This window comes from Camellia sinensis, chromosome 1 (genome assembly GCF_055761805.1).
Source record: "Camellia sinensis isolate YWXY chromosome 1, ASM5576180v1, whole genome shotgun sequence".
NCBI classification, from domain to species: Eukaryota; Viridiplantae; Streptophyta; class Magnoliopsida; order Ericales; family Theaceae; genus Camellia; species Camellia sinensis.
Window position 1 is genome coordinate 234,447,814 of NC_138961.1, and position 52,406 is coordinate 234,500,219.

Below are 52,406 nucleotides of genomic sequence, written 5' to 3' on the forward strand. Positions count from 1 at the left end.
TATTGCTTGATCTGCTTGAAAGCAACTTGGCATCGGTCATCCCATTGGAACTTCTTTCCTTTCTTCAAAAGACCAAACAGTGGTTCACAAATCAAGGTTAATTTTGCAATAAACCGTCTTATGAATTGCACTTTACCTAGAAAGCCTCGTACCTCCTTTTCAGCCCTCGGTGGTGGCATTTTTAAGATGGCCTTGATTTTAGAAGGATCGACCTCGATACCCCTTTGTGTGATCAAGAACCCTAGCATTTTCTCTGCTGTAACACCGAAAGTACATTTCTGAGGGTTCAGCCGCAACCGATACTCTCTGATCCGTTGGAAAATTTTCTACAAGGCGGTGTAGTGGCCCTCTCTTTCTTTGGACTTGACAATCATGTCGTTCACGTACACCTCAACCTCTTTGTGGATCATATCATGGTCGCAGCCTGTTGATATGGAGCCCCAGCATTCTTCGACCCAAACAGCATCACCCTATAACAATAAGTTCACCACGGGGTGGTGAAAGCAGCCTTCTCCCTATCTTCAGGTGCCATCAAAATCTGATTGTAGCCTGAAAACCCATCCATGAACGAGAGCAGCGCATGCCCAGCAGTGAAGTCCACTAATTCGTCGATATGCGGCAGAGGAAAGTCGTCCTTCAGACTGGCTTTGTTCAAATCCTTGAAGTCCACACATACCCGAATTCTGCCGTCTTTCTTTGGCACCAGAACTATATTGGCCAACCAAGTTGGGTACTCAGATACTAACAGAAACTCTGCGTCGATCTGCTTGGTGACTTTTTCTTCGATTTTCAGGGCCCAGTCCGGGAAAATCCTTTAGAGCTTATGCTTAACAAGTCGGGCCTCTGGGTCAAGAGGGATCCGGTGCTGTACAATCTCAGGATCGATTCCAGGTATGTCTTCGTAGGACCACGCGAAAACATCTTTGAAATCTTTTAATAAAGCGATTAAGCGTTCGCGTTCCTCCGAAGACAACGTGGACCCGATCTGGACCAGCCGCGGGTCCTTCTCAGTACCAACATTAATTGAGGTGATTTCATCAACCAAAAGTTTCACAAACCTCTCCTACTCTTGATCAAGCAAATATTTCAAAACCGAAGGAATTTCTTCTTTGTTGTATTCATCAAAATTTTGAAAGTCTTGATTAATGCAACAAATTAAAGGCACAGAAAAATACTCGGAAGCCACAGCCGTACCATTCTCATTAATAACATCTAGATCGCCTGATTCCTCGGTTACAACAGACTCAAAGGAAAAAGAAAAAATGACCTGGACAAGACAGTGGCATCTGGGTTATCACCCCCAGGAATACCTGACTCAGACTCAGATGAGCTGGAATCTGATTCCGACTCCACAGACTCTGTGGAATCAAATTTCGGCTCACTACCTGATCCAAAACTGCTCGATAAAAAGCCCTCTTCGTATTGCCAGACGGGGGAGGGTGCGATAGATGCATCGAGAATGCCTGAAGATGGGCCCACAGTCGCTTCATCCCCAATCATGGAAACTAAGAAGTTATCCCCCAAGCACTCCGATACGATCTAAGGATCTGAGAAGAGACTAGCCGGCGCTACCCCCATCTCAATTTTTGTGCTCTCGGAATCTTCTTCCTTACACTGCTCAGCCTCAACTGGTGGGTCTGTCTGCTCTTCGGCAACTTCATCACCCGACAGCTGAAGATCAAAAAAGATTTCAAAGCCGAGCAAGCGCCACTTCTATGAATTCATCCAGGGCTCCAGAAAGTCGCAGAACAGGAAATCTTTCCCCTCCCGGACAAAGCGTCCGTTCAGGGTCCCCTAGATAGGTCGGTGCACCAACTCATAGTGCTTTCTGGCTTGCTTTGCCCTGGCTCTTCCGGCCATTTCTCTTCCTTTCCTCGCCCAATCCTCTTTGGCAGGCAGATAACCTAATCAAAAGGTATATGGGTTATGCGGCACTTCGGCCAATGTTGCGATGCCCTTCTAGCCACTTCGCCCTAATCCCATCCCGGGCATGTGTTGAAGCTTGTTCATAAGGTAGACAGACTGTGCACTGATGTATAGCCCCTCATTAACAGCTAGCATATCTTGTACAACCCGGGCCTCAGCTAGGGTGAATCCTGACAGAAATACATCTTCCACGCCATGCTCAATCTCCAGAACTGGTGTAGCAACCTCTGGCAGCAGATATATTGAAGAATTTCCAAAAACAATTGTCATCCCCTTCCCGTGGGGGTACTTCAGCATTTGGTGTAAGATGGAAGAGACAACCTTCACTTAATGCAACCACAGCCACCCAAGGAGTAGATTGAAGGTGGCTGGAACATCCAAGACATGGAACTCAATGTCCTGTTGGCCCGGGCCAACCTGAGTCCTAATCTGTACAGTCCCCATCACCTCTCGGCTGGTATTATCATAGGACCAAATCACCTGGGCCGTAATCACAAAATCCGTGGGCTTCAACCCGATAGCATATGCCATTCTCGACCGACATACATTGATTGCAGACCCCGTGTCAACCAAGACCACCGGTATCCACTTCTCTCTACACTCCACAGAGATGTAGAGTGGTTTGTTATGATCTGAGCCCTCGGGCGGTAGTTCCTTGTCGGTGAAGGTCAAGGTCGGGGAAGCTCCTCCCGGGAAAACCAGCCCTACCAACTGCTCCGGAGTTGTGTCTATTGAAAGCTTGGCCCTATCCATGGCTATAAGGATGGCCTATCTATGAATCCTGGACGCCATAAGCAGTCACCAGATGGAGATGTCTTCTTGGATCTTCTTTAGTTGTTGCAGTAGAGCCTCCTCCTCTAGCAGCTTTTCTTTCTGCCTCTCTACTTCTTTGTCCTTCCCGGACGCCTCTGGCTGGTCCAAGTGTGGGGGCTTGAAGTACCGCCCACTCCTGGTCATATGATCAATCTCCTCGACATACCAAGTGTCGTCTGTTTGGTTCTGCCCCCAGTCCTCGTCGGTGTGGGCAAGACGTAAGTCGTCGTCTTTCCACCACATTCCATCAGCAATCGACAGATAGCTATCCGGCTCCGTTATAACTGTTTCTGTGCTCACAGCACATTCCGTCCCTGCAAGGGCTTTTTCTTTCCTAGCCCTCTCAAGATCCTCGATCTTTTCTTGCTTAAATCATTTCAATGCAGCCTCATGTTCAGTGTCTACTGTACTCAAACTGCCCGAATCCCGAGCAAAACTGTTCGCACCGGTGCTCTCCGGCGATGCTTCCTGATTCTCGGTCATTTTGGCCACTGCTGATGTTCCCGTTTCTGACGGCCCGTGTTCTGACTAAGGTTCCTCAACAACATCTGGCTGGTCACTGAGGCACCCCGTATTCTCTGCCAACCCATCCAAGTCAAACCAGTTGATGTGCACATCCCCTGAGTCCTGCTCTTCAAAGAACTGCAGATTTGCAATGCCCTCTTCCAACTCCTCTAGCTCATCTAGCCCCTGACTAGGTCTATCCTTCCGAACCACACTGATCTCTACCCCAATTGGCAATTCTACCATCGGCTTGGCCTGATCTGTTGATGTGATATAACCACTCGGGTTGTATGCAAAGCTCCCAGACCCCTCAGACTCTGAATCAACGTTCCCATCGGCCTCCAAAGTCATCCCAGTTCTGTCTTCGACAGTCACTACCACCGGTTCGGGTTGGGTTAGGGAGGTGCTCAACATGCACAAGTCTGTGCTGTCTAGGATGAACACCTCAGGCTTGGGTAGGTGGGAGGGAGTGATGTATATGCTTGGGTCATATGGAATGGCCCCGATTTGGATCAGGTTGATATGTTTCGGTGGAGGAGCTTGGTTATGTGGTGGGAGTGGGTTGGTGGTGACATTTGGCTTGTCTGGGGGTGCAATCACCTTATTGTCAATGAGATCTTGAATCTCATGACAAAGTTTGTAGCACGAGTCAGTGTTATGACCGTGTTGTTGGTGAAAGGCACAGTATTTAGCCGGGTTATGGGAAGAAGGAAGTTTGTCTGGTAATGGTCGCAGCTCTAGGGGCTTCAAATGCCCTTTCCTGATTAAAACCCCCAGAGCTTTGGACAGAGGCATGTACAGTGGAGTGAAGGTCCTTTGACCTCGGGGTGGATATCTGGTTGTTTGTGAACTAGTTCCGGACACACCGGTGAATGGGGTGGCTATTTTTGGTGTGGTGGTGGTGACCATGCCCACATCGAAAGTTCTGGTAGCTGTAGCACTACTCATGCCTGCATTCGAACTGCGGGTAAATGCCCTATTGGGCTGTTCCTTATCTTGGTCGATCAGACACTACTTCATGGCGTTCTCAATCTGTACCCTAATCTCATGTAAATCAGCAAAGGTGAGGAGGGGTAAGACAATCATTTTTTGCATCGGCTTGGGTTGGAGGTTACGCACAACCATCATTATCTGATCTTTCTCGACCGGCTTGGTGGTCATCATAGAAGCTTTGGCCCTCCAATGGGTTACAAAGTCAGAGAAGCCCTCTTTCGGCTCTTGCCTGGTTGTCTCGAGATCACAAGTTGTGACCTCGATTTACGTGTTATATGAATACTAGGCAACAAAGGCCTCAGCCATCTCCTCCCAACTCCTCTTGACAGAGTCCTCCAACTTCGCGTACCAGATGGCCGCAACACCCAACAGGGTCTGGCCAAAGAGGGAAAGCTTTTGCAGTCTAAAGAGGCCCATTGGCCTTAGGATATTCGAGAACAACCACAAATGTACCATGGGGTCCCCGGAACCGTCAAAACAGTCTATATGCAGCATCTTAAACCGGTCTGGCAAAGTCACTGCCGAATCAGTGTATCCATCCTCTATGTCTAGAATGGAGTTGACTCCCAGAGCCCGTTTAAACAGCTTTTCAAGCTTACTCATCTTCAGAGCGGTTGGGTCCATCCCAGATTCAAACGGTGTATCGGTTAAGAAGGCCGGTGTTTTTGAAGTCTGTGGTAGAACTGGTGGCGGGACTGGCCCTGTTGGAGCGTCCGTATCTTCCTGGACATTTGTAGTATCCTTGAGTGTTGGAACTCTAGGTGGGGGCATGGGTAGATGGGAAGCAGATACTCCGGCTTGTTGCGGTTGCTGCTGTTGTTAGAGCCTGGCAATCAGTTCTGCCTGTTGAGCCACAACCTCTACCTGACGGGCAGCATCCCATTGCATGGCTTGCATGGCCTCTTGGAGCTGACGCATCATGTCCTCCATACCGGCCATAAGGTGCTGATCTGACTGAACAGGTGTCTCTCTCTCTGCAGTAGAAATGGAAATCTAATCCCTATTGTGCACAGGTGGGGCAGACAAAGACCTCTGAACTGACTACGGTACTGATACTTTCTGCCTAACTGCCCTCCGTCTTGTAACCGGGGGTAATGAAAGGAACATTGCTTGTCTGTCAACTAGATCCTCAGATCGGTGAAGCCTTCTACCTCTAACCCAGAGTGCTGTGGGGGAAACTGCCTCCTCGAAAGCAATGATGCAATACTACCTTGCAAAAAGATAAATAAAGCATAATAAGAAGAAAAAAAAAAGTAGAAAAATGGACAACATTTTGGCTTAAATAAACACAGCACACAGTTGACATTGTAAGCTGAACACACTGTTCTCAAATACTGATCTCTGCTCCTAAATCACTGCCTCAAATCAGATACCGCCAAATACTGATGTCCTCAGACTGATACTCAGACTTGCAAACTAATACATGCATTCCTGAAGAGACACACTCTAAAAGCACATAACAAGCAAGTGAGAGCCAAAACACCCCTATGGAGGGGTAGGGTTTCCCCGTCCTATCTTGTCAGGTGCTAGGGTTTCACTACACACGCAGCGGTTTCAAATAACCTACATTCGGGTAAGCAACCTGTCCTAGTTTGGAATGGTCTCTACGGCTTCTGATATGCACTAGGTCAAATGGTCAAAAAGGGTGCCACGGCAAAACCGAGGTTTGTGTTCCCATCGTGGCAGAGCCCGTAACCGATCAGTCTTATGGCATGCTTTTCCAAGCAAGCCTCCGGCAAACCGTTCAGGAATAACAGATGGCAAACACTGTGACTTAAGCGTACCAATGCAAATACAATGCAAAGAAACACGTAAGTGTAGATAAAACAACATGTCATGATGTTCGAGTCAAGTTCTCTAAATCCCCAACAGAGTCGCCAGAAACTGTAGCTTGACTTTTCTGTGCCCGCTTTTGGAGAGCTCGAATTAGTCCTACAGTTCGGACTCCTGTCACGGTTCTGAATCTAATCTCACAAAGTGCAATGAAAGACTGATAAATCACCAAAGAGTCCAAATCCGGCAATTGGCTTTGAAAAGTCAGTTTTGAATCAAAAAGCGCCAAACATGAACCGTTTTGGCAGATTTCAGAGTCGCCACCTAAATATTTTGTTTTCGAGAAATTTAGGAAACTCTAACTCGTGCCAATGGCCACGTGTCCGTCATCACCAAAGTTGCTTCGGCTCGGGAACTTGGGTACGAGGGGGGAAGGTCATGAAATGAGCACCCCCGCTCGCCCGATCAAAGGATCGGCCTCTACTAATCATGATATGTTGTTTTTGAAAACACATGCGTTCTTATCCCGGTTTATTGGCTAACTTATTATGTGATGCGCAAAGCATACAAGTATAGACTCAATCACTCAAGTTGGAACAAAACATCTCATGTTTGTTTTTTTTGAAAAGTGGTTTGAAGTTGCTACCCCCAAGTAGGCTAAAGTGTGGATTTGCCACCAAACAAGGTGGGCTTAAAACATGATGATTTGCCACTTCAAGTGGGCTTAAAACTCACATTTCGATGAATTGTTCCAATACAAGTAATGAAGCCTTCATCTACAGACATTCATGCAGTTTAGCATTTAAGCAAATAGCCTCATGACAAGCATGCTATCATGGAAACACTTACACTCATGCAAGGATGCTAAAGCGTAAACACTTACAGTGTACTCCGAGCCAAAACAGAAAACTAGTTAGAAATCAATGCATGATCCTAGTTATATTAAGATGCCTAATGCAACACATGCAGTGATGCAACTAAGTAGGCTCGGCTACCTAAGATAGCATATGAAATGCAACGAGTTGATACATGTATTCAAATAGGTATTGAAATACAATGCAGTTTGTATGATGCGCCGAGCCCAGTGCATGCAAGACTAATGAACGATGCACGCATGCAAAGCATAAGGTATGCTAATTGAAACATGTCCTAAACTAACCATCAAAAGCTGATAAGTAAAAGGGAGAAAGACGTGGGGTGGGAAGACATTCACAAACACACGCACACTTATTACAACATTTGCCCTCTCGAAGGAGGGTCCGAATGAAAGAGAGCTAACTAGCTACGCTAATTAAGCTAACTATTACAAAATGAAACTAATTAACTAACAAGTTGACTAATTACAAACACAAATGAATAGCTAAACGAATTAACTATTTAAGTATAGAATCAATGAGTTAACCATCTAAGCAAAGCAGTTAAAAGGAGCCTCGGGGTGAGGAATGCATGCATGCTCGGTTGCTTCTTCCTGAAATCCCGTCGCCTTGCTACCGGTTGCCTCTGTTTGCATTTGCTTTGATTCTGAACATTGAACCAATTCCCAGATTACTTCTGCTCCAGGACCAGAATCACTTTGAACCATCTTCAAGCTGGTGGACTGTCGGCCACCAGGGGAGGCTATGGGCCACCAGTCGGCCACTTAAAAGGGCTGTAGGCCACTTCCTCTGGTCGGTCGGCCAGTTGTTGCTGCACATTCCAGCTTTGCTGCAAACAGAGTTCAACAAGGGCAAAGCAAGACATTTGCAGGGTATGTGTGTACAACCACCCTCCTTATCATTTCTCAAGCTCAAAGGAGTGCAGTATTCGACTCTCGCCCCACAAACTGAGCATCGCAATGCACGATGGCCGAAAAGCCAAGTTTGTACAAGTTAATGAATACACAAGTAACACACGAGACTCAAGAGGCCTCCACCCTATCATGCACAATCAAAGGGGACGACGACCAAGAAATGAGGCACGTTTCATCACGTCAAGTATGAAACGCCCTCATTTCTCGTGTTTTGATTAACGTCCGATCCAAACACAATGCAATGCGACACACATGCAAACAACATGCTTATCTACCAATGCTAGAGTGGCATGCACATGGTTCTATCATGTAAGCAATGCATGCATGGCACGTTTAAAAGCTAAGGCATCAAGGCTAGTGAAGCATATTACACATGAGGCATGCACTACAATGCTCAAATGGTCAAACCTACCTCATGCCATAACAATCGTACAATCATGCTAGAAATGAAGCACTAAAAGCTACAACAACACGCTCATGCATTGGCTCGCAAGCCAGACATTAAACACAACTCTCAAACGTAATGAAGAAGTGATGAATAAGAGAGTATGGCAGAGATGAAGGCATTGAAATCATATGCCAAATGATGACATACCATGAAAACAACACAAGTATGGCATGCCAGAGGGCTCAAGCATTAAAGCTAGTGAGGTACACAACACTAGGACTATGCAATACTATGCACAAACAACCAAACCAGCCCAAAACAGAGCTATATCAAGGCAAATCAATGGCAAAAACATGCTCAAACTAAGGCTCCAAGGAGTAGAAAATCATGCTCCTTTGATAGCTCACAAATAAGGCACAAAGGCTCAACTCTCAAAAACTCTCAAGGAGTGAAGGAAGTGAGAACATGACACATGTATATACTCTGAAATTACATGCTAAATGACGCCAAAACATGCAACCATCACAAATATAGCATGCGAAGGTGCTCAAAACTCATGACTAGCTAAGGCACTTGCACCATAGCCATATCAAGCAAGCCCCAAAGGACCAAGATCACTCAAAACAGTCCTAGGGCAGGTCAAAACAATGCTAGAAACATGATGGAGTGTAGCCAAAACAAGTTAGAATGGTAAGCCAAAACACTAAGCATGCAAGGCTAATGAGTGGGATTACACTACAAGTACCAAAGCCAAGCAAGTGGTGACTCCATCAACCAAAATCAGAGTTGTAACATCGCAAAATAAGACCAAAAACATGCTGAGATGGTATCCCAAAAGCTTAGGCAAGCATGCATACGAATTATCCCATGATCAAGACATAAGGCACAACCCTCCAAAAGCATTGAAAGAGTGAAACATATGAGAGTATGACTACACTACATACACTGAAATCATGTGAGAAATGAGGCCAAAGCATGCACACAACATAAGTAAAGCATGCTAGAGACTTTGAAACTCAAAGTTAGTGAGCAAGATTGCACTATGGCTATACAAAGCAAGTTCCAAATGATCAAGACCACTCAAAATAGAGTTCAAGCAAGTCAAAACAAGACTAAGAACCTGCTGGAGCAGAGCTAAAACAAGCTAGAATTAGAGGCACAAAGCATGATGCATGTTAAGGCTATAAGGAGGATTGCACTACAAGGGTGTGAAGCATGCAAGAGGCAATCAAACCAATCCAAAACAGAGTTATATCATGTTAAAATAAGGCCTAAAACATACTAAGATAGAGCCTCAAGAAGGTAGAAAAACATGCCAAAGTGTTAAGCGAACAACACAAGCAATCAAGACACAAGGACAGGGGATGACCCCCTCCTATTTGGGGCCTCAAAACACACTTTCCACCACTAAAATTCCAGTTAAAAGGCCAAGAGAAGGTGACCTCAAAGGCCTTAAGAGATGGCACAAAGTAAAGCAAAACAAACCACCAAAGGGGGTAGACCACCCCTAACTCAAACAAAGCCTCAAACAATCATTTAAACACATAAAAACAAAGCTTTTTACAGTTGAGAGTAAGGCCTAAAAGAGCATGCAAGGATGGCCAAATACTTAAGCAAAACAAAGCTTAAAGAGGGTAACTACTCACCGTTGAAGAACCACAGCAGAATAGCAACTTCTGAGGTAAAAAAACCAGGTTTTTAGAACCCAAGTATGACCTCCAAGAACCTCAGCTCAATGATGGTGGTGTTTTACTAGGTGTTTGTGTGCAAAAGTATGAAGAAACAACACTTCTAAGTCAATATAGCACAAATATAGAGAGAGAGGGAGAATTCTAGTGAGAGAGGGATATCTTTTTCTCTCTAAAATTTTTGAACCTCTGGAAAGGGAGATGGGCCTTCCCTCTTATAGAATTCCAAGCCTCAAGCTTGTTTGACAAGCTAGAAGCTTGGTGCAATCCCTCCATACACGTGTATGGAGGATGCCTTCTGTGTCCAACAGTTGGCATAGCTGGCAATAAAAATATCTGAAAAAGCAAGAATATGGCCGTCGGCAACCTCAAGTGGCCTACAGGAGGGACAAGTGGCCTACAAGAGCCAAAAGTGGCCGACAGCCTCTCTCCTCCCTCTAGGCAAGGTGGAACAAGGTATGGCACAAAAACAAACCAAAAGGAAGAGAGTTAAGAGGCTACAAGACAAGGCACTCAGCCGGAGGCCCCAAAAACTAGCCTACGGGCCACTACAAGTGGCCTACAAGAGAGATAAGTAGCCTACAGCTACAAAAAGTGGCCTACAGGCCTCTCTCTCCCTCCAGGCAATGGCACCAATGCAATGGTCCAAAAACAAACCAAGAATGAGAGAGTTAAGAGGTCCCGGGACAAGGCGCTCAATCGAAGGCCCGAGAAACTCGAAACGAGCACAAACATGCGCGATCATCGCGTGCACAAACGATGACGTCTGAGTCTTCAGGTCAGTCAAAAATGGGGTGTCTACACAATGGCATCAAGACTCTCCATATTATAGTAAAATTCTCTAACCCAACTGAGATTTTGAGGATTCGGGAAAGAAAGTACCAACTTCCCACCCAAAGGATCAAATAGTGGACGGATATGGATGGACTCAAAGGTGGTTGGTAGAACATTACGTTCGAGATAAACAGTGCAAGAAGGATAGGACTCTCTAAACAATTTGGCTTTATCAGCCGAGGGAAACCAGTCTGTGTTAAAGGAGGGTCGAGTGGCAGTGGACTTCTTACGCTTTGAAGAAGACATGACTTAAACCAAGTATACACCAAAAGAAAAAACACCAATCCCCCAACCCAAGACAAAAATTAAAACCAACAGAGAGAAAAAAAATAGAGAAACTAAACATTAGTAGCACATTTAAATCTAGCAACATTAGACAGTCAAATAGTGGTATGAATCAATACGACCATCGCAAAACAATCACAGTAAGGCAGAATGCATCAGAGAAGAGTCAAGGTAAACACAGTAGCCATACCAAAAAGAACAAACAGATCCAATAAAAAGCAGTAGAACATTAGATAATGATATTTCCTTAACACAACTCAGTATTCCAAAGACTCAATATTCCATAACAAGATTCACAACACCAACAAGACCCAAACATTACGAACAAGAGTGAGGGATGAAACATGAGAGGAATAAACTACAACCAAAAATAAATAAACAGAAGAATAGTGGCGAAATCGAAGAGAAACCTACCTTAGATGTGCAAGAAGAACCAATGAACAACCTAAGGAAGGACAATGCACTGAATCACCAAGAAGCCCTACGAGAGAGAATGAAATTTTGGGGAAAAATTGAACTGAAGAGACGAAGGAAGGAGTTTTATCTCAAACCAGTCTACTCGAGCATGGGTTTTAACGCTCGAGCATGAGCCAAAACACGTATGGCTACGCTCGAGCACAAAAATGGACGCTCGAGCACCAAAAACAACCTCACAGAACTGCAAACCTCTACACAAAATGTTGGATTAATGAAATCCGCGCTCGAGTGTGAGAGTTTTCGCTCGAGTAGGGACAAAACAACTCCAAACCTCTGCGCTCAAGCATGAAAATGGATGCTGGAGCGCTAAAAACAACCTCATAGAACTGCAAACCTCTACACAAAATGCTGGATTAATGAAATCCACTCTCAAGTGTGTGAGTTTCTGCTCGAGCGGGGACAAAACAACTCCTAACCTCAAAACAACCCCCTTCTTTTTTTTTAAATAAATGAATAAAAAAAAACAAAAAATAACTCAACCAAAGAAGTGTGACCTGTAAAATAGAGGGGAGTATGATTGCGAGACTATGACATTGAGATGAGATTATCCACAAACCATGAAGCCTGGAAACTTGTACATTTTGAAATTATGAACCACAAGACCATGAACAAATCAGATAATATTCAATCAATGATCATAAGTGACTAAGAATGCATAACTCAAAAACAAACATGAGGGCTCACAAAAAGAATGTGTGTGTGTACAATCCTTGAGAGGCCACAGAGCTAGAGTTAATCCTCGTAGTGATCGGATGACTGGACCTCGGGCAAGAGTAGCGAAACAATCACAGAGAAAAGTCAAACAAATAGAAATCAAGGGGTATTTGTTGAGTAAGCACGGAGGCTCCCCCTCAGTCAATGAGTCCCCTTTTATTTTTTATCATGAGACTTTTCTTTTCTGTGGGACTCACTGGTGGCTTGCACGCTCAAGAGTATGGAGACCAAACCGGAGAAGCATGAAATCAAAAAAGGATGGCCTCGTTGATGCCTCTGAGGTAGCCTTTTCCTAATGCTCGGACTTCAATGAGCTGAGGGAGGAACCGTGAAAGTGAAAAACGATGGTAGATGACTAAGAGACTCAACATCACCTATGATATACCAGTATAGGTCAATTCCTCCAATAATGTAAAAGATACATTGTTAGTGGTCCATAGAGAACTTTGATCACTTGTGCGGAAACCCTGCAATAGTTTATCTCAAGAATGTGTATAGAATGAGGTTATGAAGTCAATGAGCATGAGCATTCAGAATGAGCTATGATCAATGAAAAATGAAATCTAGCAAGCAGCATAAGAGGAGTTCATATTTTTCTAAATGTAGGGATGACAGGAATCAGTGAGAATGAGATTATAGCATCCAAGTACACAAAAAAGCAATCATTCACATCCCCTTCAGTAACAGATAACACCCTATCAACTAAGCACTACACCCAAGGTCTTTCTAAGAAACTCAAACCTAACAAGATCAAGGGATTTTGTAAAAATATCAGCTTTTGGTGCTCAGTGGGTACATTTTCAAGTACAACAAGGCCTTCTTCCACTAACTCTTGGATAAAATGATGACAAATGTCAATGTGTTTGGTGTGAGAGTGTTGGATAGGATTTTTAGAAATGTTAACGGCACTTGTGTTATCACAAAAAAGAGTGAGAGTGTTCTGGTCTATTCCATAATCGTGAAGCATTTGCTTCATCCATAGCATTTGTGCACAATAACTCCCTGCAGCAATGTACTCAGCCTCAGTGGTCGAAAGAGAAATGGCATTTTGCTTTTTGCTATGCTAGGCAACCAATTTATTCCCAAGATAAAAACACCCCCCAGATGTGCTCTTATAAGCATCAACACACCCTGCCCAATCGGCATCAGAAAAATCGGTGATTTCGGCTGTAGTGTCGGTCGAGAACCAAATCTCATAACCCAATGTCCCATTCACATACTTAATGATAAGTTTGACAGCAATCAGATGAGACTCTGTAGGATAGGCTTGGTAACGGGCACAAACACCAACACTAAATAAAATGTCAGGATGACTGGCAGTGAGGTACAAGAGACTCCCTATCATACTCCTATATAGGATGGGATCAACATCAGTACCAGAGGAGTCTTTGGAAACGTGAAGACTGGTGCTCATGGGAGTGCTAGCATGTTTGGCCGACTTAAGACCGAACTTTGAGACAAGGTTTTTGGCATACTTAGTCTAAGAAACAAACATACCTAAAGGAGACTGTTTAATTTGAAGACCTAAGACAACTCTCCCATCATGCTCATCTCAAACTCATGTGTCATGAAATCTGAAAAATATTTGACAAGATGATCAGCAGTGGATCCAAACACAATATCATCAACATAAATCTGTGTAACAAGAATATGAGACTTTAGTATGTTTCACAAATAAAGTCTTGTCCACACTATCCCTTTGAAAATCATTATCAAGTAGGAATGTAGTAAGTCTATCATACCAAGCTCGAGGGCCTTGTTTCAACCCATACAAAGCCTTGTCTGACTTGTAAACATGGTTTGGACATTTAGGGTCCTCAAACCCTTTCGGTTGCCCAATATAAGCCTCTTCTTTCAAGCACCCATTCAGAAAGGCACTTTTCACATCCATTTAAAACACTTTGAAATCAAGAAAGCATGCAACACCAAGTAAAATATGAATAGATTTGAGACGTGCAACTGGGGCAAACGTCTCATCATAATCAACACCCTCTACTTATGTGTAGCCTTGAGCAACCAACCTAGCTTTATTTCTAACCACAATACCATTCTCATCAGATTTATTTTTAAAGATCCACTTGGTACCTATCATATTCATGTCTCTAGGTCTGGGAACAAGAGTCCAAATATTGTTACGTTCAAATTGACCTAATTCTTCATGCATAGCATTAACCCAACTATCATCTAGTAAGGTCTCTTTTATATTCTTAGGTTCAATTAATGAAACATAACACATATAAGATACCTCATCCCGAATTTGTCTTCGGGTTTTCATTCGATCCAAGACACTTCCAATCACCTGTTGAGCAGGATGATTCAGTTTCACCCTTGCTGATGGTTTGAACTCTTGGCTTGTAGTGACAGAAGCATCAGAAGTAGTGTCTCTCTGTACACTCTTTGGACTATGACTTTCCTGAGAAGTTGGTGCTGTCTCAACTTCTTGTGCTTGGACCTCAGCATCTTTCTAATTGTGGTTCAGTATCCAAAATTGGAGACTCACCATTATCTTCCTCATTTGTTGCTGAAGTAGGAGAACTTGTGTCATCTATAACCACATTGATCGATTCCATTAAAGATGAAGTTCACAGGTTATAGACTCGAAAAGCCCTACTAGTGGTTAAATACCCTAGAAAAATACCTTCATCACTTCGGGAGTCAAATTTTCCCAAAGGCTCTCTGTCTTTGAAAATGTAACACTTACTCCCAAAAGTTTCGAAGTATTTTACATTAGGTTTCAATCCCTTCCACAATTCATATGGAGTTTGTAAAGTGTCAGGCCTTAAATACACACGATTTATTACATAAATAGCAGTATTTAGGGCTTCAGCCCAAAACTTTGGAGGAACTTTCTTACTAAGGAGCATGACCCTAGCCATCTCTTGAACAACCCTGTTCTTCCTCTCAAAAACTCCATTTTGTTGTGGAGTAATAGGTGCAAAAAAATCATGCTTAATTCTATGCATATCATAAAAATTCGAAAACGAATTGTTTTCAAACTCACGACGATGATCAGTTCGGATTCTTATGATACACCCAATAGAGACACCCTGTTCATTTTGGATTTTAAGGACTAAGGCCTGGAAAGCATCAAATGTATCGGATTTTTCTCTTAAAAAATTTACCCATGAAAAACGAGTAAAATCATCAATAGTTAAAAAAATGTATCTTTTACCTCTAATGTTTTCAGTGTGAGTAGGTCCCATTAGATCCATATGAACCAATTCAAGAGGTTATTTGGTTATAAAGTTGTTCACCTTTTTATGTGGCGCACAGGTTTGCTTTCCAAGTTGACATGGTCCACACACATGGTTCAGATTCTTACCCAGTTTAGGTACACCTCTCACAAGCTCTTTGCTGGCTATCTTAGTTAGGTCTTTAAAATTCATGTGACCTAATCTTTGATGCCACAGATCAATGTTACTTATGATGGCTGAGTGGCAAGTCAAATCATTAGTTGTAACAATTTTGTAGCAGTTATCAGATGTGCGAACCCCATGCATGACAGTATTTCCCTTTTTATCCAAAATTTTACATTTATTTTTTGAAAACAATACTTCATGGTGGGAATCACACATTTGACTTATGCTCAAAAGATTTGCTTTAAGGCCATCAACAAGTAATGCATTTTCAAGCTTGGGAAGACCAGCCACACTTATAATGCCCTTACCAGTGACTCTTGAAGTGCCACCATCTCCAAAGGTAACAATTCCACCTTTATATTTTTCAAGGGAGGTGAAGTAGGATTTGTCACCTGACATGTGACGAGAGCACCCACTATCAAGGTACCACATGTGTGAGTCACGTGCTTTTAGAGCAGTGTGAACAACTAAACAAGTCAAATTATCTTTTCTCACCCATATCTTTTTTATCTTAACAAAATCAGGCCTGGTGGTCTTGGTAAATGTCTTAGCATTGTGAACACCCTCATGTATCTTGGTGTTCCGCCTAGACATGTAAGGTTGTCTCCTAACCCAAAAAGTATTAGAATTTCTACCCTTTTAAGACACCTTACCAAACAATTCAAAGCAATAAGGACGAATGTGGCCATACCTACCACAATGATGACAAACAAAAATAGCTTTTACCTCCCTTTTGTTGATCTTAACCCCCATTTGGTAGATAAAGAGAAGGATCACCTTGGTGAACCTTCAGTTTTCCCTTTTCTTGAGTTTTCACTTTTCTTGAGTTTTCAAGTCATGAGATGTAGAGGCATGTCCCTTGTGAGCTGTTGCATTACCATAGCCTAGCCCACTTTTGTCACAACCCATTTGTTAAGACCCGAGGATGTCTTCTAATGACTTGGAACCTTTGTTCCACATGGCAATTGTGGCTCTAGCAATTCTGAGTTCTTCATCTTTATGACAAACCATCTCTTCCAATGTAGCTTGTGACATCTCAAGGCTTTCAATCTTCTCTTCATATGTGGCATATATTTTCAGAAGTTCATTCCTTTCGGTCTCACAAGATAGAAGTTTCCCACAAAGGTCTTGATGACATTCTGCTTTGCTGTTGCAATTTCTCCGTTTAGTTTGACAATCTCGCTCTCACATGCTTTGAGCTTGAGAGTGAGTTTGTCATTGATCTTGGACAGATTCAAAGATTCATCGTAAAGCTTTTCGTAAGCTTGTTGTAGATCATCACCATCAATCTCATCATTGTCTTCTGATGTCTCACCATATTCTTTTTGCTCCTCTTTTTCCTGGACCTCATCCAGTCGAGCCACTAAGGTAGGAAAGGTGATAGATGATGGTGAAGATAGCTCTCCTCTTTCACGGAATTGACTCAGAATGTCCCATACATCTTTAGCCTTTGTGCAGTGAGCAACCCGTTGTTGTTCTCCATCAGTAATTGCTTCACGAATAATAATTAGAACTCTTTGATTGCTCAAATTGTCAGTACTTTCAACATCCTCTTCAATGGCTTGCCACCCTTCAAGGTCGAAAGCTCTCAAAAACGCCCTCATTCTGATCTTCCAATACAAGTAATTACTGCCATCAAAGATACAAGCACGGTGCGGATTCTGACCAAGAGCAAATTCTACTAGCTTCGGAGGAGGTTGAGTGAAAGTGGACCAGAATGCCATGAAAGCACTATCCTTGTCTTCAGTGGATTCAGTTTCTTCAGGTTCTTGCTCTGACCCGCTTTCATCATCCCAAGTCACTGTATAGACTTTCTTCCGATTCTTTTTCAATGGACATTCAAGAGCAATATGTCCAAAACCTTGGCATTCATAACACTTGACCCCTTACCGCTTTACAATCTTTTTTTCAGTTTTTGGAGCAAGTTTTGGTGGAAAAGTTTTAGGTTTATCATTACTCTTGTCTTTTGAACTACGGTCTCTGAAATTTGGCTTCTTTTTCTTTAAATTTTTTTTGAACTGTTTAGTAAACATAACCGTCATCTCGGACTCTAGATCAAACTCAGTCTCAGAAGTTTTTGCAGTCTCATGAGCACTAGTGAAAGCCACACTATCTTTTTGTTTTTTCTTAGAAATCTAGTGGGCTTCATAAGTTTGCAAGTTTCCAACCAACTGATCAAGCTTGAGGGTATCAACATTATGAGCCTCCTTAATAGCTGTCACTTTTGATTGGAACCTCTCAAGTAAATACCTCAAAATTTTTCCAACCACCTTGGCTTCAGGGATTTTTTCACCGAGTGTGAAACAGGAATTCACGATGTCACTAAGTTTAGCATAGAAATCATCAAACGTCTCATCATCACGCATAAAAAGGGTTTCAAAGGCAGAGGTAAGACGTTGAAGTTTTGACCTTTTAACAGAAGTAGTACCCTCGTGAATCGTTTCAAGAATGTCCCAAGCCTCTTTTGCTACCTCACACGTGCAGATACGACGAAACTCTTCAAGTGTGATGGAACAAAAAAGGGAATTGAGAGCCTTACTGTTCCAACTTGAGTTTTGATAATTGAATGTGTCCCATTTATCATGGGGTTTATGAATATCAACACCATTAATGGTGACAATAGGTTTACTCTACCCATAGATCACACAGTGCCAAACTTTTTCATCGATAGATTTTAAAAACGCTCTCATACGAGCTTTCCAATAAGAATAGTTTGTATCATCAAGTAATGGAGGTTTATGGGTCGAGTTACCTTCACAAATTGAATCCGTATCACCAATCACACAAAATCACACGCCTATAGTTTTGATAAAAAAAACAAAGAGTGACCTGCTCTGATACTAATTGAAAAACCTAAGTGATTCGTGATTAGATCAAGATTTAATTATTTCAATTCCCAACCAATTAAAACTCACAATCTAAATCATCAAGCACGTACAAAAATGATTTAGATTGTTGTTTTAAAAAACCAATGAATCGACACAAATGATTTTTTGCGTGGAAAAACCACAATTGAAGCACCTTCAGTTGTGATCAAAAACCACGGGCAAAACGCCACAAATCAATCCACTACTGAAAAAAAAAAGATTACAACGATACCAAACAAATTACCAGAGCCGCTTCCAATTTGTCTTCAAATCTTCTGTAAGTCTTTCACCACAACCTTCACACAAAATTGATTAGCTTGATGTTGAATCCACAACATCAATTGTTGAATAAACAACTACACACAGCATCAAACTCCTTTGATTACTCTGTGCTTGAATCTTCAAATTCCACCGAAGAAGAATACTCTCCAAGAAACAATCAAACAAACTCCTTGATGTGTGTTTATAAGAACATAAGTTCAAACTCAATCAAACATCAAGAAAAACCAAGAAAAATATCCCAAAAGAAAATCCTAAGACCCTTAAAGAAGATCTAGGAAAAGTAACCCTAGAGATGGAGCAACAAGTGGTTTTATAGAGGCAGAGATCGCGCGGTCCGCTCGAGCGTGGGAATGGACGCTCGAGCAGGGACTCTATATCACATGTTCCAAACTAGGGTTCACGCTCAAGCAAAAGATCCCACGCTCGAGCATAAAAACACATCACTCAGTATTTTTACAGACACGCAAAATACTGTGAGAGTGTAAACTCCGCTCAAGCGTCACTTTGCCCACTTGAGCGGGAAAACAAAAAACTGGAAAATTTACAACTCGATTTAAACCTTAGTTTTTCCATGGAATTTGACAACAAGGGTTCTAACAGGTATATTCTCACAGTATTGCATAGGAGTGAAGAGAGAGGGGACTGTACTAGCATCATCTGCTTGTATATCCCTGCACTGATCCTGTGCCACCAATGCGCAGAGGGAACTATACTTTGTGGCAGAGCATCATCTGCTTGTATATCCCTACATTGATCATGTGCCGCCAATGTGCAATTGAGGCTCACCACTACATCAGCCATTGTAGGTCGTCCATTTGGACGATTTTGTAAGCATTTGCTAGCAACTTCTGCAAACACCTTCAGGCAATATGGCGAGATTTGGTCCTTCAAACTGGGGTCAATGATTTGATCAAGTTTCTTCTCTCTGATACAATGTTGAGCCTATAGGGCTAAACTGCGTTGTTCTTCCTCAAGCTTTATATCTACTGCAGGCCTCCCACAAAGCACTTCCAACAACACAACACCAAAAGCATACACATCTGATTTCTTGGTTAGCATATGGGTCAAGAAATACTCTGGATCCAAATAACCAAATGTGCCTTTAACGTCTGTGCTAACATGGGTTCTAGAATGGCTTGTGGTGCCCATTTTGCACAAACCAAAATCTGAAATCTTAGCTACCAAATCCTTGTCTATTAGAATGTTTGTGGTCTTCACATCTCGGTGTATGATACCATGTTGAGTACCCATGTGAAGGTAATCCAATCCACATGCAGCATCAATGCATATGTTGAGTCTTTGCTCCCATGATAGATGACAAATATTTCCACTGGTATTAATTTTGTAGAGATGATCCGCAAGGGTACCATGCTCCATATACTCATAAACAAGGATCATCTCGTGGCCTTCTTCACAATAGCTTATACGACTGACAAGATGCATGTGTCGAAGCTTGGAAAGCATCTCAATCTCTATCCAAAGCTCATATGCGCCTTGCTTAGAATTTGAATTCAACCGTTTTATGGCAACAATAGTAGTTTCCTCACTGTCGATGAGTAGTGCTTTGTAGACCTTACCAAATCCACCACTTCCAATAACCAATTCATCATTGAAGTTGTTGGTCACAGATTGGGTCTCAGCAAATGAGAAGCGACGACACAACTCCTCAAATGGTAATGATGAGAAGTTCTTCTCACCAAATTTGTCACCCAATATACGTAACTGGTAAATAATTATATTCAATACACAGGATTATTACTACACTAGTTGCAATGACATTTCCACCGCTAGCCAAGACAAACTTCCATGGATTTGGGTTACCAAATATCGAACCACTTGCCACAGGCACTGGGTTCACCCCAGTAAGATTATTGTTGAGGTTGCTTAACTTGAATACCTCCAACCCTTTAGAATTGCATCAATGTGTGTGGTCCTCCACTCATAGTTGTGATTGTGAGGGCACAACGCTATAACCATATCACACTTACCTTCTATCCGATCTCCTTCCATTGTCAACACATAGTCTCTATACATTGCAACCCCATTGCTGCCACTCCATTTGATAATGTCAGCATTAGCCTCAACCATTTGATTATTAACAAAGATCTTGAACGCCATGTGGCCACTCTCTTTTATCTCATATTCAAGCTCACAGAAATGGAACCTAAGTAGCTACCTGAATCCGAGATCAACAGGTAATTTCCACGTAAAATTGAAGGTCTTGTTCGCTTGCTGGTCCAGAACCATTGACCAAGATGTTTGGTAAACTTTTTGAGGAGCATAATATGTTGGTATATTTGTGTATTTGATCCGAATTATTGTACTAACTGGCAAGCGACTTGATTCTAATAAATGATTGGAGTCCTCAGACCACTCTTGAAACATGCCCGTATCTTCTATGGACAAAATGGAACTTCCGCCAACATTTAATCTTTGTACCAACTCGAGTGCGATGCTGTCACGACCCAAACCCACCCCTATATAGCGTCATAACCGGCCAGTAATTCGTGATTACCGAAGGTCTGTTTAATAATAATACAATATAAAGGGGCTGGCGGAAGCCAATCAATAATAACATACATTGTCCAATGAGTTGTGAGGACCTAAATGGAAATAAACTTTCATATACATAGTTATATCCACGAACAGTTAAGTCCATAAAACACATATATGCAAGACAAAACACAAGTTAGGGAATTAAATCCCATTATCAAAAATAGTATTAACAAAAGTCACAAAACATTCTTTTCACTTAGCAATATCAAAAGGGTGAATTTGAACCACCCAAAAAGCATTGACACATGTTGGTTCGGAACCTCGCGATGAGGCACAATAGTTGGCTTGACAAAACAAGGGTTTGGGTCGACACCACTAGCTTTGATCCGGTGCTCGATCACCTACATATATATAGTAAACAGTGAGCTAGAGCCCAGTGAATAACAATTGTGTAAAGAGGTTAAGAATAATGTCCTTACAGTATTTGAGACAATCGATTATCAATCGAACATTTTTAATCAATATCTTTTTGTCAATCAATCGTTCAATTCAATCAATCATATTTGTATAGGTCATACGTGGTTCATCCAATAGCAACAATTCAATAGGTCTTAAAGACCGGACAATCAATTGATGGCCATCAAACAATAGACAATAGTTCCAAGAATTGGAAGTGACAGAGATCTCTGTAACAATAGCGATATCAATAACAATAACAATAACAATAACAATACGCTATGAATGCCACGAATACAATTCAAAAGAGGATCATCATTCAATTGATAAAAAGTAACCATTTAGAAACAATACAATGTATCATTCAAAAAATAAATACAATTTGAACATATCTTTACAACATTGTTACTCACAGTGGGCTCCTGAAAAACACGTGCTAATCGTTCGGCGTCCGACCTAAACAAATAAGTCAAGCACAACACGATTACAATTACACTCTTACAATCTATTTAATTCGGTTACTTGTTTGTCTTTCGGTTTCTCTCATTTAATTCTAATTTTTTATTTGGTTATTCCTATTTATTTTTCTTCCATTTCTTTTAAATATGGATGACTAGTACTAGGAATAAATTAGATTATTAACCTTCAATTAAAATATGTTTAGCTATGTATTAACCAAACTAATTAAATATAAATAATCTAATCATAAACCAACCCTTATTAAGTTCACTAATTACACAATCAAACCTAAATTAGGCTCATACACATTAAGTTCCAATTATTCAGTCATGTTTAATTTACTGAATCAGAAACTCATAAATATGTGCATTTTGCAATTTCAACTCTATTTTCAAGCAAATCAAGGCCTAAATAATTAATTTTCACATTTATTTCCATAATCTTAAGCCTAACTTAATTTCAATTGAATTTAATTAATTCTCAATTACGACTTAATTTGACTACATCTAATTTTATGAACCTAAATTAAATTTTTAATTGAATTCTTATAAGGCTCTAACTATCAAATTAAACCCATTCTTCCATTTTTGAAACTCAATTTCACGAAACATCCATTTTCTTGATCCCAAGCTCTAATTCATGCTTAATCTCTCCTTAAACTCCATCAATCATGTTTGAAAATGAGTTTAGAATCATTGTTCTCTTGAAAATATGTCATGCAAGTAAGGATTATGAGTTAAATTGATCAATTCTTCAATTTTTTCACATGCATGCCCTAAGCTCTCAATTACATGAGCAAATCTCCTATTTGAGGACAAATTCAATTCATTTAAACTCATATCTTGGAAGATGATGTGTAATAAAGATTCAATATCAAGAATTTGGAATAATTTCTTACCTTAATTGATGCTTCAAGACCAAAATTTCAGCTTTCTTAAGGTTCCTCCTCTTCTTCCTTTCCAATTTCTCTTCTATGAGCTCAACTCACTCTTCCTCTCATTCTCTCTCTCTCTCTCTCTCTCTCTCTCTCTCTCTCTCTCTCTCTCTCTCTCTCTCTCTCTCTCTCTCTCTCTCTCTCTCTCTCTCTCTCTCTCTCTCTCTCTCTCTCTATGTGGGTCTGTGAGTATGTGAAAAAAGATGACTAAGGCAACCAAGCACTCGCTCTCTCAGTCTATATTTAGGAGATGAGTAGAAATATAATTTACTATTTAGTTTTTTTTCAATTAGTTTGTTAAATTGAGGTTCCAATTAAATTAAATATAAATAAATAAATAATTAAAAAAACAACACTCATTTCTACCCAAATAAATTAATCCTCTACATTAAATAATCTCAATTATACTAATGTGAATTAGGCTCTAATTCCTATACACTTGTTGTTTTCTAACTTGTTAAAATTAGCGAATCAGACAGTTTTAATTTTTATTCTCACCTATCTATTCAATCAAGCAAGCCAATAATTATAAAGACAATCAATAACAGTTAAGCACATAAGCACTCAGTTAACAATAAACATATAATTAATTAATTAAATTAATTTTAACTAAGGAGATGGTTGTCATAGATGCTCTTATCAATTGGGAAGCAATATTTCTTGCCAGCAACATGCACCTGGATCACCCTCGAGAGTATGATAAAGTCCTGTTGGCAATGAGACAATTTCAATGTCATTCACAAAAGCATATACCTCATCCAAAATACCATCTGTTGATGGAGAAAACATTACGATCAGTGGCTGATTTTCTTCCACATTCACACAAAATTCTTCGGCAAAAGATTGTAAGCCCAAAGCATCAGCAGTAAGTGAAGCACTGAAGTTGCTAAGGAGCGTATAAGGACCGGCTTTTACAGTAAAAAAAGCCTTAGACCTTTTGAAACCTAGGTATGAAGCAGGATAGAAATGAAGACGAATGAATTTTGGGCCAGTAGAGACTTGGAATCTATAGGTGAATTGTGAACGAGAAATCCAAGCAGACCCATAAGGAACAGGATTGACAGAAAACAGTCGGGCAACCGGTGTTGAGCTTATCAATTTGGCCTTGGATCCTTGAGAAATGATATATTTCAAACCAATATCTCCTATCCACTGTCGGCCATCTAGTGCGGATGATAAGTTGCCAGAGAAGCTACAGTTAACAACAATATTGTCTACTGGGTAATAAAGTGCAGGTGAGTTGCCACCGACAACTGAAAAAGTAATTTTTTTTTTTTTTTGTGTGGTGATCTTGGATTGGATCAAAGGGATTTTGGAAATGATAAAAAAGGAGAAAGATAAAGACCAATACTCCACAAAGATGGAATTGTGATGGAGTTATGGAGTTAAGAGAAGTTAGAAGTTAGAGACGAAGGTAGAAGCACAAAGATGGAGAGAATTTACATTGTTTATTATGTTGGCGTAAAAGCCAATACATAGTATACAAGATGGTGGATACAAACAAAACCAAAAACTTAATGCATACCTAACTTGGTAAGACTTTACGGTCAAGATTTGCAAAAAAATCTAACACTCTAGTCAAGCCTAGTCATAGGCTTTATAAAATGTCTACATAAAAATAAATACAAAGAGACAAAAATGTCTAAAGGAAAAACTACTATTATTTTCTATGTGCTACAGTTTCTACAATTATATACACTGTCTACCCTCCCTGATTTTCAAAGAGATAGACTGAAACAGATAAGATTGGGTTGATCTTTTCTATCTTGTAGCGTTGGCTGAAAGGATTTGTCTGACCACTTTCTGCCTAATAATGCAGGTTGCTCCACGTGTCCTGGATAAAGTTAGAGTCGATCAGGAGACAGCCACATATGATAGTGGGGTCCACTATGCTTCCATCCTGTTGATGAAATTGTGATATTCTTCATTAGTCTCTGATGGAGGGGAATCCAGATCCTGGTTGTATTGCTCATTCTGAAAATGTTCTACATCATCCGTGGCCATGGCTAGTTCCAACGGAAGATCCAAATTATTTCTCTTTTTGAGATTTAATAACATGTCAAGAGCCTCATTAATTTGTGTAAGAGACCTTTGATATGTTATGGGAAAATGGGTTACAAATAGTATTCTTCCATCTGTGACCATGAATGGAAATTTTGTTGAGCCATGGATGTTGGACGATGCCTATGAAATAGATATTAGACTGTCTATCCAATATTCTGTCAGAAAATTTTTGGATATTTTCTAATCGCTCTCTTCGGCGATCTTCATCTAAATAATCATCTTCAAATTCAAAATCTTCAATTTCTTTAAGATACCAAATCTGGTATCGTTGGAAAAAAATGTTCTCGTTCCTGCCAACCAACGGTGCTGGAGATCCAAAAAGTAAAATATTTACTCCATCAGAAGCCGTTTACTACCCATGAGAGCATTGCTTTGATGATCATTGGATATTCTATCCATTGGATTGGATCTAAAATTTGGAAAATAGCTTGATTAGTTATTCCCCAATCTATATCTTCAAAATACCACATGTCGTGATTTGCCATGATGGTTATTTTGGGAAATCCATCTTTAAAATTTAATTTATCATAAGATCGTTCTAAGATTTTTCTAATCTTATCACGATGATCCTCAACTCGATTTTTGATTAACATAAAAATTTCTTTTGGGAGCAAAGTTCTTGCTTTTTCAAAAAGACAAATTATTTTTATTTGTTCAAAAACTAGATCAGAAAACTCATCTGATATGAGGTCTGATAGCTGAAGAAAATTGTTTATTTTTTCAAAATTAAAATCTTCATTCCAATTCATTTGTTTAAGGATATTGAAACAAAAATTTTGCAAATCTTTTAATTTAGCTGTTTGCCCAGCTAATTTGTTGGCCAGAACTCCCATATGTTTTCGAAATTTCACTTTGTTGTCTACAATGTGAGTTTTCCAAACTCCATTGAGTTCTGTATAAATTTCTCTGGATATACCAAGGTTGAAAAAATCTTTTATTTCAGATTCATCTGGTCTAGATGTCTGAATATTAGTTGGAACTGGGTTAGTTCTCATTTGATAAAAATTCTTTTGATAAACAGGCATATCTGGGGCACTGTAAAAAGCTTTGTTAGCTTTGGTATCAAATGATTTATGATTGGCTCCTGGAAAACCACAAACTTGCCTATTGCATTCATTCCCGTCTGTGTAAATTCCAGGTTGATTTCTTGCGAATACAACATAAACCCTTTCTTGTCTGGGGATTGCATGCAATTGTCCCCTAATCTCCTTGAGCTGGTTGTTTACCTTTGTCCATTATTTCCTCTTGGTCTAGAGGTCTTCTGCAAAAATTAAAATTACTTGTTTAGTAATTTAATTTTTTGAAACAATTTATACTAAGAAAATCTGCAAGAAAATTGTTAGTACCTTTAAGATGTTCTATCTCAAAAGTATATTCAAAAATTTTATTATACCGGGCTAATCGTCTTCCTTACTCAATAGATTTTTTATTGATTAAGAAATCTCTTATTGCCTTATTATCAGTGCGTACAATAAAATTTTCTAGGGCTAAATAAATATGAAAACTTTTTATTGCCAATTTTATTGCAAGTAATTCTTTTTCAAAAATAATATATTTTTGTTCATTTGGTTTAAATGTTCCAGAATTATATCCACAAATTAATTCTTTTTTTTGTAATTTTATGGGTATTGGATTTTTTCTTGGTCTAATCCCATTTTTTGATAAAGGTATCTCTTTATCACGCCATAAATTACTTGATATTGCTTTAAGAACACATCTCCAGCATGCTTTTGAGGCATCTATTTCTAAAATTAATTTATCACCTGTTTAGGAAGTTAAACATTTGGTAAAATCTTAACATTTTCTTTAATTTGTTTAATTAAAAAAATAACATTTTTCCTTAATTTGGTTAACCAAGGAATTTCTATTTTTGAAAGATTTTTGATAAAATTTTGTCCATAATTTAAAATACCTAATAGACTCTGTAATTGTGTAATTTTTTCAAGAGTATCAGGAAAATCCCGTACTTTGGACAAAATATGTTCTTGTAATTTTAAACTTTTCTGGTCTAAAATTATTCCCAAAAATTCAATTGATTCTTTTTCTAGTTCAATCTTTTTTGGAGACAAAATAATTCCATGTTTTTGGAATTTTTCACAAAGTAATTTTAAATATTTCTTATGTTCCTCCTTGGTTTTAGAGAAGATAAGTATATCATCAATGTAAACTACACAACAATTTTTAAGATCTTTAAAAATTATATCCATCCATCGTTGAAATACCTGTGGCGCTATATTTAACCCAAAAGGCGTAACATTCCAGTGGTAATGTCCTCTAGGTGTACTGAAATACTGAAAGCTGTCAATTTTTTTCGACTCTTTAGTCAATTGAATTTGCCAAAATCCACTCTTACAATCAAATTTGCTAAAGATTTTTGATCATTTGATTAAGTTAATCAAAACATCTTTCTTTGGAATAAAATATCCATCAAATTCTAAATTCATTTAGTAGTTTATAGTTGACTACCATTCGGGCTTTTCCTCTTTTAATTTCAGCATGGTTTCTTACCATAAAAGCTGGACTAGAGTAAGGGCTTCTAGTTTCTTCGATTAACTTTTTGTCTAAAAGTTCCTAGAGTTGAATATCAAATTCATCTATATCTTGTCTAGAACAGATCATTGGTCTTACTCTAATGATAACATTAGCGTCTTTTAATTTCAAACTACAATAACGCGAACTACGTTGCCATAGTTTTAATAGATTTTCACTAAAATTTTCTTCTAGAATTTTATAAATCCAATGTGATTCATCAATGGTTTTGATGATGGGAGTTAAATCACCACGCGGAACGGGTGCAAACTCTTTATCACAAATATATTTATGTTGTTCTAATAAGGGAATATGAATTAAGACATCGTTTATGCTTAATGAAATGGCTTTTTCCTGTATTTGCATTGGAAGGTATTTATATATAAAATTGTTTCCAAGAAGAAAATCTCTATGCATATAAGTAAAACATAAAATTTTTGATATAATGAACTTGCTATCATTTAACCAAATAGCTATATTTTTTGCCTTAAATTGTATGGAAGTATAGTTGCCATCAATTCCAGTAACCAAAATTGGATGTTTCATTAATGTCCATTTTTCTTTTGGTATGGCATTCCATTTACATGAGCTGACTTTAGCTCCTGTATCTATGAGAACACTGAGGCTATAGGGTTTATAACCTGCAAAATTAAATATTCTCAATACATATGTATATCTTCTTTTTCCTTGGCTAGGAAAAAAAATAATATCATCATTTTTTGTTTGAAAATGAGACATATATGCAGACTTAATATGTTCAAATTGTCTTCTTGTTCCTGGAAAAATAAGAATCTGAACATTTGTCGAAGTAATAGATTCTTGATTAGAATTATTACTCGATTCTCCAATGCTTATTTTTGAAAATGTTTTGTTAGGAAAATTTTTTTCAAATACAGAAGTTGATCTTTTAATTTTTGGAAATGTATTTTCAATATATAAATTTTTTCTTGATGCTGGCATTTGTAATTGTGCAAGATTTTTTGTTTTAGAAGATTCTCCTTGTCCCACTGGGTCATGGATTAACCATTGTCGAGGGACTTCTAAATCGCTCCAATTCGTTAAACGAGGTTGTATTATCGTGTCAAATGGTATTGGTTGAAAGATTTCAACGATTTTATTATTGTTTGATCTTGTTTTTGTTTCAGGAAATTTGGTTAATTCGTGAATTGTTTTCCAACGAATAGCCAAATCATGAAAATTTAGTTTCATTCCTAATCCTCATATTTTAATCCTTATTCTAACTGTGTCTTTAAGATTACGAGCATTACTGAGCAAACCTTAATAGATTTCCTCTCCATCAAGACCATAAGAGTTAAGTCAGTCAACCCAAAAATAAACGAATCTTCGCAGAAACTACACATAAAGTCGGATATATATTTATATCTAATAGTCACCCAAAAGTCTGGATTTCACACCTTAGTGGTTGTGTTCCATGTATGTTTGCCGGGCTGGAGAGGAAATTGGATAAAAGTCATGTTTGACTGGGAAAAATTGATATGAGAGGTTTCAGGGGCCTATGAATCCATCAAAGGGTCAGCATTCACCTGCATCTATGCATAGATGCTGCGATTGTGAATTATGTCTCATGGAATTGAAGGTAAAAAGACTACTCTACTTTGTTTGGCATGGGCTAAAAATAACTATTTTTAAGTAAAATACATTAAAAAACAAAAATATATTTGTCTTGAGCTAAAAAAAGTACACTTTTCCACTAACAAAAAGGTAAATTTCTTAACTATTACAAAATACATCAACTTTTTTAGATTCTATAAAAAAAATAAAAAATAAAAACTAAAGAAGCAATTAACTCCCCTAAATAAACTATGTTTGAAAGCTATAACTGACACAATAATTGTTTGTCACAGCATTAATTCATATTTTATGGGGCCAATTAAATGATACCTGCTGGTGCCCGTTGCTTCATCTTCCTCTTCTTTTTCTTTAGAGAAAAGTTAGGGATCATGAAATTTTTTTCATGAAAATAATTATGAAAGATTTATGATCCTTAGATTGTCTTGATTAGTTTGTGATGTTTTATTTTACGTGTAATTCAAGGGTCACAAAACTTTCACGATTATTTTCATGAAAAGTTTTTCATGATACCTAACATTGTTGTTTCCCTTACTCTCTTTTTTTTCCCCTCCATAACCCATCACAAATCTTATTCTAGCTCTTTAGGGCCAGATGGATTGACAATCCTTTTCCTTTGCATATGCCACAGATCATCTAAGAATAACAATTCAGCACATGCAACATTAACTGCAGCAATTTAGCAAAAAGAAAGAACACAACTAGGTCCGTTACACGAGTCTAAACTTGCACAGCCATCACCCGAGGGAGAGAGAGCACTAGTTCCCAACTAACAGCCAAATTGCAATATACCCTTTACATATCATTTTGTAAAGTTGTCACTTCCTGTAATATAGCACCTTAACCATTAAGAAGACAGTAATTATGCAGGTAAAGTGCCTAGCTCTCTGATAAAATAAAAATACATTACATGGGTGTGCTAGTGATACGTTCCATCCGTCAAATCAAACATTAAAATTTAGGAGGATATATGGAATGACTTGTCTTTGTCAAAATTTCCAGGGCATATAAACTCAGTTCAACTAAAACAAAAGAGAATCCCAGCTACTGAAGTTTTGGACCTACCCAAGCCTGACCTATCACTTAACAAAGAGGAGGATGTGGCTGGAACTCGATTGAACTCGATTGCAAATAACAGAGCACTCTTAACGTATCATCAAGCCCTGCACTGCTTGTGTGGCTTCTTCCGTTATCTTGTTAGCTTGAATGGTGCCTAATTACATTAGTTATAGGTGTTGAGCTTATCAATTTTGCCCTTGGATCCTTGTGAAATGACATATTTAGAACCAATATCTCCAATCCACTGCCGGCCATCTAGTGCAGATGATGAGTTGCCCAAGGAGCTGTGGTTAACTGCGATATTTTCTACTGAGTGATAAAGAGCAGGTGAGTTGCTACTGTCAACTGTGAAAGTAAGAGTGGATGAAGTGGTAAAGAGGGATAAACATGGATAGCCTATAACTATACATGGTTTTTTGTGGTCTAGGATTGGAGCAAATAGATTTTGGAAATGGTCGATGAAAGACGAGTAAGAGAAAGACCGATACTCCACAATCTAAGTGCAAAGTCAGTTTCGGTTAGCAGAGCAGCTGGAAGTCAAGGATGACTTTCACGCAATAAGTAGGCACAGTTAGAAAGCGATGCGCTCAAGCCTTTACGGAGAAATAGGTAGTAAAGAAACTCAAGCCAATACATAAACGATCTTTTGTTAACATTAGTGAAAGTAAACTATAACAGGACTTCATTACATTATTCTATGCCAGAGTTCTTTTCCTCTCCTCACCCAAACCATATTTGACTGAATTTTTGTTTTTTCAGACACCGCATCAACAATGCATAATGCATTATTTCATTTTCCGTGGGTCCATTTAAATGAAACCGGTACGTGGCCATCACTTTTTTTTTTTTGTGTGTATAATTCATCACAAATCTTATTTTAGATCTTTACATCCGATGGATTGACAATCTTTATAGTTTGCTTATCTAAGAATAACAATTCAGTACATGGAGCATTAACTAATTACAGCAATCTAGCAAAAAGAAAGTATCTCGGTGCAGATATGACTCACTACTCACGTGTTTTAATTTTTTTCTAATCGAATGGATTGGGCCACAACAAGAACTTTTATTTGGTTGTAAGTTTTTTTTGTATTGTTTTGTTTTTTATTTTATGTCACAGATTTTTCCTCCCTATTATTCTCTGACTCGATAGCCAAAGTAATTCAAATGAAATTAGTCCCAGAGACCTTAGAGAAGGATTTTGAACCCCATATTTGGTAACACTTGATTCTGCCAAACAATCTAAGAATACAATTCACAGCACATGCAAACATTGCTTAAAACAGTCAATCAAAAATAAAAGAAAAAGAACACTGCAGCACAACCAAGATTCATTGGTCTCACCTATGGGTATGGCTACCAATTTTTTGACACATGTTGATGCTATGTAGAAGTAAAGAAACAGAAGGGGTTTTAAAAAGCTAAATTTTCTTGATCAGTTCATTACTTCCCGTATCCGTTATGTCAAATGCACCATCATATGACAACACATTGTTATAAGCACGACTGAAGGCTGAACGGAACGGTTCTTCCACCGGATCATTTTCGGATGAGATCCCATCGCCGTATCATTGTTCCAAGTTTGCTGCAGCTGCAGCGCAATCTGGAGGTCAATTGATGGCCATTCTGTTCCCTGATCAAGCAGGCAATTCCACGCAATCTTGACAAATTCCCTCAAACGTTCCGGGGCTATTAACTTCCCCTAAATAAACATTTCAAAGCTATGATTGACACAACTACTTTTTTTTGTCACAGCATTAATTCATTTTTCTTTTTGATAATCCATTAACTCATTTTCATGGGGCCATTTAAATGATTTCTGTTGTAAGAATTAATGTATAGGGATAGAGAGAATAAATTGTGTATATATTGATGTATTGAATAAAGAGGTACACTCTCCGTTATATAGGAGAAAACATTACAAACATCATCATGCCAAAAGTGTATCCACTAACTGAAAGTAAATGCACTAATCTAAAGCCTAAAGCACTAACATAAAATATACATAAAATATATTAACAAATATAAAAGTGAAAGTGTGTGGTAGTGGGTTGACAGCTACAAATGCACTATGATGGATATTGTATGTTAACAGCCCCCCGCAAACTCAAGGAGGGTAGGCATAAACCAACTTGAGTTTGGAGAGAGTAACAAAACAAGAAAATAAACTGACAAATAAAAGTGGATAGGAGACACTATATGGTCGTGTTAGACCGTTGGTGAAGACACTGTATGGTCGTGTCGAACCGTTGTAGAAGCTAACCGGAATCAATGTCGGGACAGTTTACGAGGTCATGCCGGACCGATGTAGAAGCTAACCGGAATCAATGTCGGGACAGTTTATGGGGTCATGCCGGACCGATGTAGAAGCTAACCGGAATGAATGTCGGGACAATTTATGGGGTCATGTCGGACCGATGGAGAAGCTAACCGGAATCAATGTCAGGACAGTTTATGGGGTCATGCCGGACCGTTGTAGAAGACACTGTATGATTGTGTATATAGGCTGCCCAAAAGATATACATGTATATATATATATATCGAGCCCTCAAAAGTCGCGCCCTCAAAAGGTGCGCCCACTGCATCAAAAGTCGTGCCCGACAGAAATCATTGAGCGACGAGCCATCAAAAGTCGCGTCAGACACGCGGTGATGCACGTGATCGACAGAGCGCGTGTCGTCCGCTTCGTCATTGTCTTTATAAACCGATGCGGAGGCTGTGCAAACCAAACGAGTCTGAAACATCTGAACATTTGCATTCTGAAACACTCTGCAACCAACGCTTTCTGATATTACCAGTCTGAAATCGCTGCTTCTCTGAAACACTTAGCAACCCAAAACATGGCCTCTTCTTCCCGTGGTCTGCTCACTCTCTTTCCAGACCTCAACGAGTCCACAAGAGAGATAACTGGTGCGGTTGCCCGTGAACCTCAACCAAGCGCCCCTGGGTTTGCTCCGTTGACCTTTCCTATGCGGTCTGTGGAGCAAATAATGGCAGCGCAATCAGATATTGAGGCCAATCAGTATACATTGAAGTCATGTGTGGAGACGATGACTGCAGTCACAAACTTGTCGCACCGGCTTTAGAGTAGGACAAATGAGGTGCAGCAGTTAAACGCCCAACTGGCTCTGCTCCAGCGCATGTAGAAGGATGCGCGAGCAGAGATATGTGTGCTAAAAGCGGAAAACAAGGAGCTGAAGCGGAAGGCCACCGTGATGTTCGATTTGGAGGTCCGCCATATGCTGCAGTGGAGGAGCAGGGGGGAGTGAATGTGCTCGGTGGCGTGGGAAACACGGAGGCAACACCGTCAAGGGCTGTCCAGAACGGAGGCAAGAAGAAGAGACCGGCGGTAGAGTAGAGAAGGGATAAGGAAAAAATCCCGCCTGTGGGTGGGTGTTTGTGTGGGTTTTGTTTTTTTTGGTTTTTTTTTTTGTTTTGTTTTTTTTGTTTTGTTTTGTTTTGTTTTTTTTTTTTGGTTTTTTTTTTTTTTTTTTTTGTGTAAAATTGTGATCGGGGTTGATCCCGACAAAAAGAAATGACAAGTTTGTGGAATGAAAACGAGTTGGGTGTGAATGGATTTTTTTTTTTTTTTTTTTGAAAGTAGGAAGATAAAATAAAATAAATAAAAGGTATAGTGGGATCAGACGGCGTGGTGTGAAAGTGGAGTGTTTGGGTAATATAGTATAATAAAAAGATATATATATATATATATATAAAATAAAGAAAGTTGGGGAGAGTGGGAAGCATAATAATGAGTCTGAGCTCAACAAGGGGCAGTGGATAAGATGTTGGGTCCATGGAGAGAGAGAGAGAAGCAGTGTGGCTGTTTTCCTCTTTTTTTTTTTTTTTTTACTTAACTCTGTCTCTCACCTCCAACCCGAGATAGAGAGAGAGAGCACATGCAGCTGGTGTATTTCTGGGTGTGTTCATGTGCGTCAAATTCTCTACATAGAATCGCTCTATCTTTTTTTTTTTTTTTGGCAGAATAGAAAAGCACGTCTCTTCTAGCAGATATCACAGCGAGGGGATTCTTTGAAAGAAGGGTGGATGAGAGAGAATGGAATGTGTTTGGTGGCCAGCTTGCTTGCATGGTGGACTCGGCGGTCACAACCGTCGCACATGGTGACTTCATTGGCAGAAAAAAACACAGTTTAAGAAAGCCGTCTGAGCAGCGTTCAAGAAGGAGACTAGATCGGCGGTGCATTCAATAGCAATACTGCTGCTAGTCCTCTAAAGAAAACTAGGAGGATAGCGGATCAGCAGCTTCGACATATGGATTCGATGGTGAGTATGCCTTCGGGAGCGGGGAAGATACCCAGATTGAATGTTGTCATACTTGGAGAGGCACTTGCCTCCGAGGATGATGATCTCGTCTTCCCCAGCGATCACTTCTCCACCCAGGCTCTCATCCCCTCTCCCCAAAAGTATTTAGAGATGTATAGAAGGTCAATTGAGGACCCTGCTGGGTTTTGGTCGGATATTGCGTCGGAGTTCTACTGGAAACAGCAATGGGGACAAGAGATCTACTCGGAGAATCTCAATATCAGAAAAGGGAACATCAAGATCGAGTGGTTCAAAGGTGGTGTCACAACATTGTCTGCTACAACTGCTTAGACAGGAATGTAGAATCCGGAATGGGTGACAAAATTGCCTTTTACTGGGAAGGAAATGAGACTGATCTTGATGACAGTTTAACTTACAGGCAGTTGCTGGAGAGAGTTTGCCAGCTTGCAAATTACCTGAAACATATTGGTGTTAGCAAGGGTGATGCTGTCGTGATTTATTTACCAATGCTTATGGAATTGCCAATCGCAATGCTCGCTTGTGCTCGCATTGGTGCTGTCCACTCATTTGGGCAATGATGGGAAGGTATGTGTAGAAAATAAACGGAATAGGTTGAGGTCCGGCGGACGGCTAAGGTGAGGTTGCCGCCCGCCGGTGAAGCAAAAATACTAGGTTCTAAACCTGCTATGATACCATGTAAGAATTAATGTATAGGGATAGAGAGAATAAATTGTGTATATATTGATGTATTGAATAAAGAGGTACACTCTCCGTTATAGAGGAGAAAACATTACAAACATCATCATGCCAAAAGTATATCCACTAACTGAAAGTAAATGCACTAATCTAAAGCCTAAAGCACTAACATAAAATATACATAAAATATTGAAAAATCTAGAAATCCCCTAGATGTTGATTTGTGATTATGTATCAATTTTAAGCATAATATAACAATCCCAATCAAACAATCAAGACAAAGAAACACAACGATTTTACGTGGAAAAAACCACAATTGGACACCTCCAACTGTGATAAAAAAACCACGGGCAACAGCCACAAAAACAATCCACTAAGAAGATTTAAAGGAATTACACAGGTATACTCTCAATTACCTAGCGAATCCACGCCTAATTGAACCAACCTCTATGTGCCTTTTCCAACCCGTCTTCACCTCAGAATTGTCTTTACGATGAGCCACTCCGGAATCCACCAAGGCTTCAGGCTCGAATTCTTCAGAATCCACCGAAGAACAACTCTCTCTTTTGTAAAACAAAACACAACCTTTGATGTACTCTCTTTAAACCATGAGTTGAATACTCAATAAAAAACATCAAAGAAACTAGCAAAATATCTCCAGATATAAACCTTAAGATCCAAAAATAAGATCTGGAGAAGTTCCTCTAGTGTTGGGAGAAAACCAACTATTTATAGAAAACCAAAGCAATCCTAGTTTCAGAAGAAAACCAACTCCTTAACAAATCTGGAAATCTGGGATCGCGCGGTCCGCTCGAGCGTGGGTCTTCCCGCTCGAGCAGAGACTTCAAATTCTGTGATTTCATACAGGCTCCACGCTTGGGCGTCGGTTTTGACGCTTGAGCGTCGAATCACACCATCCAGTACTTTTTCAGGCATAGCAGATATTCTGTGAGCTTGTAAACCCCGCTCGAGCGCCCTTTTCCCCGCTAGAGCGGGAAGGCCAAAACTGGAAAAACTGGAAAAATATAACATGATCGGACAGGCAACTTTGAATGCATTTTTGCATTTTGCTTCGGGGGCGCTGCCCCTTGACCCCGCCGTGGCGCTGCCCCGGACCCGCCAAGGGGCGCTGCCCCCTGGACCCCCGCGAGTTGACCGGGCAGCTCGATCCCCGTCATAATCAGCGAAGTGGCAATCTTGAAAGCTTTATCATCACAAACTTCTCTGAAAGGCCTGATTCGGGTTGGATTCGCATCTAACAACTCATAGCCTCACTGAAATAAAAATGCGAATAAAATTACAACTCAAAGGAGTTTTGTCAAACGGGATTGCCAAGAAATAAAACCTAACAAATATATTAACAAATATAAAAGTGAAAGTGTGTGGTAGTGGGTTGACAGCTACAAATGCACTATGGTGGATATTGTATGTTAACAATCTGTTGGTGACTAATGATTTTTTCATTTTCTTTTTGTTTTAATTTTTAATTTTTATAATCCTTCACAAATCTTAATTTAGCTCTTTATAGCCAGATGGATTGACAATTCTTTTAGTTTGCTTATTTGACTGACCATCTAAGAATAACAATTCAGCACATGCAAAGAACACCATTAGGTTCGTCACACAAGTCTAAACTTGCACAACCATCACCCCCAGAGAGAGAGAGAGAGAGTCCCTAACTAATGATGCTATTGTTCTATTTCCATAGAACATAAACCAAATTTATACCAGAAAAAATAAATAGCCAAATCGCAATATACCCTTTTCAATCATTTTGTAAGTTTATCACTTCCTGTAATTAACCATTAGAAACAGAAATTAAGCAGGTAAAGTGAGATGGCCTATGTAACCAAAAGCCTAGCTCTCTGATAAAGTAAAAATAAAATACATGTGTGTGCTAATGATACATTCCATCCATCAAACATCAAAATTTTGGAGGATATATAAAAATGACTTGTCTTCGTCAAAATTTCCAGGGTATATAAATTCAGTTCAACTAAAACAAAAGAGAATCGCAACTACTGTAGTTTGGGCCTGACCTATCACTTAACAAAGAGGAGGATGTGGTCAGAACTAAATTGCAAATAACAGAGCACTTTAACATATCATCAAGCCCTACACTGCTTGTGTGGCATCTTCGGTTATCTTGTTAGCTTGAATGGAGCTAATGACATTGGTTATATTACCCTGGAAAAAGTGGCACCAAAACTTGAATCCCCAGAAAAATTCAACAAAAAATAATGTTGGCATAGCAATGGAATGACAGAGACATCAATAGCACATCAAAAAATCCACTCATCAACCTGACTAAAAGATGCTCAAGATGAGGTTTATATTGTTAGCATCAGGTCCAATAAACAAGTAACACTAGAAGCCTGAGAAGTATCTTAGATTGGAAACTACCCTCAGCAGGACCAATATGAGGACCAAATGAACACAATACCTTCTGGACAGACAAAATACCAGATACCCAGATATAACCTTTTCCATTAGAATCACAATTCATTCAAAGATATGACTAATCTAGTGGTTGGACGGTGGTCAAAGCGAGGCCAATACAACCTAAGTTTTCCCAATTTAAACACTAGTAAACCTAACATAACCAAATTTATTAACAATAATTTTGAATTATGTACTTTCAATAACATAATTTCATCATTTCTGACTCCTAATTTTCCATACACCAAGCTGTAACGCCCTCAAAATAATAACATCAAACCATCAATTAAGACATTCATTGACATACAAAATATCCACATTCTTCTATTAATCAGAGTTTCATACAAAAGTATTACATGTTAACAACAAAAGCAAAGTGCCCTACGGGCTTACAGCTTTCCAAGTTAACACTTGGTTACAACAAAAGGGTGCTAACTCATCTACACGTTAAGCACTTGGCTTGAATATACATGTAATACATCAAAAGAAACTAAACAGTAAAAATCTGCTCGCATCTAGCCTCCCAAGCTATGTCCTTGGAGGTGGGATGCTACCTGCACCTGAAAATGATATTCCCATATAGGGTGAGCCACAGCCCAGTAGAAATACACTAAACCAACCATGAACAATGACTAAAAGATTAGCAATTGATAGATGGCCAATACTGATACATCCACATAAACCACATTTCAGTTAAACGACTTATGAGTCCAAGTTACTTTTCATTTTCTCTTTTTCAATAGATAAGCATATTAGCTCTATCACCATCACAACAGATATGTATAAGAACTATATCCCACATTCACAGATAAGCATATAAGCTACATCCACATTTCACAAAGATAAGCATATTAGCCCTATCTTCATTTCTCTAGACAAGCATATGAACTGTATCTACACTTCTCAAAGATAAGCATATGAGATCTATCTTCATTTCTCTAGACAAGCATATGAGCTGTATCTACGGAGTTCATCCCCCATCTCCTCCCAACACTATCCGGTTTAGAGGTGCATCCCCCATCTTCCCCTAAACCGCGGAGTACATCCCCCATCTCCTCCTCTACACATAACGTATAAAAACACATTGGTTCTATATACCATCATTCAATACATACAGTTAATGTATTCTATCAACCGTCAAATTTCATGACACATTCCATTGATTAGTTTTCGTTTACCTAATCATCATGCATTGTCTACAACAATCACGACTATCCTCCACCGATAGCCCAAAGCCGTTATTTCTAAACAGAAAATAAATGCACAAATGGATATTCAATCAACATTTCATTTCGGTGAGTGATAAATAATTCAACTACACCCTTTAACCCCATACATTCCCAATCTCAACATTCCTATTTCATAACCTCATTTCTCACGATTAATTAACCCAATTAATCAAACAATGTAATTAGGACATTTTCCATAATTAACATTACAACCCTTAAGGTCCCATTTTCATCAACGATTCAACATTTATTCCATTTCTCAATGCCAAACATGCATCTAGGTTTATTATAAATAAAACCCTAACTTTTGTAAAAATTACACAAAAGCCCCAAACTTTCACCAAATTACCAAACCAACCCCAAGATCTCAAAATACTAAAATTTAAAGACAAAATCCATAGAGAGGAGTAGGATATCCCTACCTCAAATCCGGAGCCCCAAGGGAGAAGATGACAAAACCCAACGTGCTCCAAATCTCGAAATTTTCAGATTAAAATGTAGCCCTCGACGATCAACAACTTTTTTGTAAAGGCCAAAGATGAGCAAATCACTCCTACTAGATCAAAACCTAGAGAGAAGGTAGAGTTCTAGAGTGAGAGGCTCAACAATGGAGTTTTTGGAAAAGTAGGAAAGCGAAAAGAAAGTGAAAAAGTGATTTGAAAAGTCAAAACTCGGAACTTAAACCCAGTCGCCCCGCTCGAGCGTCCAAACCCCCGCTCGAGCGGCACTCACAGACTCCCGCTCGAGTAGCCAAACTCCCGCTCGAGCTCCGGATGCACTCTCCCAGCATCTCGACACAACAGGTCCCCGCTCGAGCTCTTGAAGCCCCGCTCGAGCGTCACTCACAACCTCCCGCTCGAGCGGCCAATCCCCCACTCGAGCGTCCAACACTGCACAGGAAATACTGGATGTGTGTATTCCCCGCTCGAGCGTCAAAACCCCCACTCGAGCGGACTGGCCAAAATCTGGGCAACTAGTTTTGGTTTCTAAACTCAACCAACCTGTAACAAACCTGCCCAACACATCCTATAATTCAAATACAAAGTAAGAAAGGATGTAAACAAGATAATGATCAACTACCAACATCCACGGACACATGTCCGGATCACTATACAACAAGGGTAAATCCGGGATCGCTATAACCTCCCCCCCTTAAAGAATTTCGTCCCTGAAATTAAGCACAAGTTTTCAAAAACAGGTTTTTCCCCATTTTTGACAATGTTACATTTTAACATTCAAAAACTCGACCCATTACCGGTCATCCCATCTCTTATCAAGAGGCATTTCACAATATGTAAACAACATATGTACTTTCAACATGCATCAACATTACGAATTTCCTTTCCAATTTCAACAATATATTCAACATATATAATGTTACATTCAACTTCCATATGAGGCAAGTTCCAAAACATACTTCCAATAAACCAAAACATTTTCAATGTTTCACAACTTAAGACATATATAAAAGCTCTTAAGTTCAACAATAGTTCAAAATCTAATTACAAGATTACATATCAACAAACAAGTCCGGATATTTCTCACGGACTTCCAACTCACGTTCCCAAGTGGCTTCCTCCACTCCGTGATGTTTCCACAAGACTTTCACCAAAGGAATGGTCTTGCCACGTAGGACCTGATCCCGCCTATCCAAGACCCGAACCGGTCTCTCCTCATACGAGACATCCTCATCTACCTCTAAATCGGTCCAATCCAATACATGTGATGGATCTGGATCATACTTCCGAAGCATACTAACATGAAAGACGTCATGCACCCCGGACAACTGTGGCGGTAAAGCCAAACGGTAAGCGACTTCCCCAATCCTCTCAAGGATCTCAAAAGGGCCAATAAACCGAGGGGATAACTTCCCACTCTTCCCGAACCTCATCAAACCTCGCCTAGGTGATATTTTCAAGAAAACATGATCACCTACCTCAAACGCCAAAGGCCTCCTCCTACGGTCAGCATAGGATTTCTGACGACTCTGGGCTATAACAAGCCTCCTACGGATAAGTTCAACTTTCTCCGTCGTCTCCCTAACTAACTCCGGACCCAACAAAGGTGCATCACCCACCTCGGCCCAACAAACTGGAGACCTACACGGTCGGCCATACAAGGCCTCAAACGGTGCCATACCAATACTAGACTGAAAGCTGTTGTTGTAGGCAAACTCCACCAATGGTAAGTGCCTCTCCCACGTCCCACTAAAGTCAAGGACACAACCCCGAAGCATATCCTCAAGGATCTGAATAGTACGCTCGGACTGCCCGTCAGTCTGCGGATGGTAAGCCGTACTAAAGGTCAACTTAGTGCCCAAGGCACTCTGTAAACTCTGCCACAACCTAGCAGTAAAACGAGGATCTCTATCTGAGACGATCGTCACTGGGACCCCGTGCAATCTCACTATGTCCCGAATATACAAGTCGGCAAGATGGTCTACCGAATCTCTCGCGCGTATAGGAATGAAGTGCGCCGACTTAGTCAACCGGTCTACAACCACCCAAATGCCGTCACTACCCCGTTAAGTCCTCGGAAGACCTACAACGAAGTCCGTAGTGACATGCTCCCACTTCCACTCGGCAATAGGCAAGGGTTGCAACAAACCTACTGGCCTCTGATGCTCGGCCTTCACTTGCTGGCAAGTAAGGCACTTCGATACGAAAACAGCCACATCTCTCTTCATACCCCGCCACCAAAATTGGCGACTCAAATCCCGATACATCTTAGTGCCTCCCGGATGCACCGCAAGACGTGAATGGTGAAACTCTCGGAGTACTTCCTCCCGGCAAGACTCCGGCACAAACAGACGGTCTCGGTATCTCACACTCAGGTCGGGATACACCGTCAAACCCTTCTCAACCTTCCCACCTGAGATTTTCTCTCGGAGGGATTCTACCTCAAGGTCACCTCTCTGTGCCTCTAACACTCTAGTCACAAGTGTAGGCTGCGCGACAACGGAAAACAAGGCCGCAGCCTCAACAGATTCGCCCAGTAGCAAATCAAACTCGCCAAGAGCTCCCAACATCTCCCATTCTCGGATGGCAATACAAGCTACAACACTAATGGATTTCCTACTAAGGGCATCGGCCACAACATTGGCCTTTCCCGGGTGATAATGCAACTCAAAGTCGTAGTCCTCAATGAACTCCATCCATCTCCTCTGCCTCAAATTCAAGTCTCTCTGTGTAAACAGATACTTCAAACTCTTGTGGTCCGAGAACACCTCGAACTTCTCACCATAAAGGTAGTGCCTCCAAATCTTCAAGGCAAAGATCACTGCTGCTAACTCTAGGTCGTGTGTGGGGTAATTCTTCTCGTGAATTTTTAACTGACGTGAGCCATAAGCTACCACTTTCCCTTCTTGCATCAACACACAACCCAAACCCTCTCGCGAGGCATCACAATAAACCGCATAACCCAACCCTCTCTCCGGAATAATCAAAACCGGAGCGGTGGTCAATCTACCCTTCAGCTCTTGGAACGACTTTTCACAAGTCTCACTCCACACAAACTTGACCCCTTTCCGCGTCAATCTAGTCAATGGCGAAGCTAGCCTGGAGAAATCCTTCACAAACCGACGGTAATACCCAGCTAATCCCAGAAAACTGCGGATCTCAAACACACTCTTAGGTTGTGCCCAATCTTGCACTGCCTCTACCTTGGATGTATCAACAGACACTCCTTCCCCGGATACCACGTGGCCTAAGAATTTCACCTCTCCTAGCCAGAACTCACACTTTCCAAACTTGGCATACATCCTATGGGCTCTAAGCAATACAAGCACCACTCTCAAGTGTTCCTCATGCTCCTCCTCTGAAGGCGAATAGATAAGAATGTCGTCCACGAAAACGACCACAAATCAATCTAAGAATTCCCGGAAGATCCAGTTCATCAAGTCCATAAAGACTGCCGGTGCATTGGTAAGCCCAAATGGCATCACCAGAAACTCATAATGGCCATACCGCGTTCGGAATGCCGTCTTAGGAATATCCTCCTCCCTGACCCTCAACTGGTGGTAACCCGATCTCAAGTCTATCTTAGAGAAACAACGGGAACCCTTCAACTGGTCAAATAGATCATCTATACGGGGCATATGGTATTTATTCTTAACCGTAGCCCGATTCAACTTCCGGTAGTCAATACACAATCTCAGGGCACTATCTTTCTTTTTAGCAAAGAGGGCCGGTGCTCCCCACGGCGAAACACTAGGGCGAACAAAGCCCTTATCTAGCGATTCCTGGAGCTGAACTTTCAACTCAACCAACTCTGCTGGAGCAAAACGGTAAGGTGCCATGGAAATCGGCGCCGTGCCGGGCACTAGATCAATAGAGAACTCTATCTCTCGGTGAGGTGGCAAACTAACAAGGTCTTTGGGAAAGACATCCGAATACTCACAAACCACCCTCGGCAATACAAGCTGGGTCTCACCACTCTCACCACTCTCAAAGCTAGCAAGTAGACCACTAAGCTCACTTCACCCTCGCGAATCATACCCCGGTGGCAAAACGCTACCAACCCGATCTCCCAAGAAATGGAACCACTCCCCGCTCAAGGTACATAACGTGACCCTCTAGCAGTAGCAATCGATAACAGCCCGGTATGACGATAGCCAGTCCATACCCAAAATAACATCAAAGCCCTTCATGGGCATGACAACAAACGGAAAAGGAAGCCTGTGGTCGGCGACCTCTATATCACAACCTCTAACACCTTGTTTCAAGATCAGTTCACCCCCAAGAGGTGACACTACACAAATAGGAGATGCTAACTGTGCTAACTCCAATTCCAAAACAGATGCAAATGCAGCAGATACAAAAGAATGAGATGCACCCATGTCAATCAACACACTAGCAACCGAGTTGCAAAACAGAAAAGTATCTCTCACTATCGATGGAGCCGGTACTAAATCCTGCGCGGTAAAAGCATACACGGGCCCTGTGGGCCCCTGTTCCCCCTGCTCACCTCGAGGAGCATACGACTACTGTACTGACTAGGACGACGAAGCCCCCGGATTGGCCCTCGAGGCCTGCACAGACTGAGCTGGCTGAAAACTCTGCGTCTGCCTGGAACCAGACGCTCTCGAAGTGGCACTCAACTGCGGGTAAAACCTCTTCAGGTGCCCAGGCTAACCACACTGATAACAAGACAAGGACTAGCCCCTACCCTGACTCTGGCCCTGAGGTCTAGCTGAAGAAGAAGCAGCTCACTGACCCCCTCCCTTCTGCGGGCAAACCGAAACCTTGTGACCCAGCTGGCCACACTTGTAACAAGCAAACTCCCCCTAATTGCCTCTCCCCGAGCCTGTACTCGGCACTAGAAAGGTCGATCTAGAAACTGCACCCTGAGGCTGCTGAGGGTTATAACCCCTCTGTTTTCTGCCATCACCCTGACCATCCTGGCCCCTCTTGGAGCCCCTCTGCTCTTCCTCCTCTTCCTGCATCATAATTTCCATATGAGCAGCAGCATCTACCAGGTGTCTATACTCTCGGATGTAAGACCCACCAACTCTCAACTTGAGGCCTCGCCTCAACTTCCGCTCAAACTCATAGCAACGGCGTTCCTCGGACGCCACCAGTTCAGGTGCAAACCTGGACAGAGTGGTAAAAGTAGCCTCAAACTCGGCCATTGACAAGCCCTGCAGTTTAAGCCGGCTAAACTGATCCCTCAGCTTCTCCCTAGCTACTGCAGACAAAAACCTCTCCTGAAAAGCATTTACAAACGCCTCCCATGTACCCCCAACACGAGCCTTCTCGTACTTCCACCATTAACCCGCATCTCCCTTCAGCTGGAAGGATGCCAAGGTCACTTTCAGTGCTCCGTCCTCGATGCCAAGCATCTCGAACGTCTTACTTATTTGCTCTAGCCACTCATCAGTCTTCAGCGGCTCCTTCGGATCACCAATAAACTCATCCGGGTTAGACCGGAAAAGCTACCTCTTCAAGAAAGAAGGCCCTGCCTCAGCTGCCTGATTCCCAGCTCTAAGAATACCCAAAGCTCCTGCTATCTCTCTGGCCAAGGCACCCATGACCTGTTGACCCGCTAGCTCGGCCACATTGGCCTGGCCAACTCCCTCCTGCACTGCTGGAATCTCATTCGGTAAAGGTACTTCCTGCCTCGCAGGTCTACCACGCCTAGCACCTCTTCCTCATCCTGACATCCTAATAAAGGTAGCACTGAACGTTAGCACACTCATAAATGTGCCGAAACTAAACACTCATGTTCTAATGCATGGACAACTGTAATTCACTCCACGTAAGCACATAAACACATAAGCACTTACGAATTTCGTCTCCGGATAATGATAGTCCCGAGGCGTTACTAGAGTTCCGGTTAAAAACAGCATTGATCAAGTGCCTTTCCAACAAGACTCCTAGAAACCCAAGGATCCAATCAACATCCTAGAAACTAAATCCCATACCCACATAGTCACATAAGCATGTTATCAATTAAACACATAGCATGCAACACTATTCCGAAGTCTCTATCAAGCGAGACAAACCCATTATGATACTAATCACTTCCCACGTACCCAAAGTATTCGAACCCGGTACGCTCGGATACCAAGTTGTAACGCCCTCAAAATAATAACATCAAACCATCAATTAAGACATTCATTGACATACAAAATATCCACATTCTTCTATTAATCAGAGTTTCATACAAAAGTATTACATGTTAACAACAAAAGCAAAGTGCCCTACGGGCTTACAGCTTTCCAAGTTAACACTTGGTTACAACAAAAGAGTGCTAACTCATCTACACATTAAACCCTTGGCTTGAATATACATGTAATACATCAAAAGAAACTAAACAGCAAAAATCTGCTCGCATCTAGCCTCCCAAGCTATGTCCTTAGAGGTGGCAAGCTACCTGCACCTGAAAATGATATTCCCATATAGGGTGAGCCACAGCCCAAGAGAAATACACTAAACCAACCATGAACAATGACTAAAAGATTAGCAATTGATAGATGGCCAATACTGATACATCCACATAAACCACATTTCAGTTAAACGACTTATGAGTCCAAGTTACTTTTCATTTTCTCTTTTTCAATAGATAAGCATATTAGCTCTATCACCATCACAACAGATATGTATAAGAACTATATCCCACATTCATAGATAAGCATATAAGCTACATCCACATTTCACAAAGATAAGCATATTAGCCCTATCTTCACTTCTCTAGACAAGCATATGAGTTGTATCTACACTTCTCAAAGATAAGCATATGAGCTCTATCTTCATTTCTCTAGACAAGCATATGAGCTGTATCTACGGAGTTCATCTCCCATCTCCTCCCAACACTATCCGGTTTAGAGGTACATCCCCCATCTTCCCCTAAACTGCGGAGTACATCCCCCATCTCCTCCTCTACACATAACGTATACAAACACATTGGTTCTATATACCATCATTCAATACATACAGTTAATGTATTCTATCAACCGTCAAATTTCATGACACATTCCATTGATTAGTTTTCGTTTACCTAATCATCATGCATTGTCTACAACAATCACGACTATCCGCCACCGATAGCCCAAAGCAGTTATTTCTAAACAGAAAATAAATGCACAAATGGATATTCAATCAACATTTCATTTCGGTGAGTGATAAATAATTCAACTACACCCTTTAACCCCATACATTCCCAATCTCAACATTCCTATTTCATAACCTCATTTCTCACGATTAATTAACCCAATTAATCAAACAATGTAATTAGGGCATTTTCCATAATTAACATTACAACCCTTAAGGTCCCATTTTCATCAATGATTCCACATTTATTCCATTTCTCAATGCCAAACATGCATCTAGGTTTATTATAAATAAAACCCCAACTTTTGTAAAAATTACACAAAAGCCCCAAACTTTCACCAAATTACCAAACCAACCCCAAGATCTCAAAATACTAAAATTTAAAGAAAAAATCCAAAGAGAGGAGTAGAATATCCCTACCTCAAATCCGGAGCCCCAAGGGAGAAGATGACAAAGCCCAACGTGCTCCAAATCTCGAAATTTTCAGATTAAAATGTAGCCCTTGACGATCAACAACTTTTTTGTAAAGGCCAAAGATGAGCAAATCACTCCTACTAGATCAAAACCTAGAGAGAATGTAGAGTTCTAGAGTGAGAGGCTCAACAATGGTGTTTTTGGAAGAGTAGGAGAGAGAAGAGAAAGTGAAAAAGTGATTTGAAAAGTCAAAACTCGGAACTTAAACCCAGTCGCCCCGCTCGAGCGTCCAAACCCTCGCTCAAGCGGCACTCAAAGACTCCCGCTCGAGCGGCCAAACTCCAGCTCGAGCTCCGGATGCACTCTCCCAGCATCTCGACACAACAGGTCCCTGCTCGAGCTCTCGAAGCCCCGCTCGAGCGTCACTCACAACCTCCCGCTCGAGCGGCCAATCCCCCGCTCGAGCGTCCAACACTGCACAGGAAATATTGGATGTGTGTATTCCCCGCTCGAGCGTCAAAACCCTCGCTCGAGCGGACTAGCCAAAATCTGGGCAACTAGTTTTGGTTTCTAAACTCAACCAACCTGTAACAAGCCTGCCCAACACATCCTATAACTCAAATACAAAGTAAGAAAAGATGTAAACAAGATAATGATCAACTACCAACATCCACGGACACATGTCCGGATCACTATACAACAAGGGTAAATCCGGGATCGCTATAAAGCTGACATTCACAAAATTATTCTCACAAGTACAAATAACTATGCATTTATACAACTCTTGAGATACTAGCATTAAAAGCTCTAATGTAATTAAAAATAAGGGTAATTACACCATTTGTCCGTCTAATTTGAGAGAGGTTTTACTTCGGTCCCTATAATTTCAATTTCATCAATTTAAACATCACATTTCCAATTACGTTTCGATGTGGTCCCTCCCTCAATTGTCATTAGCTTTTTGGACTGAAAAAGGCCTCATATGACTCACACAAGCATTTTAGCAATACCCGCCCAAAAAGAAAAATAAATAAATTATAATGGTGGTCCCTAGTTATATATATTTTTTAATTCCACTTTAGTCTCTTTAGTTCCCACGTCTTTTTGGCTCCAAAATGCAAATGGCAACTAATGGAAGGACCATATTGAAACGCAATTGAAAATTCACGCAATTGAAAATTAGGGGATTAAATTTATGAAATTGGAACTACAAGGATCAAAGCAAAATCTCGCTAAAACTATATGAACCAACAGTGTAATTTACCTTCAAATAATGCTGCCACTTTCACTTTGCCTAGATCACTGGCATATTTCTGTGCAAGGCTAGAGAAAGTACAGGAACAGGATTTACTTCTATTTCTTATCCACACCCACCAATAGAGATACGAATCATTTTAATTTGCCTAACAAAATGGCCTTGAATAGAATTGAGTGGAAAAGAAAGATTCATGCAACCACCCCATTTGATGGGACTTAAAGGCTTGGTTTGGTTTGGTCCCTATCCACACCCACCGCCTAATCTGGGCAAACAAGCATAAACTGAACTAACAGTTTCTTTCCTATTACTACGTAACAAACCAAATTCCCATTCTTGTACCGTCAAGGCCCAGTTCCCAGTGCTGCATAGTACCACAAAAAAATATATACACCTGTAATATACATATACATACATATAGATTAACTGAGAAAAATATAAAACAAAATAAATAACAAGGATTTGGTCAACATTACCATCCATGTTGCTAGCTTTTCTCGGAGGGTTTGGCATTGATGCTTCCCAAAGATGCGCTCAGTGCAGTGGCTAAACACAAAATAGCGTTATATTCACCAGTTAATGCTGAAGTTCACAAATCAGATCCACTCTCCCATGCAGAAGCACAGAGAGTGAGCAAACGCGAGAGAGAGAGAGAGAGAGAGAGAGAGAGAGAGAGAGAGAGAGAGAGAGAGAGAGAGCACCCTACAATTACAATTTGGTACATCTGATCCATCTTACAATCAATTAACTTTGCTGTGATTGCCTTAACTACCCACATTTCTACCTCGTCATCATTAACCTGCAAAAGAAACTTACATCTATGTATTGACGAAAGTGTAAAAATTCAAACCTACAGATGCAGGGATAGGAAATAATTTTACCTGGAGTGTCCTTGATTAGTGGATAAGAAATTTGGCCAGATTTAGCAAAGGCAAGATCTACCAATTGCATCAACCTCATCTTTACTAAACAGTTTTCATGGACAAGACCTACACCATTCAAAGGAACAAATTCAAGAAACAATTAGATATAAGCCAGAATGTTAAGCTCAGCTCAGCTTAGCTACCTACCAGAAATTTAAATATGGCAAGATGAATAATTACCATAGCTTTTCAGCAAAGTGGAATTTGCTGCATAAAAATCTAAGTATGCATCCAGCCGCTGTGTTAGAAAGATCTTCAGAAGGTGATATACCAAAGCATATTTAGCATCTTTCTCCAATTGTGCCACAGCAGGCATATCTAGCAAATCACACTGCCATGAAACACCACAAAGAATACACTTTGAGAACCAAAAACTAGAGTATGATCTAGGCTAAAGTAGGTTAAAAATGTGTAACGCCTGTGCATACACTCTACAAGCCTAGAACCATAGTAAAGCAATGAACAATAAACACAACGCACATGGACAATCACTTAGCATAACTAAAGCATGCATCACACATCTTTTATCCAAAGAAAATCCAAATGATTCATCACAAAGCTGCTTGACTCCCCACTTCAATTAAAGCTAGTCTGATTCCTCCTTTTCACCCCTAGATCCCATATTCAAAATTCAATTCAGAATTCAATTTCCTCTAAACCCATATTCAAAATTCAGTTAAAGACTGAAATACTTGAAACATGTCAGGTTCCTTCACAAATTCAATAATAGTGCGGACAGGTTCCTCCTTGGCTTCCCCAATATTATATGCATCTTCACCAGAAAAAGTTGCCAGATATTTGGTCAGGAATTTGAAAGAATCCCTTGCTGAGCTGGAATTACAATATATGACGTAAACAGTAACAATAAGAATTCCAAAATAAATTAAGAATTTTTTATAGAAAATGTAAACAGAAAGAATAGTCACAATTTTAAGCATACAAAACTTTTTCTACAACAATAAACAAGCATAATCCAATAGAATTAGTTACACCTTCGTCTAAAAATGAATCCATACACTTGGACGGCTATACCTTTTACTGTCTTTCAAGATATTAGCGATGGTGCAATAGAGTTTTCTCTGATCCTGGACCCCAATATTCCATTCCATCAATAAGTTATCCATCTTTTTAAAAGAAGGTATAATATGTTCAGTGACCTTCCCATTGACTGCTAGATCAAGGGCCTTCATGTAAACAAAGAACCGGCTGTACGAATTCTCCGGCTTATAAGGTTTGCAAACTACAGGGTGCTCTCTATGGTCTCAAGGAAGCCCCACGAGCTTGGTTTTCAAAATTCAGTTCCACTATCCATGACTTCAGCTTCACCTCCAACTCATATGACTACGCTATATTTGTTGGGACCACTCCTCATGGCACCACTCTTCTTCTTCTTTACGTGATGATATGATTATCACCGGTGATGATATGGCTGGTATTCTTAGCCTCAAACAATTTCTCAATCGTCAGTTTGAGATGAAGGACCTTAGTACTCTTAATTATTTCTTAGGGCTTGAAATCTCTCATGATTCCAATGGTTATTATTTGTCACAAGCCAATTATGCATCCGATCTTCTGGCACATGCTGGTCTTACCGATTGCAAGACTATCTCTACTCCCGTTGATCCTCAGACTCGTCTCACTTCTCTAGACGGGGATCTTCTCTCTGATGCTACTCTTTATCGCCAACTGGTTGGTAGTCTTGTCTATCTCACTGTGACTTGTCCTGACATTGCCTATGCTATCCATCTTGTTAGTCAGTACATGTCGGCTCCCCTCACCCCGCATTACACTGCTCTACTTCGCATACTTCGCTACCTTAAAGACACTACGTTCCATAGATTTCATTATTCTGCCCACTCTTCTCTCGAGCTTCATGCCTTTTTTGATGCTGATTGGGCTGTTGATCCGACTAATCGACACTCCACCACGGGTTTTTGTTTCTTCTTAGGAGATTCTCTTCTTACTTGGCGCAACAAGAAACAGTCCCTCAATGCTCGCTCTACTGAAGTTGAATATCGTGCTCTTGTTGACACTACTCAAGAACTTTTATGGCTTCACTGGCTCCTTGCTGATATGGGTGTTTCTTCCCCTGGTGCCACCTCTCTCTATTGTGACAATCAGAATGCCATTCAAATTGCTCACAATGATGTCTTCCATGATCGCACGAAACATATTGAGATTGATTGTCATTTCATTCAACAGCATGTTACATGTCGCACTGTTCATCTTCTTCCTATTTCTTCTACTGATCAACCTGCTGATATTTTCACCAAGGCCCATCCTTCTAGTCATTTCATTGATCTAGTTTCCAAACTCAAGTTGGTTGATGCTTCCCCACCTTGAGTTTGAGGGGGGCTGTTAATGTATATATTAAATTTAGATTTATACTTATCTCCTTGTGTTGTAGATATATCTTATCTCTATCTCTCTCTATCTCTATCTCCTTGTACCTCTATCTCTCTCTATCTGTATCTTCTTCTATACTTATCTAGGTTTGTGTTCAGCCTATAAATACAAGCTGTTCTAGTGTATTCAATTCAATTCATATAATACAGACACTACAACAAATTTGGGATTTAAAGACGAAACAAATTTGTCCCAAAATGTATATACTTCGTCACCCAAAGTAATTACGACGAACATTTTTCGTCACCCGTTTTGTCGCCAAAGGGTCGTCGCTAAAGGGTCTTAGAGACGAAAAAAAAAATTCGTCATTAAAAATGATAAATTTATGACAAATTTTTTTGTCTCCAATACACTTTGTTGGGAACATACTTGTAAGTAATTAGCGACAAAATATTTTGTCATTAAAGGAGAAATTAGAGACAAAAGTATTTCGTCATAAATATAAGAAATAGAGACGAAATAATTTTGTCACGTTTAATATAAATGAAGACGAAATTTTTTTGTCAAAGACGCTACCAATAGAGACAAAAACAAATTCATCATTAAAAATGAAAAATTTGTGACGAATTTTTTTGTCTCCAATACACTCTGTTGGGAACATACTTGTAAGTAATTAGCGACAAAATATTTTGTCATTAAAGGAATAAATTAGAGACAAAAGTATTTTGTCATAAATATAAGAAATAGAGATGAAATAATTTTGTCACGTTTAATATAAACGAAGACAAAAAAAAATTTGTCAAAGAAGCTGCCAATAGAGACAAAAACAAATTCATCATTAAAAATGATAAATTTGTGACGAATTTTTTCGTCTCCAATACATTCTGTTGGGAACATACTTGGAAGTAATTAGCAACAAAATATTTTGTCATTTAAAGAGAAATTAGAGACAAAAGTATTTTGTCATAAAAATAAGAAATGGAGACAAAAT

General features: G+C 40.3%; 1 protein-coding gene, 1 long non-coding RNA gene and 1 pseudogene across 2 annotated transcripts; all 3 read right to left on the reverse strand.

The window, feature by feature from the left end:
* Positions 1-19,634: 19,634 nt before the first annotated feature.
* Positions 19,635-20,810, reverse strand: LOC145822780 (receptor-like protein kinase FERONIA pseudogene; annotated as a pseudogene).
* Positions 20,811-21,363: 553 nt separating this feature from the next.
* LOC145790692 (uncharacterized) lies at positions 21,364-24,444 on the reverse strand. The gene is made up of 2 exons (XR_014329626.1): positions 23,791-24,444; positions 21,364-21,589 (listed from the first exon to the last, which is right to left on the reverse strand). It is a non-coding gene; the product is annotated as an uncharacterized LOC145790692 (long non-coding RNA).
* Positions 24,445-48,455: 24,011 nt separating this feature from the next.
* On the reverse strand, positions 48,456-50,650 carry LOC145822781 (uncharacterized). Its single transcript, XM_082920814.1, has 6 exons — positions 50,619-50,650; positions 50,102-50,323; positions 49,762-49,900; positions 49,250-49,400; positions 49,033-49,135; positions 48,456-48,952 (listed from the first exon to the last, which is right to left on the reverse strand). The coding sequence occupies exons 1-6, from the start codon at positions 50,648-50,650 to the stop codon at positions 48,736-48,738; spliced, it is 864 nt and encodes a 287-aa protein (XP_082776940.1). The 3' UTR covers positions 48,456-48,735.
* Positions 50,651-52,406: the final 1,756 nt, after the last annotated feature.

Bases quoted from the DNA above. Each gene is read 5' to 3' on its own strand.
- LOC145822781 (XM_082920814.1), bottom strand. From the start codon at position 50,650: ATGTGCCAGAAGATCGGATGCATAATTGGCTT. The intron at 49,136-49,249 runs GTAATTATTCAT...TGAATGGTGTAG, and splicing joins CACTTTGCTGAAAAGCTATG to GTCTTGTCCATGAAAACTGT. The intron at 48,953-49,032 runs TCCAGGTAAAAT...ATGTAAGTTTCT, and splicing joins TATCCACTAATCAAGGACAC to TTTGCAGGTTAATGATGACG.